Source organism: Physcomitrium patens, chromosome 23, assembly GCF_059467195.1.
Source record: "Physcomitrium patens ecotype Gransden chromosome 23, ASM5946719v1, whole genome shotgun sequence".
Lineage (NCBI taxonomy): Eukaryota > Viridiplantae > Streptophyta > Bryopsida > Funariales > Funariaceae > Physcomitrium > Physcomitrium patens.
The window spans coordinates 11,483,827-11,555,311 of NC_143432.1; the positions used below are offsets into that span (position 1 = coordinate 11,483,827).

The 71,485-nt window shown below is 34.6% G+C and overlaps 5 protein-coding genes and 2 long non-coding RNA genes across 14 annotated transcripts; 3 read left to right on the forward strand and 4 right to left on the reverse strand.

Moving 5' to 3' along the window:
* Positions 1-4,598: 4,598 nt before the first annotated feature.
* Positions 4,599-7,369, reverse strand: LOC112275527 (uncharacterized). The gene is made up of 3 exons (XM_024505952.3): positions 6,706-7,369; positions 5,768-6,014; positions 4,599-5,157 (listed from the first exon to the last, which is right to left on the reverse strand). Exons 1-3 carry the CDS (start codon positions 7,059-7,061, stop codon positions 4,825-4,827), a joined length of 936 nt encoding a protein of 311 aa, XP_024361720.1. The 5' UTR covers positions 7,062-7,369; the 3' UTR covers positions 4,599-4,824.
* A 6,363-nt stretch (positions 7,370-13,732) lies between these two features.
* Positions 13,733-21,837, reverse strand: LOC112275899 (leucine-rich repeat receptor protein kinase HPCA1). Of its 3 annotated transcripts, none has more exons than XM_024506638.3 (19): positions 21,124-21,837; positions 20,346-20,466; positions 20,142-20,213; positions 19,847-19,921; positions 19,605-19,676; positions 19,111-19,278; positions 18,879-18,950; positions 18,558-18,629; positions 18,211-18,297; positions 17,870-17,938; positions 17,578-17,655; positions 17,286-17,357; positions 17,027-17,170; positions 16,341-16,870; positions 16,051-16,206; positions 15,788-15,921; positions 15,393-15,615; positions 14,905-15,146; positions 13,733-14,801 (listed from the first exon to the last, which is right to left on the reverse strand). In XM_024506638.3, the coding sequence occupies exons 1-19, from the start codon at positions 21,230-21,232 to the stop codon at positions 14,265-14,267; spliced, it is 3,033 nt and encodes a 1,010-aa protein (XP_024362406.1). In that variant the 5' UTR covers positions 21,233-21,837; the 3' UTR covers positions 13,733-14,264. The 3 variants fall into 3 exon arrangements, with proteins under 3 accessions (XP_024362406.1, XP_024362407.1, XP_090102677.1); XM_024506639.2 differs by having other exon boundaries at positions 21,019-21,720; XM_090246551.1 differs by lacking the exon at positions 21,124-21,837 and adding an exon at positions 20,651-20,720.
* A 3,494-nt stretch (positions 21,838-25,331) lies between these two features.
* On the forward strand, positions 25,332-27,373 carry LOC112275696 (uncharacterized). The gene is made up of 2 exons (XR_002967807.3): positions 25,332-26,116; positions 26,528-27,373. It is a non-coding gene; the product is annotated as an uncharacterized LOC112275696 (long non-coding RNA).
* Positions 27,374-35,587: 8,214 nt separating this feature from the next.
* On the forward strand, positions 35,588-39,670 carry LOC112276230 (uncharacterized). Of its 3 annotated transcripts, none has more exons than XM_024507354.3 (3): positions 35,588-37,416; positions 37,519-38,730; positions 38,861-39,670. In XM_024507354.3, exons 2-3 carry the CDS (start codon positions 37,690-37,692, stop codon positions 39,095-39,097), a joined length of 1,278 nt encoding a protein of 425 aa, XP_024363122.1. In that variant the 5' UTR covers positions 35,588-37,416; positions 37,519-37,689; the 3' UTR covers positions 39,098-39,670. The 3 variants fall into 3 exon arrangements, with proteins under 3 accessions (XP_024363122.1, XP_090102678.1, XP_090102679.1); XM_090246552.1 differs by having other exon boundaries at positions 35,588-37,047; positions 37,454-38,730; XM_090246553.1 differs by having other exon boundaries at positions 35,588-37,047.
* Positions 39,671-40,203: 533 nt separating this feature from the next.
* Positions 40,204-45,875, reverse strand: LOC112276137 (uncharacterized). Of its 4 annotated transcripts, XM_073530704.2 has the most exons (10): positions 45,552-45,875; positions 44,916-45,228; positions 44,412-44,557; positions 43,931-44,224; positions 43,085-43,779; positions 42,433-42,670; positions 41,707-41,871; positions 40,975-41,099; positions 40,769-40,867; positions 40,204-40,600 (listed from the first exon to the last, which is right to left on the reverse strand). In XM_073530704.2, exons 1-10 carry the CDS (start codon positions 45,873-45,875, stop codon positions 40,324-40,326), a joined length of 2,676 nt encoding a protein of 891 aa, XP_073386805.1. In that variant the 3' UTR covers positions 40,204-40,323. The 4 variants fall into 4 exon arrangements, 3 of the variants coding, with proteins under 3 accessions (XP_073386805.1, XP_073386806.1, XP_073386807.1); XM_073530705.2 differs by lacking the exons at positions 40,204-40,600; positions 40,769-40,867; positions 40,975-41,099; positions 41,707-41,871 and having other exon boundaries at positions 42,535-42,670; positions 43,110-43,779; XR_012216590.2 differs by lacking the exons at positions 40,204-40,600; positions 40,769-40,867; positions 40,975-41,099; ... (1 more) ...; positions 42,433-42,670; positions 43,085-43,779 and having other exon boundaries at positions 44,085-44,224; positions 44,412-44,552.
* A 1,814-nt stretch (positions 45,876-47,689) lies between these two features.
* Positions 47,690-50,093, forward strand: LOC112276138 (serine acetyltransferase 5). Its single transcript, XM_024507188.3, has 3 exons — positions 47,690-47,830; positions 48,136-49,027; positions 49,126-50,093. Exons 2-3 carry the CDS (start codon positions 48,426-48,428, stop codon positions 49,826-49,828), a joined length of 1,305 nt encoding a protein of 434 aa, XP_024362956.1. The 5' UTR covers positions 47,690-47,830; positions 48,136-48,425; the 3' UTR covers positions 49,829-50,093.
* Positions 50,094-59,011: 8,918 nt separating this feature from the next.
* Positions 59,012-61,285, reverse strand: LOC149986571 (uncharacterized). The gene is made up of 2 exons (XR_016500263.1): positions 59,389-61,285; positions 59,012-59,106 (listed from the first exon to the last, which is right to left on the reverse strand). It is a non-coding gene; the product is annotated as an uncharacterized LOC149986571 (long non-coding RNA).
* Positions 61,286-71,485: the final 10,200 nt, after the last annotated feature.

The window sequence follows — 71,485 nt, forward strand, 5'->3', positions numbered from 1 at the left end:
GAGTGTAAGATGAAAGTGTTACACATGAATAATAGAGGTGAATATATATCAAAGCATTTTGATGAATTTTTAAAAAATCAATGCATTACAAGAGAAATCTCTATTCCTTACACTCTATAACAAAATGGAGTTGTTGAAAGAGAAAATCACACCATTGTAGAGATAGCAAGGAGTATGTTTCATGCACAAAACCTTGGACATGAATATTTCACACAAGTTGTGGTCAATATAGTGTATACAAAGAATAGATGTCGAATAAGTGCATTCACATCAATGACTCTATAAGAAGCTTGTAGTCGCAAGAAACCTTGTATTTCACACATGAAGATCTTTGAATGCATTACTTATGCAAAGAAACTAGATTGTATGAGGTCCAAACTTGATGCAAAAGGAACAAAATGTATATTTTTTGGATATTGTGAAGGTATCAAAGCATATATGCTCATGTGTTTAGAAACCAAGAAAATCATTAAAAAGTCGTGATGTAGAATTTTTGGCACATAAGAGTGCTTATGAGCACTTGGAAATGTATCCAAGTAAGAATAATGGTATGTTTGTGGATACATCTTTAAATCTAGCAATGAAAGAAGAAAAAGATGATGATAGTGAAGATGGTGGAATCTCAAATCAAGATGAAGAATCAAAGAAGGTAGATCATGAGGCACCTCCAATTGCTAAAACCAACAATAAAGACAATCAAGATGTTGAAGATGATCATGGAGATAAGGAGTACCAACCTTAAAGTGTGAAGAGTCAAATTTTAAGAGAAAAGAAGTTTGCAAGTGCTATTGGAGTGCATGAAGGTGAATCTTCATCAAGTGAAATGAGATATCCTTTAAGAAATCTAAAACAACTTAGTGCATAGTGGAAGAATCACATCTTTCCTCAAATAAGTGAAGAACATGCCAATGTTGTACTCCTTATTGATCCATTGAATTTTTGTGATGCAATGAAGTCCATGGATGCTATGAAGTGGAAGAATATCATGGAAGAAGAATAAAAATCATTCCTAAAAAATAAAACATGGGAATTGACTCAACTTCCATCAAATCGATCATTAATTGGTTGTAAGTAGGTGTTTAGAACCAAAAGAGATGCAATGGATAATATTGTGAGATACAATACTAGATTGATTGTTAAAGGATATTCACAAGTTGCTGGAATTGATTTCAATGAGAAATTTGCTCTTGTGGCCAAATTTACCACCATTAGAACCATTGTGGCAATTAAGGCAACAATGAATTTGGAGATGCATCAATTAGATGTGAAGATGGCCTTCTTGAATAGAAAGTTGGAAGAAGATATCTACATGGATCAACCTCAAGGATTTATTGAAAATGGCAAACAATGCCTTATTTGTAAGTTGAAGAAATCCTTGTTTGGGCTCAAGCAGTCTCCAAGGACATGGTACCAATGTATTGATACATTCTTTTTGAATGAAGGATTTATAAGGAATAAAGCTGATTATTCTTTGTATGTGATGCAATCAAATGAGTTCATATTGATTGTCATCCTCTATGTTAATGATTTGATCATCTCAACCAATGCTATAAAAATGATGGATTGGTTGAGGACAAAGTTAGAAAAAGAATATGAGATGAGTGATTTGGAAAAGCTTCACTATTATTTAGGAGTGGAATTTGTGAGAGATCATACTAAGAAGACCATTATAATGAGCCAAAGTAAGTACATTAAAGAAGAGTTGAAATGATTCAATATGAAGGAGTGTAAGCCTATTAGAACACCTTTGGAGGCCAATTTGAAGTTGATGAAGCTCACGGAAGAAGAGTTTGCTGAAATTGAAAGACAAGTGCAAGGTGTTCCATACAAGGTAATAGTGGGCTCACTAATGTATGCAATAGTTGGCACAAAGGTGGATCTTGCATATGCGGTAAGTGTTGTGAGCCAATACATGTAAAAGGTTAGACCAATCCATTGAGCAACCATCAAAAGGATCATGAGGTACTTAGAAGGTACTTTGAACTTTAAATTATGTCTTAGAAGTAATAATATTACTATGCATGGTTATTATGATGCAGATTGGACTAGAGATGCAAATGATAGAAGGTCAAAAATGGGATATATATTTTTTCTTGGAGTGAGGGCAATTTTATGGAATTACAAAAGATAACCAACAATTACAAGGTCAACAATGGAAGGGGAGTACATGGCAGCAAGCCATAGTACAATGGAGGCAATATGGCTAAGACAACTTTTGGAGGACATTGGAGTAGTACAAATAGAAGCAACTCCAATGAAGTGTAGCAATCAAGGATGTCTTACTTTTGTAAAGAATCCAAAGCATCATTCAAGCACATTGATATTCAACATCACTTTACATAAGAGAAGATTGAAATGGGAATAATTGATATGAAGCATTGAGCAATAAAAGACATGTTTGCTGATTTGTTTATAAAGGCATTAGTAAATGATAGACATCACATGTTGAGAAAGGCTTTAGGATTGAAAGCCCCTTTAGCAATAGCAAAGTGGGAGTGTTGAAGTAAATAAGTAAAAATAGAATAAATTACGTAGTAAAAGGTATTATCTTAAGTAAGTTATTAATAATTAAAAGGTTGACTCTTAGTGTATAGAAAGAGCATCCTATAGATATAAGATGAGATCAAGGACCAAGAATCAAAGTTAAGAGGATAAAATATGAATTAGGGGATATCCAAAGACTAGTTAAAAGTAATTAGTGTTTGGCATAGGATATCCTTATGGTTAGTAAGATGGCAAAAGATCCAAGGACCATAGAATACCATCAAGGTATATTAGATGCCAATGGATCTTAGGACCAAGGATTATGTGTGTAAAAGTTAAAGAGTGGAAGTTGTCTTATAGGGCAGCAACCACAACCTATAAATAATGGGTGTTGGAAGTGAGAGATATCTTACTCCATACTCTCTTTGTGTCCAATCTTGCTGATGATATGTATTGTGATTTTAAAGTTCTATTTCTTCAACAATCTTAAGGTGTTAATTGAATACATTATTATTTTTGCTCTTTCTTGTCTTCACATAGTATAGGAGCTTTGTCTCTCCAAACATATGCTTCATACATCATAACTCTAAAATAAGATTGATAATATTATTATAAATTCAACTGATGTTCTAGAGCTAGTTGATTTAGAAATTATACATATCGAGCTACTTGATTTTGGTATTTTAAAGGTTGAAGTGAAAAACACTCCACAAGTATATACAAGTATACACAAGAGGAAGAACTTTAGAAATAAAGGTTTATATTTATAATTAGAGAGATTAATCCTACTACATAATTGATAGTTGATGAAAAATAAATTGATTTATTGCATCAAATTGTTAATAAGGTATGTAATACCTTTAAATTATTACTTTAAGTTGTTTAAAATATTACCATAAAACTAAATATTTTGATATTTTTTATTTTCTTTTATGTAAGATCAATATTCATCTAATTTGGAATCTTTAACCAAAAAAATTGAGATGAAGTTAAAGTAAGTTAAAAATAAAGTTTATATTTATTATAGCTGATTTATTTATTTTTTAAATGGATGAAAGTAAAAATGGTAAATGGTATTGCAATATTATTTTCATTCTAAAATTCCAATTATATATGAATATTTAAATTAAGATTGTATGCTTAATATGTCTTGTTGATTCATACTGTAAATTTATGGCAGCATTAAACTGATAGAATTGGATGAGTTTAAAACAAACATGAGCCAAAGCAACGTGGTAATGATATTTTTTTTTGCTTGGTTGTTATAAACATCAACTATTAGATGACATAATCGATTGTAATTGTTCGGATATGCATAGTTTTAAATACAATACAAAAAATAATAAGTATTTAAGGAAGTTCACTATTGGATATGCATGTTTACAAAAGAATTTTTATAATTGATATTAGAAGTATTTTAAATTTGTTGATTTAAGCCAAAATATTTATATGGATATTATATTAATTAAGTATATAGAAGTATTTTAAATTTGTTGATTTAAGCCAAAATATTTATATGGATATTATATTAATTTATTATATAGATAGATATGGACATATATATATATATATATATATATATGTATATTTGAAACTCAAAGTGCTTATTAAACCTAGAATTTTAATATGAATACTTGTAATAATTTATTCATATATATATATATATATATATATATATGACATTGATTCTTTTTCAAAGAAAAAATAAGAATAATAATAAAATAATAAAATAAACAATGATTTTTCATTCTTAAAAAAAATAGATTTTAAAAAAACAAAAAACAAAATAAAAATAAAAAAACAAAAAAACAAATTGTCTTAGTTTCGTCTAGACAGGCAGTTGCCTTGAGTCTTAAATTTTCTATATGTCTACCTCGATGCTGTCATACCTTAGATACAGAGCTGGCCAAAGCCAAGTTGGAATCACGTGTACTCTTGAGGCATTGATCAGATTGCTGTTGCAGTATTTTTTCACTCAACCAGCACTGAAGTTGATAGACAACACAAATTGAGCTAGCTTACTGTTCGTGAATAGCTTACATCACGTTAGCTTCTGCCGAGAACATGCATAAGATAGTTGACCGAGTTAGACAGAAGGTAATCAAAGATTCATATTGGAGAGGTACTGTAAATTGCTCATGCTACGGTAAGAATTTCAAGTAACGATGAGTGGCAGTCATTACATAGAATGTAGAACCAACAGAAACTCGTACTTCGATATGGTGGAATGATCGTACTTGACTACAAGAGAACCTTGCCAAACATAGTTGCCAGAAAGCTTAAATAATAATGATCAAGGCATGATGCAATCACCCTTGGAAGTAAAATTGTGAATTATACCTACTCAGGAATCGGTAAGGTATGAAAATCTCTCATCTCTAGCTTCCACTCTACTTGTCCATTCTCTTCGGTAATTGGAAGTGCTTTTACAACGTCTGCTCCAACAGCCCGTTGTCCATCAACTTCCACTATGAGCATCAAAACGAGCTCTTCATTTCTAGGATTGTAAGGCTCCTCACCACCAGCGTCAGGAGCTATGGGTTCAGCCATCTCACCCTCAACAGGTATGCTACTGACGTCGTCGCCAGTCAAACCCAAAATCCGAGTCCGATCCATTCCTCGTAGGACTGGAATGATTGTTTGTCGGGTTACTAGAGGCACGTCTTCGATCACCTGTCAAGAAGGACGACGACACAAGGGTGAACTGAAAATCATATGTTAACATGTAATGTTGGATATGTTACATATTCAATCAAGGGGTTCATTATGGATGTTTACAAATTTTGACAAGATGACGAACGCATGATAATATACAGTCCTCTCGGCAGCAATCCTGCTTTCCTGGATGGAGACATAACCACCCGCGCAATTGATTACTGCAGAGCGGCAACAAGGTAGTCTACCAAAGCACTCAGAAACCGTGAAATGTTCCACACCATATAGCAATGGTATGTATCCTTTAGACCTTCTCTAAGCTGGATAACTGAACGTCTGAGCTTCCATACCATCAGCTTTCTACAAGGATGAGGCATCATTGACTTTCTTTACTGCTATTTCTACGTCTGTTGGTGCAATACTAAGAGTGAATTTAGAGAAATGGCGATGAGAATTGCTTTATGGTGCTAAGCCACACAAACAAGCACCCCATGAACACAGCAGAATCATTCCAGTCGCATGTGGAATAGCCCAGGGCTTGAACATTTTTCTAGGAATCAGAATAAATGGTTGTAAGTACGGTACATCACTCCTGGCATTCTAAATACATTAGAACGCTCATACTAACCTGATTTGTCACATCGACCACAGATGTTTCATTTGAATCATCCGCTGATCCAATAGTCTCCGGAGCCAGGGAAGGATCACGAACAAATGTCCGTGGAACGTACTCAGCAATCCACGTCAAGGTTTCGTATGCTGGGGGCGCGTCTAAGTTTTTGCTGGTCGGCCGTGAATGACTGCTGAAACCGCTAGCAGATCCTCTGGGCAGTGTACGCACTGTTTCTCGCACTAACACACATCCTGAGCCGAATCTTCCTTGATATCAATTACAAGCAGATATTCAATTGCACAGAAAGAGTGCTCTAAAAACATTATGCAAAAGATGCTCTAAACAATGCGGATAACAACATCGAAGGCACATGAAAATCACAATCTACAATTTGAGTTTGTTTATGAAGGTTATGATGGCATCCGTGCAAGACTTCATGCATCTCCAGGAAGCCAAAAAATCAGAGAAGTACTTAAACAGAGGAATCCCAATAAAAGCAGCTCTCTCTCTCTCTCTCTCTCTCTGTGTGTGTGTGTGTGTGTGTCTTAGTACTCATCTCCATTGTGCACACTTTTTCAAAAAATTACGATTCCCTAAATTGGGTTTTTAACCCTTGTTTGACATACCCTTGCCAAGATTCAACGAAGACTACACTGTTCTGCTTCAGAAAATCTAACAAGTTATATTCTCGGGTTCAAAGAACAAAACCCTAAACCCTACACTGTCGATGGCGTTCTCCAACATGTTTCTTTTTAATCATTTAAGGATTCCCTTGCAACTTCCGTATTTCAATGCCGCTCGAGTAGCCTTCACATCGCCGATTCATGACTACCAGGCTCCAGTTACCGCTAACTACTCACATCAAGGCTATAGCCAACAGAAAAAAAAATTGCACCAGGTGCAGATGGGCGACACAAACGGCATCACAAATGGCAACCAGTCCGGGTGCTTACCTCTCCAATCCTCCATTTGCCACCGATCGTATCGTGCTCGCCCTCTCCCTATCCTCGCAATTTTTATCAAATGCATCATCCCATACCAACATTAACGCGTCGAAATTCCACTGTGAGGTTCTCGCTCGCCCTCCGCCCGACGACTTGCGCTTCTCCTTCGCCTTCCCCTTCTTTTGCTTGCTGGCAGCCCATGCCAATCCCGGCTGCCATGACCCTCCACTCCCTGTACTTCTTACGCCACTCACCAGCTCCGCGAATTGCCCCAATTCGACCCGAGAGCCTCGAATTGAAGACCCATAATTGCAAACACCGCCAATTTTCGACAACGGAGTGACCAATCCGGCAGCCATTTGCATTCTTCCAAGTTTCTCCCCACAAACAATCCTCCTACTCACCACAATCTCTCACTCACTCGTCATCCGTGTGAGTGAAATCTGTAGTTCCCCAGCGAGGTTCATAGAAATTGGTACGGCTGGGAAATGTCGGATTTCTCAGAGGCGGATTGCGAGAAACATGAAGAACAAAATAATGGATCAATGCAGTGGCATCGGATTGTCGATGCGAGTGAGATGATGATCTCCTTTGTAAGAGAGAGCAAGGAAGCGCAGCACTCGAACTTCGGATTTGAATGGATAAGGCCCGCCCGCCTTGGTTGTTGCGCCCCCACTTTGCAAGGGGCTTGAAGAAGCTTTGCATCATGCTATATTTTTATAAAATAAAAAATAAACACACACACACAATTGTCAAGTGATGTGGGAAGTTGTGCTCACCCTACAGGTTTCATTTAATGAAATTTCGGTGTAAACTGATTCTTTTTCATGTTTTGTTAAATGTTGAAAGTAATCTATGTATATATTGGTTTTATAGAACTAAAAATAAAATAAAAACATAAACATAAACAAAGAAATGTTTGTAATGTGGAGAAATAATTATATTAGGTTGAATTATGCATATGAATAGGGATCTTGTATACCAATAACTTAATATAATCATTGTCAATAGTATTTATTTATAAAAAAATCTCAATGAAAAATATGTTATTGAGTTAGTTATTGGACCTTAATTTGATTGTATATATATAATAATTGTTATCATAGTAGAATAACAATGCCCTCAATCCTTCACATCTTCTTTTTGTTTTATTTCTATTAAGACTTTATTGTAGTTCTACAAAACTTATTTTATTTTGAGATAAGCTATAAAAATAAATAAGACAAAATAATGGCAATCTTTGTGCACAGTGCCTCCAACGTGGTTGCAAAATCAGTCCTTATTGATATAGTCAATAGATTAGCCATATGATGGAGAGAAGTGATGTGCACTAGGAATAGAGAGAAAGGCTTATTAGGTATATGAGAGAGAGCTCTAAACCCATAGCGTTACTTTGTTGCTTGTTTTTGAACTAATTGATATAAGTTGTTGTTTATTGTGTTCTAGAATAACACCTCAGATTTCCTTTTACAAGAATAATAAGGCCCCCTCTCTCTCCCCTTCTTAGGCATGACAAAATTATTGTTCTCCTAATTTCATTAAACATGGGTATTTTCTTCTTTTTCTCTCTCTAATTTCTCTTAGATCTCTATTATTATTATTGCCCTTAATTGTAGCACACATGCTATAATTGGCCGTAGCAAACTCTATTCCTAGTCAAATTTGCTTTTTCTATGATAATCAACAAATCCCAAGCTTAAACAATCCACGTCTTAGGACTCTTTTTGTCAAATCTTGTATTATCATCAACATACATATTTACTCCAATAATTATCTAGATAGTAGGAATAGGTAGAAGTGAGTGAAAGTATGTAATTAATAAAATATCTTGTGGAAAAACTTCCTAGAAGCTTTATAGATGTAGATTTGACTTTATACATATTTGTAGGTGATTGTTAAGTTGAAAACTTGGTCAACAAGTTGGCCTTGTGGCACACATATAGGAAACTTGCCTTACAAACTAGACATATATCTTGCACATTACACACATGTTGGAGGTCCTATAGAACGTCACTACATAGGTCCAAGTTAGATAGTATATTTAGAGGTAAGAATGAAGCCTTTCTCACTCTAGTCAATGCTTTTCTTACTTCTAATCTAGTTTTAAGAGTCTCTAGTTTTTTTAGTCTTTGGCAATAGCCATATTAGCTTCTTCTTTAAGATACATACTTATCCATTTCCTTTTTGTCATTCTTTTTTGATAAACATCTCACTTATTTATGTACATTCTTTGAGTTCTTATTCTAGATATATATTCTCTTAATATGTTATATTGTTGCACATTGAGTTTAAACATAATATCACATTATTTTCTAACAACATTGGATTCTTTAAACATATTGCAAATATTTTCTATAGTGAAATATTTGAAAACTAGCATTTTCCAAAACAATAAGATAATAAAATCTTTATATATATATATATATATATATATATATATTTATCCAATACAAAGCAAAGATCTCACTGCTAGTGAAATTTTAAAATGTAAAGTTAGAAGCTTACTCAAATGATATACCAAATATTGATTTCGTAAGATAATTCTTGATAATATATTAATATCAACTTAAAAGAAATGTAAGATAATATGTATTTTTTCATTTTTTTTAATATTTTCACAATAACTTATTAATTTCTATTTTTTTATCCATTATGATATAATTTTCTTTTGATATATGCAAATATGTTATTTTTTTGTGTCTAAAAATACTAAAATAAAATAAAATAAAATCATCAAGTAAACATCAAAAGTTATTAAGCAAGTCAAATGCAAAGAATGATGAAAAGCTTATGCACATTGGCATTACTTTACAATCAAAAGAAAAATCAAATACTGATGATAAAATCAAATTCAAAAAGACAGCAAAAAATTGAAGGAATACCATAAATTTTAGAACATTAACTGAATGATACAGTACTAATTTTTTTCTTAAAAGATTTAAGGCTTTTTTGTTTTTTTATTAAAAAAAACAATTACTTAAAAAATCTAGAAGCTTGTAAAGAATTAGAAGTCAAGAATCACTTCATAAGTTCCTAATTATTATTATTAATTTAAACTAAAGTAACATGTTAAAGAAATCATTCAATATTATGATGTACATTAAATTTTTAAAATATATTCATATAAAAACTATACAAAGAGGGTGCATAGACATTATATGCCTATAAAGAAGTAGGCAAAATCGGATTAATATGCTATTCCCACATTCAATGAAACCTTATGTTCTAAATAACAGGCTATGGTATTTTATAAGATAACTATATCAAAGACTTAATACATATTGATAAAAGTTCTCATAATTGGATTTTAAAATGTCCTAAATAATTATTATTTTTTAAAGTTGTAGTTGTATCAAAAAAAAAATAGTTTTATAATTTGAATAGGATTAAATTCCACATGAAATTTAGCTATTGCAATTATTACCTACATATTGACAATTGCCTACAGACATATATAGTTTAGTGGGTTAGTTTAGAGAAGTGGGTAATTACAGGGATGCTCATTTCATTCTTTTGGTAAATGATGTTAGCTTAGTAGAGGACTGTCGTGGGAATTGAAGAGTGCATCCAGCCGTCCTTGCAGATGTGTTTTTTTTACCAAGTTAGAAGCAACTGATTAATCCTTGAGAGTGGAGTGGAATCAGTAAGTTAAGGCTAGAAAAAACATTCACCGCCTGTTGAGACAAGTTTTGATCACAGTTATTGCAACTTTTCAAAGGAGCAACCAGGATGAGGAATTTAATGAGAAATACATGAATGCCATGGTTGAAAGATATTTGCTTGCTGGAGACCAGTACCCATCTTCCAGTGTAAACCTGCATTTTGCAAACATTTTTCTTTCCGAGCACCGGATACTTCAACCTTAGCCTTCTGAAACAGTGGGGTAATACTTTAGCCATGCTACGCTCATCTTGCAAAGGCTTTGTTAAATCCGTGTTGGAGAGGGTCAAAGCGTGTGTGTTCGTTCATTCTTCTCTTGAGGAAAACCGAGACTTTTGTGTATATATATATATATATATATATGCAAGTTGGTGATAAATTTGATGAGAGTCGCTTCGAATCAGTAACTGTAACACTACCAATTAGCGGACGGCTTTTTGGGAACTTCTGAGACCACTCCTCACGCAATCGCAAAGTCTTGTACAAAATCCACCCTGAATATGCCAAGTTGGGCTTGCTGATTGCTTTCTGCAGGTATTGATTTTAGTGAGAAAGGCAGGGGTGACACCAACAGCGACATCAAAGTGGGTGAAGCGAATTGGCAGGGGAGAGAAGTACAGCTAAACCGAGTGAGGGAAATAAATTTGCAATTGGAAGAACAAAGGACCCATTAAGAACAAGTGGGAGTGGATATGAACATGACCAGACAGTCGAGAAATGCAGCTTTTTCAAAGAAAAGAGACAGGGCAGAAAGACAATGGCAGTGTAAACAAAAAACTTAATATCTTTTATGTACTGACTGAAAGTGATTGCATTCATGACACTTTTCCTTGTGTTGCATAGCCCTTCAAATTTACACACAAGATTACGTAGAATAACATGCCAATGAAAAATTGTGATGATCCTTGTCTCTCTCTTGCTTGAGAAAAACCATTTCACATGTGCCAAACTAATACAACACCGAGTTTGATGAAGCTGATTGGAAAACCGTTGTGGTCGAGGCTGGAAGGTTGACGAGGTGCAAATTGGAAGCGTCATTTTTATTATTATTATTATTATTTTAATGTGGGAAGTGAATGAGCTTCACACAAACCCACCAAAGCTGCCAATTTAAGCTTACTGAAAATACAACATAAGGTTTGGGGAGTTGACATGCAAAAGAAAAAGTGGCTGCTTCTCAATTCTTTGAAATTTTTTGGTAAGAAGATAAGAGTGGTTGACTCATGTGTATTTATTATTATTTTTATTATTATTATTTTGGAATAACCTACTGTGAAAGTAGGCTTGGCAAAAGAGGTGATGGTGTGCTAGTTAAAGATTACTTTTTTCTATCTCATTTTATTTTATTTTTGTTTCTTTGTTTTACTAGTTGTGCACTTAATTATGATTAGAATTTATATTTTAAATTATAAATTATAATTTGGTATTTTATTAGAATTTATCAGTGATTAGAATTTGATCTTATCTTTAAATATTAGAATTAATATTGAAATATTTTATATAATTTAGACTATAAATTTTGTTAGAATTCAGATTTAGTATTTTCTTAGGATTAGGATTTAGAAATTTAGAAATTTTATACCAATTTCTTAGAATTAGGATTTAGGATTAAGATTTAGTGAGGATTAGAATTTAAGATTAAGTTTGATGTTTGTAAATATTTAATAGAATTTCGTAAGTTTAATTTTTAAAATTTAGGATAAAATAGTTTTTTAAATATATGCTTATAATAGAAATTGTTAAAATATAGAGTTATGATTTGAAATTGACCTAAAATTAAGTTTAGGCTTGTTACAATTGGATTATATATAGGCTTATATTAAAATAAATGAATGAATTATAATAGAAAAATCAAACTAAAATTTAGGTATTTATAGGTATGGTGAACCTTGTGGCAGTAAGCATAAGATTAGTTTATAATCAAATAAGAGTTTATAAAAGAAATTAGTTGTAATTTTTATTTTTATTATAAAACATCCAAATTCTTGATAATAAATTAATCTTTAAATATGACATAGTAAAGTGGACATGTAAAAAGTTGCGACACTTGGGTTAATTTCAATTTTCTAATAAATTCAATTGTTGTGAGTTGTCACAAAGCAGTGAGCAAGGTTGTACAATCCAAGTAATGAATCTCATGTGTAGATGCGAAGTGCGTAAGCAGGTTCCATTCTGCAAATGGAATCACAAGTTGATATCTGACATCCTATTGCCGCGAGCAGCCGAGTACTATTGTTTAATCACAAAGACTCTGAAAAGAGGAGAATAGGTAGATGCTTGTCGCCTTCGGAGAGGGTTGCATGAGAAGTGGAATGGTAAATGCAGCAAGAGTGAAAATATTGAAAATAGTATGCAGATCAATCCGAATACTATCATGGATAGCCTTAAAAGTAAGAATCTAAGTCATAAGAATAGATTGAAATAGAAGACCGTGGCAACTTTGAATTGACAAGAGTAAAGTATACGTGCAAGCTATATGTTGTCAATGCCTTCTGAGAGCACCGTCCTTGCTTGACCTCGACATTGTCGACAAAGACTAACCCTGGTACTAAACTCCACAAACAGAAGATGGAGAAGTTGTTTCACCCTAATAAATAGACTAGTGAAAAAGTTCACACTTCCCAGCTTCCTCCAAAGCAAAATTCTGCTACTGTAACTGTTTTCGATTGCTCCTAAGTCTTTGTCAACCAAGATTTGATTCAGAACAGAAAAATGTTAAAACTCCCCTGCGTAGTAACGTACAGTGAATTGTGTGGATATGAGCAGTGCACTGCTAATCAGACAATTGGTATGAATGGATTAGATCATGAAGTTTCTAGTCTGACCAACGCTCAAACAGTTCTTGTTGACATTGCAATCTTAAACTTTGTGCATTGTTAGCACCATTGTGAAGTCAACATGGAACAATGAAGTCAACCAATCTAAATGAGGTGCTTTGTGACGAGGACTTATAATCTCAGATTGCACCCCAAAATACTGATTTCTAAAGATGAAATGACTTTGGATTGTGTGCGCACAAACAGTGATTGGTGCAATGCACTATCAATGTGATGGAATCTTGTGCCTACTCCGGGTGAGAAGAGATATTTTCTAAAAGACACAACATGTGACTTCACCCTGTTAAAAGTGTATACTTTTGATCTTATAATACAATTTGCTGATTGTGATTCCAAATCACTAGTTATTATATGGTACTCTCTTTTTGGCAGAATTTTTTAGAGAAATAGGCTCTTCATGAATGTATATATATATATATATATATATATACAATTGTTGCATCAATTGATTAATAGCACATGTTGAGAGGGTTTTGGAAGAGCTTTTTCAAGTTTGGAATATTTTATTATTTGCAATGCTCTAATAATTTCAAGAAATATTTCCAAAATATTCTCTTTATTCCATATGTAGTTATGAAACCAAAACGGTTTATAATGTGAATATATACATATATATATATATATATATATTTCTTGCTATATACTAAAATTTAATTAGTTCTCAAAAAATACTTCTGAGCAGGATGACATCATTCCTACTGAAGTTTACAAGTTGACTTACTTTATAATTTCATGGTTGTTTAACGAGTCAACAATTTTAACCAACTTTATAGTAGCTAATATCAGAAATGCTAACAGAACAACTGTTTTTCGGTTTCTTATCGTTGAAACTAGTTTGCTTTCACTAGGCACAATGGTCGCACTACCTTCAGAGCCTTTTTTTTTTGTTTCTTTTTCGCGTTTTTTTCTAAACTGTCTATTGATTCTCGTATTTCTATGCGTAGACCTGAGACAGTTCGGCGCAGTGGAGATGCGAGAATCTAGATGAGCGCCGTTCCAGCGCGTTGTGCAACAATATCGCGGCATCGTCATCGTTGTCGTCGTCGGCAAAACTGAAGGCTGTAGAACAGATCACTTCGGTTGCACGGGGAAAGGCGCAAAGCCGCCACTGTAATTGAACCCCGAGCGCTGCGAGGACGTGGACCCCTGCGAGAACTGTCCCGAAGCAGGCTCGAAATCATCGGAGAAGACGTCGGTGACCGACAGTGGCGGCGCACGGCGACCGGGATCGTATCCCTTCGGTAGATCCGTGGACTTTCCCCCGCCGGGCATGATCTGCGCCTTCGGACCCACTAGAACCTCCAGCTTCTGCATCACCTCGTGCATTGAAGGTCGTTCCAAGGATGTGTCTTCCACGCATGACAAGGCGATGGTTAGGAATGTCTCTAGCTCATCCTGGGGCGTGTCCGCCAGGGCTGGGTCTAGCATCTCCCTCACTCCCTCCATGCCTGATCTGTCGATCTGGCTGCGTACCTCCCGGACGATGTGGCCGCCGCTTGAGACCGGGGGTTTGCCCGTTAAGATCTCCAGCAGGACGACGCCGAAGCTGTAGACGTCGCTTTTGGGGGACATCACGCTGGTCATGTAGTACTCCGGATCCAGATAGCCCTGGTGGTTCATGCACCGTGTCGCAGATCAGCTTTTCGCATGATTGGGTTACGAAGGAAAGTGAGAAGATAACGTAGGGGCGAAAGAAATAGTGGTCACGCACCATGGTTCCCTTGATGGTTGGCTTGAATGAATAAGTTCCCTCATTCGGCACCAAAACGGAGAGTCCGAAATCGGCGACCTTCGCATTAAGTTTCTTGTCGAGCAGAATGTTGGGCGACTTGACGTCTCTGTGAAGGATTGGCGGATCTGCGTTGTCGTGCAAGTAGGCCAAACCTCGGGCTGCACCCAGTGCTATCAGAAGTCTTCTGTCCCAGTCTAAAGGTTCAATACCCGCTTTCCGGCCTGCATATCATTTACGCATAATTCAGAAAACGAAACCATAACACAGTAAAACGTTTCTGGGCATCTTCGTTCTCATCTCTAGCACTCTAACCCGTTCACCCCTTCGACAGGACTCGTGATTTCTTGCCGATCCAACGTCTACAAGCATCAAAAGATGCTTCCAAGAATTCAAGCTAATTTTTGAAAAAAATGGCATAAAGAAAAATTACAACGCTCGTTACAGACGTTGGACTTGTTAATACTCACCACGAAGCGCTTCGGTCAATGTACCATTGGGCATGTACTCATACACAAGCATTTGCTCTTCCTTCTCGCAGCAGAACCCCACAAGCCCCACCAGGTTACAGTGATGAGCCCGTGATAGTAGCTCTATCTCATTCTTGAATTCAGTGGCACCTTGTTTGGAACCTTCTTGTGCCCTTTTCACAGCAACCATGGCCCCTGTGCCTGCCTGAATACCCTTGTATACCTGTTCAACACACATTCACCACCAATTCCAGTGATGAATTTCATCGTACCGGCACCATAAAAACATGTAGAATTCAAACTAGTGAGTACACTTGCGCAGTTACACGAGCATGCTCCACAGTTCACAATCTACACGTATCACGAGCTGGTATTTAGTTGTAAACGTGACACACCTTGCCATACCCTCCTTCACCGAGGAGGTTGTCCTCACTGAAATTATTTGTCAGTCTCTTCATGTCATCAAAGCTAAAGTAGTTGGCTCCTTTCAACCTGGGTACCGCGCCACCTTTCATATTATCCCATTTACCTGCACATCGAACAACCCAAGTAACATTCAAACATTTGTCTAATTGCAATATGGTGACATATCTATCATCAAAACTCACCAAGAGGGAATTCGAAAACATAACAAATATTTAGGATGTAGAGGATCTACCAAAAGGATTCAACTCCCGTTCTTTCTTGACTCTGCCTTTCATTACGCAAGCTAAGGAGACCAAAAACCCAACGAGCAGCAACAAAGAGGCAGCTCCTACGGCAATGCCAATAATGGCTATTCTCGAGAGACCCGAAGAGGCTGTCGAAAGTGGTTCTGCATCACATCATATTGATCAGTCAGCATCATGACATCATTCACAAAGACGACTCACCAAATCCATGCAAAAAAAACTTGAAACCTCAATCCACAACCCTTAACCATATACTCCTTGGTATTCCAGAAGGTACCTTCAGAATTTTGGATAGCTTTGACGAGTTCCGGCTTGAAAGGAGGGTAATACTTCACTTTCTGAAGAGTAAAGCTTCTCGTGATAAAATCCGCAGTAACACGATCCATGGATTCACCAACCAGAGGAAAGAAGTACATATTAACCTCAACCCTCAAAAGAGAGCCATTGAAGGACGCATCGTGGATCCAGAGCTGCTCATCTTCGAATTGCAATGGAGGGTTCTCATGTTGGGTGAGATTCTTCAGCGACGTCAATGTTTGATTCAAGAGAGAGTCCCACAAAGACAAGTCATTGATATGTGTGAAGGTGGGCGCTCGGACCTCAAGCGTTACCACAAGAGGTCTGCTACAACGACACTGCAAGGGGTTCAAAACCAACCCGGGGTCACAAAACTGGTTCCCGCAATTGTTCACGTTGAGCAGAGGGGAAACCCATTGCTTTTCCATCGCAGGCTGAGTTGCGTTACACAACTTAGGATCTGGCTTTACAATACTATTGGGGTCTGTGCACAATGGATTACCTTGCAACCTGCAGATTCATAAATAATTCATCTGAATATGAATACAATTCAATATTTGCAGAACACGTTTAAATTGTATTGGTCATTGTAGCTGAGAATAACTGACATTACATGCGGGTTTAGAGGAAATGCTCAGCTACCAATACATGCAATATATAACTCACAAAATTTCGACATTTTTTGCTGCAGTTCGATCAGTTGCTAATATGGTTACGATTTTGTTGTTCTGGAGAGCGACATATCGTAACTTCCGCCCCACAGTCACTGGAATCGTAAGGGCCCCGTCTATTGAGTTATTTTTAAGGTACCTGCTCAGCGAAACATACAGCAACAAATCATTTTCTGGGTTGAATTACTCAACATGCGATTAAAATCCATCTCTAAAGATAACAGAGCGTTTTGTTGAATGTTTTGGTAACTTACAGTCCCTGAAGTGCCGGGTAGGCTAGAATATCAGCAGGCAGTGGCCCAGTCAGATTCGCATGTTCAAATCGTCTGTATTCCCCAAAAAAGAATGAAACAACCCAGAAAAACAACCTAAGATTCATCATACATGTGAACTGGCACGTAGATGGCAGCTATAAAAAGTTTCAAATTTACCAAATAGCTTGACAACAAAGGAACAGCAGGCAAAAGACCTATAACATCATCTAATTGGAAATAATTCATAAAGAAATAGCCTACTATGGAGTTTCAAAGAGTTTGGATGCCGCACATTGTTTGTATGCGACTGGCGGACGCATTCAACCATGATGGAAAAATCTGTGAATCGAAACTGTTGTTGCTGAAATCACTGTCAGACACAAGTTTCGAAAGTGTCAAAGCAGCGAATTAAAATGTCAATGTCGCTCGACACTGACTTGAGGTGCATGTCAAGGAATTCGAATATGGCAGAGGAACACATACACTACAAGTGAAGATCGTAACTGTCTGTGACAACCAACTGCATGAGATTTAAAGAACAGTGATAGATAAGCTGCATCAAGCGTATGGTGAAGCTTACTTACACATACTCAAGCTTGGTGAGAGCACTGAAAACTGGCACAGTCCCAGTCAGCCGATTGTTGGACACACGGCTAACGACGAGAACATGAAACACAAAGAAAAGAGCATCAGCTGACCAAATCGGTTGACATTACCATTAACACATCAGGAATACTCTTACAAAGTGGATTTCCTCTAAAACCATTGTAAATCATCACATCAAGGTTCTTGAAACTGCCAAATGGAATGAGAACCTGAATGATGAACCTAACAGTCTCTCAGTGCATTTGCCAACATGAGAGGTCATGAATGAACACAACATCGAGGAAAGCGAACAAAGACAGGGACAGAGAGTTGGCCATACATTTGAAGCAACCCTCTGGTGCCATTTGTGATGATCTTGTTCAGTGAAGAGGGAATTGGACCGGTCAGCTCATTGTAGTGAACATTCCTGTTGCACATGAAACCGGGTGGAGGCCTAATGAGACAAGTAAAATAACAATCTATTCGAAAAGATTACATGAAGGTAACCGCACAAGCCGAGAACTAAGCGGCTATTACTGTTTGTAAGACAATGGCAGTGTCACAACAAAAATGATACCACATCCGTTCGCAGAGCACTGTTGACAAATCCTCTTCATTGGTGAGTGTCAAGATTAAAACATCACAAACCAAAGCTAATGCATCATAAAAAAATAGCACATAGCTTACAGGATCTCAAGGGCGGAAAGATTTCCAAAAGTTCCTGGAATCGGTCCAGTGAATTTATTGACTTCCAGGAGCCTGCACAACCCGAAAAACGAGATCAATGCCTTCGTAAATGCTTCAATTAGGACACAAAACAGAAGATCATCTTGTCCTAAACTGGTGGTCAACGTGACATAAGACTTGCTAGACCTAATAGTACATGTAAAAACTGCAGGGGTAGAATGCGAAGGAATAAGCATGAAACAAATCAGGAATATCAATAAACTACAAAAGCTTACTCAAGCGAGGGCAGTTCAAAATAGACAGTGTGTGTGAAGAACTCACATGTGTATACATTTTGGGGCCTTCCCAAGTTCAGGTGGAATGGGACCAGAGAAAAGGTTGTCATTCAAATGGCTACAAAGCAAAACACCAGCTGGTTTATTATGCTGCCAACAACATGAATACAAATCTTGACTATAACAATAGCATTCGGAGCACATAGCAACAGCCTCAATAATTTGGAGCGGAAAATCGACCGAAATGAAATCTGGCAAGGGAGATGAACATGTCTTACTAGTGTTCAATGACTGGCCAGGTATCAAGTCCCATTCTCTCGCGATTGTTAGTTGAGACAGGCAAAGGTCCCGATAGTCGGTTGTAAGCGACGTCAAACCACTTCAAATGCGTAAGCGCACCAAGAGAAGGTGGAATAGATCCTTCTAGCATATTGTTATTTAGAGCGCTGAGAACCACGACCACACACTTCACTGTCCAATTCGCACGAAAACATACTATTTTGGAAAGACGCTAAAGTTTTTGAATTGTAGAACATACAATAAAGTTGAAGATGCTGTAACTATGCTATTAAGGTCAACTGGCCAACATCTCTTGACATCTCTTGACAGTAAAACAGAAAGCTACACAAAACTAATTGACAACTGTTGGATCGGCTAATTTGTCGTTGAAGTTTCTTTATGTGAGGATCAGACATTATAGAACCTAGCTAAATCTAGACACATTACAATGAAGTTGTAGTTCGTGACCAAAGAGAGATTGCTTGAAACTCACAGGAAGGTCAAGTTCACCAGCTTCCCCAATGAGGAGGGGATTTCTCCTTTGAAACTGCACTTCTGTAAACTCCTGTAAGAATTACACATCTAATTATCGAGTGATATGAAACACAGCAAAATCAACGAAACACGCGAACACCAAGTACTAGAGGTACCAACACAATATTTTCTCTACACTTGTCTACTATCAGAGCTAAAGCTGCATGAGAACATCAAAAGTTCAATGCGTGCGTAACTTACAGATAGAATAGGTTGGTTAGTGAGCCTAGTTCGTCAGGTAGAGCTCCTCTCAAATTATCGTTGAATGAAATATCCCTGCGTGCAAAACCGTTCAACAAGATCAGCATTTCACGATGTAGAAACGCCCAAGCTCACTCTACTCAAGCTACAGGAGTATTCGTGCTTCAAACCGACTGAACGGGTGCAATTATTGGTCCAAAGCAAGTGAAAAGCCCCAAACGTAGTAAATTTCCATCAGCTTCATGACCCGTTCTTACTGCGTTAACAGCAACCACCAAAAAAAAACCCCACTTACAGATTCTGAAGAGCTGACAGGCCGCCAATTTCCGGAGGAATAATTCCATTCAGGTCTCTGCTCACCAAATACCTACACAAGAACGATGTAAACAAAACAAATCCATTTCAATGTTGAAAGTGAAGAAATGCCAAGTTTGCAGAAAAGTGAAAGAAAAGTAGATTACCAAGATAATAAATATGAGCAAGGTTGGAGTGCGCGTACAAGGATATCACTCGATTGCCTTTACAAATAACACCCTCCCATCTATCGACGCAAGGATCTGGGCCGACCCACATATCCGTGCCTCCACCCCAAGCCATCTTCAGAGCTTGCAGAGCCCTTACTGCACACACACAAAGCAACCATTTCACTGATTTCATTTCCCCGCGCTAACGCAAAATTCACAGAAGACAATCGCGAGAAGAGGTGACGTTCCTTCAACACAGACTTGTTAGAACCCCGCACTGAAATGTAACATCCTCCTCGCACATGTCAATGTAGTGAACTGCAAAACCTAAGTGTCATACCAAACAGGGGCTCGATCGTACTACTACGATGCTGAGGTAGCACCTCAAAGTGCATATAGACGCCCACGGGATAGACTTAAACCTGGAAGATCTGCCTCGAACACTGCAGTGTGTTCGTCTGCTGAAATGGTTGTAAAAGTTCATAGCTAAGAATTCTACCCTTTTGGGCCGGGGAAAAAAATGAATCTCTACGCTCTAGGTGCTGGATCGAAAGGCAACTACGACACCCAACAGTGGACAAGGAAACTTGCTTGAAGGCCTTCTGTTTGGCCAAGTTGTGGACTTGCACAGGTCACTAGACTGTTACAACAACAAACAAACAAACAAAACAAGCAAAACAAAACAAAACAAATGAAAAGAAACAGTACTTTCTTGTCTGGCAATCTACTGCTGACAGTGGAATCTCTCCACAGTCCCAAAAAATCGGATTAGTAAGCACATTAGCTCCTGGTTGATTGAAGTGATGAGCTTACAATCATCAAAATTAACCGGTTCCCCCGCAGCGAGAAACCAACTTGAGTGAAAGCAACTGGCTGCAAGGGCCAGGCAGAGGCAAAGCCTCATGCAACGAAACAATTCCATTGTTATTGTTTTCCCGGCTGCTTCAGCACCTTGCAATCTACACCCCCAGCTCCAAACCGTCACAAGAACTTAAAGCTGATCTCACTCGTGAAAGCAAACCCACTATGTTTTGAATGCATCTGTCATAAGACTATCGGCAGCATGTATCCGGCCAAACTCCATCCTGCGAACTGCAATTTTCAATCGCCTTCACGTAAGCGACCAGAATCCTGGATCAATGAGGTCTTCTAAGAACTTCGATGACGATGGACTTCCCGTGCGCAGCTTTACTGAACTACGATGAAGGGTCTGTCCAATGGTGCGTGTGGCACACACACTCTCAAGCTTTCAACCCACCCTTGCGCTGCATCACCGCAGACGCCTTCTCTTCAGAGACCACAACCCTGAGGACCTGAAGATTAACGTCAAGCTCCTGAATCTTCGGGTAGCAGAGTACCCTCTGAAGTACCATCTCATGTACCGTCCAGGTAACGATTTGCGCCGCAAATAACCTGAATACACACACTGACAGCAATCAACTTGAGCTCAAGTTGATTGCCAGCAATCGCATGGACCTATAAAAGACCTCCACTATCACCTCGACTTGTCGAATTCTGTCAACTGGGTCCAGATTAAAGTAAGAGGACACTGAGAACTGCACCAGAATAGTAAAGGGCAAGAATAGCGGGGGAGGCATCAAACCACATCTTCGATGCGGTCACGGTAAAAATGTTCTACCGACAATTTCCATCCCGAAGTTACAGCGCTAGATGCATATCTGGACCACATGTCATACAGAAAGTGTTATAAAAACGCTGTAAAAGTATAGAAAAAGACTAATTTATTTCAAAAATAGATTGGAACACAATACATCCAACTGTATCAAAGCTTGGCAGATTCTGCATTACAACACGTTTTTATCAATGGATCTTATCGGTAGATTAAACATGTAACTGATATATTAGAGTGAGCTTTGTGTCAGAGGTGGACAACAATAGGGGAAGAATCACTAAACATTCATTTTAAGCATTGAGATCTTTTGCACTTTTACTCCAGGTTTAGAAGGGAAGAAATGGCTACTAGTACTAAATTTATAAACTAGAAATCATATTCATTTTGTGCACAAGTCTTCCAGTGCAAAAGAATGATAACGACAAAACCATGTGTATTGTCAGATTGTTAAATTTTATTTCGGTGCATTAGAAGCTTAAGCAAATCTAGTCGTGTTTGAAATTCTGAGTATTTTGATCTCTTATCTTGTAACAAAGACACGATAACAATTTACAAAACTATTTATAATATCCGTAAATGAAAATAAATAAATAAATGATGACATTGTGGTAGAAGTATTTCAAAACCAAGTATTTTTTTTTTAAGAAAATAAAAGACTATTCAAATGCACTTGTGGGTTCTTGTTCAAATGAATTTTTTGCATATCTAATTAACATCTTAGGGAATTGATATAAAAAATGAAACTTGTTACTGTTGAAATTTAAGAAAAGAGTAGTGTGTAGGTTTTGCTCATAATAATTTTATTTTCAAAATGTACAATAGTGCCTTATTTTTAAACAATTTTTTAAAAAATGATGGTCCTTTGTATTTCCTTGTTGACCACTTTGAATGCTAAATATACTTCTCTCAAAAACCAACATCTAGCATGTATGCTACTGAAAGCATGTCCTGTATATGAAGTTCATTTCGTTTCATTAAGAGTGCATATTACAAAAGATTGTAGTGGCAGTATTATTTAGAAGAGAATCAAAAAAAAAAAAAAAAAAAAAAAAAACAACAACAACAACAACAACAACAACACTTTAAAAAATATTAATTTAATGTAAATAGTGATTTGACTAGTGAAGGAACAGTAAAAACATGAAAAACGTTGAACAACAATTCTATCTCCTTTCAATATTTTTTAAACTATAAACGACAAAGTTGCTATCCACTACCTCCAAGATTTGAGTATGATACAACTTGTCATAGCGTAAACTAGTAAACTACTTAGACCAGGGTCAGTGATGAAGAGCAATGCAGCCTGCAAAGAGCTTCTGGGTCCGAATCATTAATAAACCAAAAAATACACGAATTTCCTAAACTAAATAACATAAATAAATATTTATTTTTTTATTTATTGAAAACGAAATACAACACTGAAAATGAATATTCAAAGCCCTCTTTGTGCAAAAACTGGAAGTTGGACCAGCCTCAACCCAAGACAAACTAGCACTAGAATCTAACAAAAAACAATAAAGTATAATGGAGAAGTATAATGTACATGTCACATATCAAAACCTTCACATACTTACTTTAAAAATGATATTATTCATTGTTATGTATCGAAGTTTTACAAATCTCAGTTTTGGCATTGGTGATGAACTTGTCTTGTCATCCTCTATGTCAACAAAATTCAAAAGAAACCAAATTGTTTTTATAGTAATATTCCACAAGGTTTTTTTATTTTTTTATTGTTTAATGTATGTAGTTTCCATGATTTTTTTTTTAATAGTTGAATTTTTGAAGAACTGTTTATTTAGTCCTTGCAAATTTATGAAAGTTCCAGTATTTTTAATATATTGTTTGCTCAAGACAAGGGTGTAGTTGGATGTCTCTTGGCTTTAGAAATGTGCAAATACATATTATTAGAGCTGTACCATTATCAAATATGAAGTTTTTTCAACACAAATATTTTTAAGACGTCTAAGAGTTGATAAAGTAAATACATATTGCAAAAGAAATAAAATTGCATAACTTAGATTTTCATAGATTTATGATTCTTCTTTGGACTATTAGCAAGCTGTAGTAAAATATTTTTCAGCAATTCAAAATTGCATCGAAAAATTTATATCCATATAACTAAGAATTGAAAATTGGTGTTAATTATGTTTGTGTTTTAAATTTTATTAGGTACATAATTTGGATCTGCCAATTAAATAAATAAAAACTAATGTTAGATTGTTGTAACAGAGAAGTGTCTTTTCAACTACAATCTGTAATAATATGAGATACACATGGTTTCTATAATCTTTGTTTTCCTTAGAAGAAATTTTGCATGATTTTTTTTACATTTGCTAATATATACAGATATAAGAATTGGATAACTTTTAATTTAAAATCAAATCAATATAATTTCATCCTAGTTCTGAATTGTTGTTACTTTTATTAGCACACTATTGTTTTATAAAAATTTATAAAAAAATAAAATCAATATGCCACAAAAAGAAGTAAGTACAAATCTTTAAAAAAATAATTAAATAGTGATGAAGAATCTAAGGTGGAAAAAGTCTTGGATTTGGATTTGAAGTAGTACTAAAATAAATCAGAATGACTATACTATATATTGGCATGGATATAATACCAAAGAGGAAGGTATAAGCCATCTGAGAATCTTGTAATTATAACAAAAATAGCTTTGCATTTTCATTTATAACATCTGTAAAAATTAAATAATAACTATAAATGAGAATACTAAAAAGTTGAAAGAAAAAAAAAATAACACAGAATCATGCATTAAATTTTCATTCTAGAATTATTGTTCTAACTTTCTTATATACTTCTTGAGTCTAAAATTTTCTTTAAAAATTCTTCGGTAAATTAAAAAATCAAAAACCCATAGATTTTGTTTTTTTATTTTTTCAAAATCATTTGTAGTACCACTTGATGACCCACTTGTGTTGGGAAAACCTTTTCAATTTTAAATCGATAAAAAAATATAAATTAAAATATATAGATATAGATATATATATATATATATATATATACTTTAAAAAGACAATAAGATACAAAATATTTTATACCACAACATTAACAATTGTTTTGCACATATTAGCAAAAAAATGTTAGCTTTCTCATTCTCGATTTATAAAAAATTGATTATAAATACAAAGTACAGCCAAATGTTAGAGTATATGTAATAACACAAAGATTCAACCTTCCAAAAGTACATATTTTACCTAAAACTTACTCAGATATCCCCAAAATTATGAATAAAATCTACGTCTTATGGAGCCGTCGGTGGAAACGTATGCACACCGTTTGGTCAGATGCATTGAACGGTGTGAAGAACCACGTCACTCGTGATTCGCGGTAAGATTCGGCAAAGAGGAGAGAGTGTCGGCGTGGTTTCTGCAGCTTTTAGCGTTGCATCGGGAGTCGGGGTCGGAGGGAAAACTGCTTGTTTTGTGATTCAGGGAAGCTTTGAATCAGGAAAACTGTTTCCTTATATTCCTTAACAATTTTGAAGCAATACTTTCTCTGTTAAGCAGTTTCTAAGGGGTAAGAAGTGGTGCCAACGACAGTCCCTGGTATTCAGTGTTCAAAGAATCAAGCTTCACATACTTCCCTACATTTGTATTTGATTCCAAGTAACATACGAGTAATCGTGCAGTTCGATATCGGGCCCTGTTCGCAGTGGGAATTGCGTTCATGGGCTCGCAACTTGAAGATGATGGTGTTTAAGTGATATGTATCCGTTGTGAATTTGATGAATTCACAACAAGGAACTTGACACATTTCTACCTGCAGCGTGTGTCAGTCGGTCGTGGACATATCCCCACTCAGGGGGGTGTCGGGTGGAATCGAGTGCGTGTTGGGCTGCAGTGGTAGATAGGCATTGGAATGAGCGCTGTGGGAAGTGAATATGGAGGGGGGAGTGTGTTGAATCGATTCCTACATTTGACAATGTCCTGCTTCTTGCAAAGCAATTTTGGTCTTACATTGCTAAGAAATCGGGTGAGTTTAAAGATTAGAACCAGAGTGATGAGGGTGTGATTACTGCGGATCGAAGTTTGTATATGGTGTGGATTAGAAGCACGATGGAGGGTGGTGTGCGATGTGGTGCAGCTAAGTGGGATGGTTGCGGTGATGGTGGGTGAACGATGGATCCACGGTACCCTTTCATCGTAAATGGTAAAAAAATCTCAGTCTGCCGATGTTAGAGCGATTGTGCACTGTGCATTTGTGTGAAGTATGGATGGAGCATTGGTTTTCTTGTTAGTGGCGAGTGGTTTTAGTGTAGCGAAGGGACGTATTGAAGTGATCTGGGAGATGTCTGTGATGGATGCGATTTGTGTGTAGGATGACAATAAATTCCTCACATGGGGTGGGGATCCATACGCCACGAAAGGTGTTTGAGGGGCAGTAGGATCCATTGTCCGTTTGGATCTGTCGAGAATGCATGGCAGCACAGTGAAAGTTTGGCATGAATATGATTGTTTGTCACTGGACTTGCGTGCGGTGGTGGAAGGAATAGGCGAGGCTGGAGGAGGGATTTGAAGCAAATTGGGTGAATGGTTGACGTTGGTTTTTCCGTGGTGACAGGGCCCCACAAGGAGCAGTCAAGATTTTTTTGAGCATTGACAGCAAATTTCCTGCTGTTCGTCAACTCGCAATTGAAGTGAGCAGTTGATGGAGAGGTGCACGCATTTATGCGGGAATTGTCAATTGAATGAAGTTGCAGACACGATGATGCATTCGTACTGAAAAATAGTGATACGACGAGACGTCGGATTCAACGTGGAGATGATATCCTTACGTAGTTATGCTAATGTTGACAGGAATGCAGTTTGTGTCGGCTGGATGTTGTTGATATGGAGAAAGTGGATGGAGGATCGGTGACCAAGCTAGCAGATGTTGATGCGGGGTGGTGGCTGCTGGTGATGTGTCTTACATTGCGACTTGCAGTGGGAGGGTATTTCCATCGCGGCAGCTTGCAGTTGTTTCACGAGTAGATGATTGCATTTGTAAGTGATTGTGCTTGTTCCACGGAATGTGTTGTCCGTGCTCTTCATCTGAAATGCTCGAAGGAGACGTTTGCATACAACGCTGGCAAGAGTGATGGGTAATGGAAGGTTGGGAGTAATGCGTGGTGAAGTAGGGCGTGACGAAGATCTGTGATAACAGCGAGCTAGTGTTCCCGTGTGGTAGTTTGAAGATGGATCGTAGTCTGGGCGATTGCAGTTTTGGTAACCAGATGTGGGAAGCGCATGGTTTTGGTGTAGGTGAGTGGAGAAGATCATGAGGCAGTGAAGAGGTGCTAGAAGGTATTGTTGTGAAGGCTGAGAATACCTTGAGAATTTAATGGAAGCTGGAAATGAGATGCATGAAACCACTTGGATATGGTTCTTCTTCTTTATATAAAACTGATGAAAGTGTCACATTGTTTGACTCTTGGGTAAAGGTGAAGGAAAACCATATAAACAAAACAAAAGAAAATGATGGCTTGTGGATGTGGGATTTGATGCAGTAGGTGATGCTGTGTCAAAGAGGTGAGGTATGTGTGAAGGTGAATCAGTATTTTTTTCCCATGAAAGATACCAGCTGTTGAGTGACTGGGTGGAGTGTAGTGTGAGCAAATGCTGATGATGTTTGAGGATTCTGGAAACTGCAGCCTTTCTGGGTTGTGGCAAAATCATGTGTGAGCTTGCTGTATCATCTCTGTGTGTACCATGGAACTGTATGAGGGTGGAGGTTTGGATGTCCATGCAGTCTATTGTATGCAATAGTATGATGAAGCACATGAATGGAGGTTGTTGTGATACACAGTTGAGATAAGGAACAATTTCTAGCTCATAAAAAGAGAAGAGAAACAAAAGGTAGAGAACAGGAAATCTAAGGTTTATGGTTCTTAATAGTATTGGTTTAGTGAGGAAAGTCTGTTTGAGTTCTGGTTCATCCATAATTAGATTACAGTTCACTGCCCCACCTATTGTTGAGTTTACACTAATCTGGGTGGTGATTTATTAGCTGTTATCTGAATGTGGGCAGTCAAACATGTGATTGTCCTGTCTAAACAATCTGTTTATGTATTGCAGAATCCTGTTTGCTCATCTGTTGCTGTAGCCAACTCTAAATTTGGTACAGTTTCCCTGATGAAGTCAAAACCTGATAGAAACTAACTTTTCACTTGTACCAAAATATAGTAGAGGACTGTGTTCATAAGATCTCACTCTAGAAACTCACAAAATGAATATAGTGAGATCTCACCAAACTTGTATGTTTATACAAAAATAACTAAACAAAATAAAGGCAGGATTCTGATGAGCATCAAGTTCACATTTAGATGCTGGTTTTTCTTTCATCAGAATCTTAGAACTCATGGGGTTTCATCACTTTTCCAAATCATGAAATAGTTTCCAGTGGGCTTCTCATATTAGATGTTCATTTCTGCAACAATTATCTTTCCTGCTTTTGCTGAAGAGACATCTCAGTGCAACCTTTGTCGGCAGCCTTTTGTAGCTAGTAGGTACTTTGGGAGCCGATATTGTACAATTTATATGACTTGTGTAAGAGATTCACTATGGACCATACATCACAAGCCATGGCTCCACAAAGCATGTAATTGACTTTTTTTTCTTTGCTTGGATCATTACTAATTCCAAGAATTTGAAATGGTAAAGAGTGCAATCCAAGTCTATAGTGTGTCTTTTGAAGAGCAGCTAACCATGGCTACAGAGGCAGGCATTGTTTTGAAAAACTCACCTTCTAAGGTCTAATTTAGCATCATTTGCCCTAGTCTATGTCATGAAGGTGTGCTTCCTTTTTTCTTTTTATTCCTTTTTTTTTTTTCTCTCCTCTCACATTTTTTTTCATTTTTCTCTTGTTTTTATTATTAAAACTCTATACTACAAATTTTATTTGATTAAAGTTAGGGTTGTTGGAAAAAATGCATTAAAATTCAATGTGGTACATGAGTGAGTGAACCAAGGGATCCTCTGGCATCATGGCAAGGAATAGAGGACTCTTTTTGTTATCAATTACATTGTTTTTAACAACTCAGAAGTCACAGTTTTAAAAGTTTGCAAAAAAAAAAAAAAAAAAAAAAAACATTATACTGTTTCAACATGAATCAATTGTCAAACACACTTGAATGTTGGGCCCAGCCCCAAATTCACATCACAATTGTCATAATTATGCAAAATCAGTTAAGCTCCCACATACAATACAAAAAGAAGATTCTCCTCCTCAAGAGCACATGATACATCCCCCCATACTTCCCTTAAATATGCCTTATGCTTAGACATGCTTGCATCCCCATGAGGTGCATGGAAAACATGTTCACAAGATGACAAAAAAGCAACCCACCATGGATGAATGGATGGAACAACAAACAAATGCACAACATGGGAACAGTACCACAGCCCATTCAATCTGAAAATGTCCCCAACTGGTACCAGAGCCTTACCAGAACTTGGCAGTTTTAAGGCTATCCAAGCCACTCTTCCTCAAAGATGGAAAGCTGATGCTGCTGCTGCTTTCCCATTTGGATTTATTTTGCCAAATTCATCACATGTATTTCTCATTTTTAACTATGCTCAAATTGTGGATAGTAACCCACCCTCCAACCTCAAAACAGAAACCCTAAACCCTAAAACGTCATAAAAACCCTAAACCCTAAAGTGTTGGAGACACTACTACTACTTCTAAGTGTTGGTTGCAAGGGAGAGGGGGGGGGGGCAACAAGGCTGGCTGAGACAGGGGAAGTGCAGATGGTGACAGACAGAAAAGGGAGGGGGGTTGAGTTTTGTTACCCACCCACTGTGTGTCCTACCTGGAAAGAGAGACCCCCCCCACCTTCCCCCTTCAAGGTGGCTTGGCTTGCACTAGAAGGAGGAGAGATAGATGACCATTGTGATGTGTCCCTTGCTTGCCCCAGTAGTAGTAGAAGTAGTAGTAGTACACTCCCCTGGTACTACTGATCCAGACTGAAGCCATTACTGAGGGAGATAGATAGATAGACAGACAGGGAAAGATACTACTCACTCAGAGTGAGACATACTCATGCTCAGAAAGACCCTCCCTCCCTCCCTCCCTCCCTCCCTCAGTCATTCCAGCCCCATTTTTCTGCTACACCCAACCTTCTGTTTTTTCTCTCTTTTCTTACCCCCCTATTTCCCCTCATCACATTCGACATTCTTGAAGAATGCCCAATGCTATAAAAAAAAAATACATATAAATATTTACACAATGTCTTCAAAGTCCAGTGCAACATACTCACACTCACACACACACAGGATTCACAGCAGGGTAGATAATCAATCCTCTGTAGCCTGGCTGGCAAAAACTGGAGGCTGGTGATCCAGCAGTAGTAGGACCATTCTGAGGGTGGAACAGTTGCAGCATCAATTGAATCACATGGGCATGTTCAGGATAGTATCTGATATACCTGGAGGAGGAGAAAAGGAAAAAAACAAAAAACAAAAAACAAAACAAATAGCAGCAACGGATTTTACCATAGCTTACCAGCAGGGGCAACAGAGAGGCAGTGAGTGAGTGTTGTAAGTGTAAGTGTAGTGTAAGCTTTGTTGTGTGATCCCATTGAAGGGCTGTTTTTGTTTCTCTTATATCCTTTCACCACGATACCATGGGGTACAAAAGGAACGGGTATCAATTTATGAAAGCAGGCTCAGCAGTACTAGAAGTGGAATGAATTGCAGAATGAGAGAGTTGAGTTGTGTTGAGTTGAGGGTCAACCCTGGGGTGGTGATGTACTTACTGGTTGGCATCGCATACACAGTTCCCATAATAAAGGTTAGCTGGGAATGTAAAATAATCAATTAATTAAACAACAACAACAACAACAACAACTCTTCCTGAGGACTGTCCCTGTGTGAATAGGGCACAGTGCATAAAAATGGACAATACTTTCACTGATGTTGGGTACTTTGTGCTTAACACATCAAAGAGAATTTGACTCAGCTTTTTTTTCTTCTTTTATTCAATATATATATATATATATATATATGATGATGTCCCATTTTGCCCTTCAGTGATATTGTGTAAAACACATCCAATACAAACATTTGATGCATCATACATTTTTGAGATTTTTTGTTCATTGATATTCATGGGGACTGAAATATTGAGGAGCTTAAGTTTGAAGCTTGGACTACTTCATTTCTCAGGCACTCAAATCTAAGACTGCCAAGTCCTGATTGTGTAAAAGAACTGGAGTATTGTTGTACCAAGCTCTCATCCATTCAACTCATGTAAACAAAACATGCATCAAATACAGTATTGCTTTCTTTTAAATATGCATTTTTCTTGTCCACATTGATGATTGTGAGCTCCAACAAGGGCTCAATTCAGGAGTTTGTTGTCCTACTTGTACCCACAAGCTTGGGTAGAATGTTGGGCCTCTTTTTCAAGGACGTCAAAATGATGGTAGAAGTCAATTTTGGCATTTTAAAACACACTATCAAGTATCATCAATTTAACATTCAGTTTTTGAGCACATATTGATTTTCCAAAAAAATTCCACCCAACTCCAAAATATGAATTGACAATTCACCTCACCACAATGGCAAATCATAACCCCTCCATTTTTGCTAATGATGGTTGAGGGACTTGGCAAGGAATAAAACTTTTTGCCTTTTTTGTCTCTTTTCTTTTTCTTACACTTTTTCCACATGTGGTTACATTCTTAAGTAGGAGTATCACAATCAGCACACACAATCAACTTGGCAGCAAAGCTCATACATCTTTCCACTGTAAGAAGTCTTTTCATGAGAATTCTGCAATTTGCTGCCAGAGAAAGTGGGAAAAAAAAATATTTACAAATGGGACATGTAATCTTCCCAATATTGTTTTTGAAGGAAAAAAGAGAAAAGAAAAAATGACATAAAATCTCAAAACATATGCAAATGTTTTTTGTGTTTGTAAAAAATTAAAATCTATCTATGTATATATATAGTTAGTTAGTTAGTTAGTGTGCACATGGACCCATGTACTAGTAGGCATTGTTAAGGCTATTCAATTTTGTATGGACAATTCATTTATGCAACTTTGCATGGTGATGGCCCCATGGAAATTGAAAGTTAGGTTATCTAAACTTGTTGGCTAACACCCAAAGCTTACAATCTTCATACATGCATCGGTTCAAGTTGTTGAAAATTTTAATGGTACTCAATTTATATTTGGAGTAGCCAAGAGATTTAAATGATTAATAAAAAATGAAAGTAACTTTGCAAGGATGAAAACAACTTCTTTGAAATTTTAGTAAAACTTAATTTAAGCAATGTTTGCACAATCAGTGTTTCAGCCTTCATGCTATAAAAAACAGGCTCCTAATTATCAAAAATTCTAATCCATATGTTCTTGTAGCTCTCAATATCTATTGCTTTTAGAATTCTGAACATGTGCTCAATCCTAAGGGTTGTGATTAAATGATATCATATTGGTGATTACCAATACACTCCTTGAATGAAATTAAATGAGAGGTTTCTAATAATCAATTTAATGCATTTAAAAATAACATTTAGAGTATTATGTTCTAATGTCACATTTTACTGAAACCAGAAAGAATACATGTTTGGTATTAAGAAAGAATACAACATTTCCTTTGAAAAAACATACTTCTTAATAAATATCATATTGCACATAACTTTTGGTGCAAAAAAGTATACAAAATTTTAGAATAAATAATCTACATAATAAGAAAAATTAAGCAAAAGTCAAATAGACAAAGAAGCCTTCTCATTGGCCAAAATCAAAGAAATTAACCAACAAAAAGCCCTGCATAACTTGCACAAAGACCTCCAGTTTATTATTTATAAACAGCTGTTTGGTAACCAATGGCATGGGTCTCTGCTAACAAATAACAACTCATAATAAGCAGAATTCAATATACACAACCTGTAACAAATCTTTGATATAGAATTTGAAGGAATAAAAAATAGTTACTACCACATTCTTATTCTTATAGGTAAATTGTATCCAAATGCAAACCAACAATTACACAAAATTCACAAATTCTAATCATCTTGAACTGAATAGAAAATATGAATGCATGTAGTATTTTTTGATCTTTTGGTATACTTACACTCACACACACACATAACATTTCACCAAACAATATCATAGTGTAGTGGGGTGGTAAAAGAAAGGGCCACAGGGGGGAAGGGGGAATAGCAGGCTGAGCCATCACTTAGTCAATCAATTGGAGATGTATAGCTGACACAGCTCACTTACACACAGCCAGCCCTTGCATTCCTCTTCAGCCATCAACTCATTTCCATTTCATTTGTCAGTGCCCAGCCCAGTGAGTGATGCAGATATCCATTGATGAAGCAGAAGAAGAAGAAGAAGAAGATACTCCCAAAAAAAAGAAATTAGAGGAAGGAGAAGATGTTGCAATTGGGCTTGGAATCATCAGTGTAATACATTCACACCCTTAAATGAATGGATACATACACAAAAAACAAGCCTGGCTTCCAAGGAAATCTACCACGATCAACTTGTGAGTTTTGTAGTACCATTTATGTGGTGTTGAAAAATGGATTTTTAAAAACCATTCAGTAATTCATCTTTGATATTATAGGCTATCAGTTCATTGATTCTAGTTTTTGGTAGTAAGAAACAAGGGACCTTCTCACACAAGATTGGGTGTCAAAGAGCTGGATGTATCCCCCCCCCCAAAAAAATACATTACACACACACACATATATATATATACATACATACATACATACATATATATATATATATATATATACATACATAAAGAATGTTTGGATTGATTACTCTCATTCAGTGGGAACATTACAAAAAACATGTTTGTCATAAAATGATTTTGCTCTGGTTGATCACATGGAGTGTGTTAAATGCAAGGGGTTAGGTTGGTACACTCCCACAACCAGATCATGGTCTTGTAAGTCAACTTCACAGCAGTGGATACAAAGGAACAAACCCTAAATTAAACCAACAAGTTAGTTTTTTTGTGGGGTTTTATATCATTCCCTCAAGCCGCTTGTGTTAAAAAGACTGTAGACAGATGAGACCAGGGTCAGTACATCTACCTGGCAGCAACAGTTCCAGTATTTCATTCACCTGGTTATATCATGGGACAATTTGACAAAGAGGGCTTTATGAAAATGATACCCAAAAACAGTCAAATGGGGGCAACATCAATTCTATTTATTCATCCACACATATAAAAATGAAAGTGTTACCCCTTTATTCCCCAGATAGCAGAGAGATTGTCCTGGCCCTAATTTTCTGTGCCATGGGTGCAACAAAGGGAATGAATTAGGTGGATGTGAATGTGAAAAGGACCTTGGCCTTTGTATTGTTGTTGTTGCAGTAGTTGTAGAAGAAGACCTTTTCTATTTGCTTAGCTGTGCTCTACAGTTACAACTCATCAATAGGGTTGTTGTTGTTGCATGCATGGCTGTGCAAGGGGGCTGCAGAGCTTGACTACCAAGCTTCATCCTCTCCTCCACAAAAGCAGCCAATTCCACAGCCCTAACTCCTCAATAACACACAAAAATCTCTTCACTCCTCCATCAAGACCATTATGATGGGTCCTTTGTACAATGAGATCATGCCTCTGACAACAGGATGATCCCCATGGCTTGTTCATTCTCTTCAATACCAAAGCAACATTTAAATATTGCAAGAAAAATAAACAAGTTAAAAAAAGAGATAAAATAAGAAGAAGAATGGAGGGTTTTCAACATTTCAACATCAATCTGTTTCCTTTCTCAAAACATCCAGTTCTCAAACCTACACTTTTATTTTTATTGTTTTTTATTTTTATTTTTTCATTTACACCTGCTGGAACCCCAAATCTAATCTTGAAGCTCAGCAATAAATCATGTCATATGGAGGTTAGTGTGCCAGTGTATGATTGCTCACAGGCTTTGGCATTTTAGGAACAAGATGATTGTGAATTTGCTTAGGCCATCCATCCTTGTGTTTGTGGATCATGCTCCACATGTGTGAGTGTGTGTGTGTGGGGCATAAAGCATGATGCTTTGGAGTGGAGTATTTAATATAAAAAAACAGTGAGATTCATGGCAGCAAATGAGAAATCAAAATTCATAATCCTCTACCACACATCACCATTGGGTGCAAAGACCCACCCACATACCAAATCATTTTATCCAGCTTGTGTTGTTTGTTGTGGTGGGTGGGTGACCTTCCAATGGCTGTGATTCACTGAAGTCACTTCTCAGGGCAGTGAAAACTTGATACTGATGAGTTCAACTCTAAGTTGAGGGGTGAGTTTAATGCATTAAGGCGAAGGTTGGAAGGAGTAGGCGGTGAAGGAGAAGAAGAAGAAGAAGAAGAAGAAGAGTACTCTACACGACGAGAAACCGAGCTCCAGCAGGCTAGTAATTGGGGGGGGGAGGGGAGATAAAAAAGCGAGGAGGAGAGGAGAGGAGAGGAGAGAAGAGCAGAGCATTAAATGAAGGAGAGAGTGGGGGCGTGTTGTGGGCTACAGGGCCAATAACTCCCCCCCCCCCATTTGCAGTCCCCCTGACTACTGCGTGTCTGCAAGCTCTGCTGACAAGCCAAACAAAGCAGAGCTCACCAATTACTAGCCTGCTGATGCTGCTGCTGCGTCAGGATAGGGGCTTGATCAGGCAGTGCTGAAGAAGCTGGACTTGAGAGCAGCAGCTAACGGTCCGACCTGGTAAAGAATCGCAGAAAAAAAGAAAAAAAGAACAGAAAAACATGAGGAGGCACCCCCACCCTTAAGAAGCAGAAGAAGAAGAAGAAGAAGAAGAGTGAGTGAGTGAGTGAGTGAGTAAGTGGTGGCGGAGTTGTAATTGTAACAGCAGCAGCAGCCACACCCATCGATCGGCAGCACCCAACCTCATTGACGGTACCTGCACTGACGGCGCTCTCCACTAAGGGAAGAGGAAGAGCAGTAGGAAGAGAGGGGCTCTTCACAGCCAGCCTTCCTTCCTTCCCTTAAACTTTTCTAGTGCTGAGTTACACCTCCCTTTCTGCTGCTCCTGCTGCTGCACTGTCTGCAAGCCTGCCTGCCTGGCTGGCTGGAGCCTGGCCTGCTCGCCTGGAAGAGGAGGAGGGAGGAAGAGGAGAGATCATCGACTCCTCGAACCTCTCCTTCGCCCCTTTCCCAACGCTCACTTGCAAACGGTCTTCTCTTCTCCGCCACGCCGATCATTGCACAGCTCTGATTCTCGTCAATCATCACTCTGTCTCTCGCTCCCACTCCAATTGGGTCGCTCGCGTCCTCGCTTGATTTGCTCCCAGGATAGCACAACGGTGCCCCATATCTCTCTCTTCACCCGACCTTCTCATGCATTCCGGCAATGCAGCGAGTGCGTCGCTGGAGCTTTCCTCGCTGTGGGTGCGTGGGTTTTCGTAGTTTGAGAGCGATTTTGGCGTGAATTGGCCCACAGAGGTTGTCGTTCAGTGAGGCTACGTTTCGAGGTGTTTTTACAGCGAAAAATATCGTTCGAAAGTTGATGTATTTTGAGGTATTTGGATAAAACGTGTTTGGTAGTGATAAGGAATAGAGCATTACTTCCTCTGAAAGCTTTGAGTTGTGGCGACAATATGGATAGCTGTTGCGGCGAACACATTGATTACTGCTCGCTTCTGTCTGTGGAATCGTCGAGGGTTTGAGAGCTCTTCGTCTGGAACTTCTCATTGATCAGACACACAGCTTGCGAAGTTAACAGGTGCAAAGTTTGTAGAGCGGACGCTTTGATCTGTACTCGAGCTTGGTAGCTTCCACTGGTGTCAAGTGAGTGGGAGAGTGTTGGCTACTCCTTGTGCAAGGTAGCCACAGTTCATTTCGATTGTTCCAAATCTGGATCTCATCCAAAAGGACGAAGACACACAGCTCGCCGCATGTTATTATCACGCGAAGCTGCTGATCGTGACCAAGTTGCAAGGGATTTTCAATCCACTCACGCTCCCCTTCTGGAGCCGATTCGCAGAACTTTGCCGCTGTGTCGCAGTCTCTAACGAGCCCTTCGACCGCCCTAGTATTTTGATATCGGAAGAGTCTGAAATAATCTGGCACAATCCTGGAATTCTATCACACTAATCGACCCTGAAGCATTACACGATAATAACACCAATCGGTAAGTTAAATCGCCTTTCTCAGCTTGTACCGGAAAGGCTTCATTTCCTGCTGTTCGGTGTTTTGCGAGGTTGAGACTGACCTCCTGTCAAACTCCGGTCAACCTCGCAAGATCAGATTAATTGCTTGAGGTGATATTTCTGATTTGTTTCAGTAGCGTAATTGACACAATAATTGCTCTGCCCCGGAAGCATGATCCTTAGATTACTCCATTCGCTCTGGTAAGCCTCTTAATTATCGATGTCGTTTAACCAAACAATCACCCGTGAATCGTTTTCCTTCATTGCTTCCCAAATTGCCCCGTGGATACCTTTCATCAGTTAAATGCTTTACAGCAGCTACGATTGTACTGGTCGAATGCTCTCTACATGTAAGTGCTCAACTCTATATTATTTCAATGTTTGCAGTGCCCCAGTCCACACTGGTTCTGAAGGACTCAACGGGTATCATTGGGTGAGGATTGTGGAATCAGGCCTGCCATTTTCGTAGTGGACGAAGCTGTGAGTCGAATGGTGGACAAGAAACTGCGGCGGTGTAGCTGAACTTCTCGAAGCTCCAGACTACAAAAAAGAAGAAGCTAAAGGCTTAATCAGGGGCAACGAATTTGCTCACTTCTGATCAGTTCGACCCCACGCAGTTCAACATGGCCTCACCAAATTACGCAGAACGTCGAAGGTCTCACCCGAAGTCACGGCGTCAATCTGCTCTAGCGGTGGTGGTGGTGCTCGCCATTGTGAGCGCATCCCTTCTCCTACCCGTAGCCCACGCCCAGCTCCTGCATCCGATCGATATGCTTACGCTGCGATCCATCAAGGCCACCATGAACGATCTCCCCGGTGGAAGCTTCTTCTCCACATGGGTCTTCGCACTGCGAATCAACCCGTGTCAGTCCTTCGCCGGGCTGCAATGCGTCAAGGTCGGCAGCTTCAATCGCGTCTCGTCGCTGTCTCTCGGCCCGCCCACCGCCGGCTTACCAGGCCTCAGCGGCTCCCTTCCTCATTCCCTCGGCGACCTCTTCTACCTCCAGACCCTAACAATCTCATCCGGCGCTCTCCGTGGATCCATTCCCGACTCCATTGGCAACCTTCAGAACCTACGCACCTTCTCCCTGAGCCCAAATTATCTCTCGGGACCGATCCCCACCTCCTTTGCAAACCTCCACAACTTGGAAACCCTCCAGATCCGGAAGAACCTGCTGGAGGGGCAGATCCCGCCCGGGATCGGCAACTTAGCATCCCTCAAAGTCCTCGTCCTCTCCGAAAATCGTCTATACGGCCCTGTCCCTGAATTATCACAAACTCCCTTAATGCACCTCGATGTCCGCAACAACGATCTCTCCGGCGGACTCCCACCTCTCCCGTGCTCGCTGCAGTATCTGTCCGTGACGAGAAACCAGCTTTCTGGACCCATTAATGCCGTGGAGCCTCTCACCAGTCTCTCGTATCTAGATCTGAGCTACAATGAATTCACGGGGAGTATTCCGAGTGCGGTGTTTGAGTTCCCTCTCTCGTTTCTTTTGCTGAATCATAACCAGCTCCGGGGAGCAGTGAGCGTCCCCGCGGAGGTGACGATCTCGGTCGTGGACTTGAGTCACAACAAGCTGCAAGGAACAATTTCTCCCTACTTGGCCGGGACCCAGAGCTTGTTCCTGAACAACAATTTGTTTGTGGGCACAGTACCGCAGGTTGGTAATCCCCCTTCCAACATCTTTGATATCAATCAGCTCCATGAATACCATGCATGTAGTTTGTTGAAGGATTCCGTTCCGTTCCTTTCAAGGGAGTAACGAGTGGCGATGGAATGTGTGAATGCAGGACTTTGCGAATAAAATGCAGGAAGCAACGCTGCAATCGCTCTACCTCCAGCACAACTATCTGACAAACTCGGGGGCACTGGCGAACGCCGCATTGCCTCCAAGTGTGGCCGTATGTTTGCAATACAACTGTTTAGTGCCTCCTCCGCAGTCGCTGTGTCCGCCCAATGTGGACATGCCGGTCTCAAGGCCTGATTACCAGTGTCTCAAAGCAAGCTCTGGCTCACCGGGAGACTAGGATCGATCGATACCACCTTCTTCTTCTTCAAGCCATTGCTCTCCGACTGCTAGCTCGCCATTTTTTTTAGTTTTTTTTAGTTTTTTTTTGTTTGTTTTTGTGTATAGATGGGAACAGGGTGTTGTGTGTTTTTTCTTTTCTTTTCTTTTCTTTTCTGGTAGTTTCTGCAGACTGTCGATGCTTGGGTGAGCGCTCAGATATACAACAGAGCTCTCTTTCGTCAAGCATTCGATCGTAACTGTTCATGTAGAATGATCAATATTCTGTACGAAAGTTTCAACCATTCTTACGTAGCGAACGAAACTAGGAGGAAGTGAAGTCCCCAGTTAGTTGATCAGTTTTGGTTGGTGCACACAGGCTCCGCAATATCACATTGCTAGTCTCTAGAATTTCGTAGCACATCTTTGGATCGAACGTGCTCAAAATAGTAGGCAAAAACAAAACAAAACAAAACAAAAATATTGAGTTGGGCTGACTGGCTGACTGACTTTTGTTCCGAGGTTCTCAATGTTTTAAGGACATGCTCACTTCAGTGAAATATATGTAGTCTGAGATTATCCATTTACCATACAACATTTCCACTAACCACTCGATTGCATAACAATATGAAAAATGAGAATGTAAAATGAAATCCTAATGTGTCAATCTGACATTGACCATTTTTCATGCTCAAACTTGCATATATCATTAACCGAATCTCTGCCATTTATGTCTCCAACAAGTGTCGTTTGGAGTCATTTGACGTTTGATTGATTGAACGGCAGTGAGATTCAAACTATGTAAATGTAATGTGATATTTTTAAGCTTTAAAATTTCTGGAGTTCAAAGAGAAAAGAACAAAGAAAAAGAAAAAGAAAGAGTAAACATCTCAGAATGGAGGATATAACATTAAGAATCACAAATTTACAGTTAACCTATTCATACTATTTAATGGTGTTAGTAATTGTTTTACTTACAACTGAAAACTTTTATTAGTTTGTTTAGTTTCTTTATTTTGCAAAAGAAAAAGAGAACAAATGCAATATTGCAATAGTTATTATAAAAAATGGAAATCAATGCATGTAAAATTGTGAAAACTGATGGGTGAAGAAAAAAAAAAATGTAAATATGTATTTTGATTCTTTGTTGAAACTTTTCTATAATGAATAAAATTTTATACATTGTATTTCTGTTTTCAATTCTTTTCAATACAAAAATAATCCAATTAAGAAATAGTTGCAAATGACTCATTGACTAATTTTCAAAGCTACTTCGCTTTGAATAACCAAATTGTCTAACTTTTCTTGCAAATTTGGTAATTGTTCACTCAGTTCTCCAACGATTTTTATCAACATTTGTATCTTTTGATTTGCTTCATTTGTGTCTTCAATAATGCTTTTCTTGAAAGGGATACCTTTCCAATTATCATTTTTAAAGCTTTCATGTTTTTTGACAAGGCGTTGGTACATGGCAGTGGTTAGAAAAATCCTTGATCTTGATTTGTTCATTTCTCTTAACCTTGTCCTGTATTATGTTATCATATAAAAACAAGATAAAATTATAAATTTTCAAAATAAAAAAGAAAAGAAGAAATTAAAAAATCAAAATTTACTAATACTTTCTATTGAAAAAAAGAAAAGAAAAGTGTTAACAACATTAAGAATGTGTGTTTGTATATTGATATTCACTTACTTGGAATGCTCTTGTTGTAGAAGAAGTTCACTAAGATGTTCATTCAAGAATGAAATTTTATGATTTAAGGTGGTTTTTTGCGTTTCAAGCCCTTTTAACCTAGAGAAATGCAAATTAAATACCAAGCGTGATTTTTCAAATACAAAAGCTCAAAGTCATTGTAATAAGATATTTTCAAAAGAAAATTAGAGATTAGATATACTCACCTCGCATCACATTCCTCCACACTTTTATTGGTATTCTTAATTGTTTTTTTTAAATCTTCAACAGCTCTAACCATGCCAGCTTCAAATCCAGTTGGACCATCAATTCCTTTTTGATTGCTCATTGCCTAATCCAATGACTTTGGGTTTTAATGTATATTTTTATTTTTAAAACATATTTATGATTGATAATATATGTTTTCACATTTGAGTGATTGTAATCAACTTTGATATAATATTAACATTGATACCTAAGTCTAAAGTCAATAAAAACTAGTTAACATCTTAAAAAATTACACAATAAAAATTTATGGAAAAAAGAAGAAGAAAGAACAAGATTTTATTTATTTATTTATTTATTTATTTGTTATCATAAATTTCATGCATATTAAAGTACATTTTAAAAAAAATTTTAAAAAATTAACATTGAATTTTTAAAATTCTCTCTCTCTCTCTCTCTCTCTCTCTCTCTCTCTATGTATGTATGTATGTATGTATATATATATATATATAACAGCATATGCACTTGAAATCATTTTTTCTTTGTCTATAGGTGATGATTTGTTTTTGATGGTCTAATTTTACCCCTACTAAATATCCGTATTTAGCATAATTTCAGTTGTAATTATACAGTTTTTGAATACATAGAATTACAACTAATAGATATGTATACTAACATGAATATAAATATATAAAATTTTAAAAATAGGAAAAGGAGAAAGAAAAAAAAGAAACCTCCATTTTTGAAGTAATAACTTTACGACAATCCACTTTGAATTCAAGAATTCGAATCAGTTTTTTGCGTTTTAATTGAAGCATATTGAATTCAAATTGCATATGATCAATTGAATTCTTGAGTTTGGAAAGTTCTGATGATCCTATATTTGGATCTGTAGCTTCCTGTGATTGAAAAGCATTGATTGTGCATGCATTAAAATGCATTTTAAAATATATTTCTTTTCAAGTTTATTAAAGAAAAAATCATGAAAAAATGGAATATCTTGATGGTATTCGTATTTTTTGATGAATTGAATTTGTGTGTCTTTCTTTTCTATTTTCGTTATTTATTTATTTATTTATTTTATGTATATAAATTATGTGTCAAAACAATCCTTATAAAGAGGGATTTAAAAAAATGGTATATTAAAAAAAATTTCTAAAATTGGGTAAAGTATTTCATTTTTTTTCAGATAAAAAAACCCAAAATTTTTAAACTTATAATTCTGTGAAAAATTAACTTTTAAAAATTTATTTCTTTAATATTTACATCATTGGAAGGTATTATTTTACACATAATGACATTTCCAATAAATATTCAAATATATAAAATTCATTAAAAATCTTTCATAATATCATAAAATTAGATATGGTTTCAAAAAATTAAAGAATTGATTTATTTATCAAAAACCAGCCAGAAGTCAAAATGGTTTATTACTTATTTAGTTCATATCCTGATTTTACCTGAATTTGTATTTCGTAGGATATTTTGTACCTCCATAGCATCACGTGATGTTCCAACTCATCTAAATGCTTGAGAGCATGATCTTTTTCAACTACTAAATCATGAAATTGCGATTCAAGATCCATTGTTTCTTTTGCCAAGTCTTTCAAAATCACAACGTGTTGAGTTTGCATGTTCTTTGTAACATCAACCAATGAAGTCTCTAATGTGTTGTTTTTACCAATCAAATCATTCAACCTACACAATAAAGTAAATATCCTCTTTTTTTACATTTTCATGGGGAAAACATTAAAATATAGAGCGTTGTTTAAAACATTCTTTTTTCAATGTAAAATCCACAGAAAAAATTATCTTGAAAAGGAAAAAGACATAAATTTGTAATAAATATTAAGAATTTAATTAATGCAAGATAAAACAACTTGGATAAACGATACTTATTTTTTTCTTTCAACATGTTAAATTGAGTATTATTATTTATATAATTCAAGAAATTACAGTTTTAATATATATACATATATATATATATATATATACATATATATATATATATACATATATATATATATATATACATATATATATATATATATATATACATATATATATACACATGAACATCCTTGTGTGGACATGTGTATACAAACTTGGTACCTAGCAATTAAGTTTCGTTTTTGACCTATCTCAACTTGAAGGTCCTTTGAAGATTGTATTTGTATATTACATTGAGCATCAACTCGATATTTCCTTTGGATTAAAATTCCTTGATCATAAATTGCACGTTGCACTTGTTCACTTAATGTATTGATATCATTTTGAAGACCCACAAGTGAAGTTTGCAATGACAACCATTGCCTTTGAGATTCATTCGATTCTTTTAAATTTTGATTAATTTCAATCCTTAAGTTATATATCATAGCTTCCCATGGTGATGATGCATCCGGATGTGACATATTAGCAGTCAATTGCTCATATTTTTTATTTAGACGCATGATCTCTTTTGTTTTTAAGTCCACTTCTCGATCTTTTTGTTTGATCTCTGCATCAAATTTAAAGATGATATTATATTTTGCAGCAACATCATCATTCACCATTTTCAGTGCAATGTTTATTTCTTGATTATATGCTTGAACCGCAAGGACTTCACATCTAATAGAAGATAGTTCATGGTTTAGCTTTGTGGCCATGGAATCTTGTTTTTTCACTAATTTTCTTAATTCGCTAATATTTGCAACTTTTGCTTCTGCTCCTTTTTCTTCAAGGATCACTTGTTCTAATAGTTTTGACATTATTTTGGTCTCCAATTCATTAATTTTATTTTTTTTTCTTATGTATTGTGTATTGACTTCCTAAATGAAGAAAAACAAATCTTGTATTAGTTTCCAATTTTTTTTTATATGAATTGTGATATGAAATTTGCTTTAAACTCTATATGTATAGAAGAAAAACTTATACACAACAAAATTTGAGGTGAATATGTGCAAAAAAAAGTATATTTACCTTTATTGTAAGTTTTAGCTTTTTAATGTCTTCAACAGCAACTTTGATTTCATTTTTTACTTTTTCAACCTTGATAAGAACTTTTGCATATTGTTGATTTACTTTTGTGCATTGATTTGTCACATTGTTGATAAATTTTGCTACCTCTTTCATACTACTATCGATTTTCAAGAGTCTAAATTTGGCTCGATCACATAAATTATTCATCTTTCCTGTATCTTTTACGTATCTTGATTTTTCGATTTTTATTCCTACTTTCACCTCTGCTTGTTTATCAATCGCATCTCTTAGAAGCTGCAAAATACATACCACATGTGCATTGCATATTTACTTTTCATGCAAACTCATTTAAGATTTTGCAATATCAAAGACATAAACCATAACATTTTTGAAATTCTCTATATCTATATATAGACATACACACACACACACACATACATTAAAGTGAAATATGTTACAATTAGATGGCAGACTTATTAACCTTCACAGCATTATCACAACGAGTCAAGGCTATCAAAGTAGTCTTCCACTGAAAAGTAAGCTGTCTTTTTTCCGCATGAATAGAGGCCATTTCTATGTCAGCTTCTTTTAGAGCGAGGTTGGCAAAAAATGATTCTCTTTTCTGAGCTGAGATGTAAAATTTCTAGAATTATTCTCAAGAAAAAAAACAACAACCATCCATAAAACATTTCAAAGACTGCACACGTGCTCATCAACTTGTTTCTGAACTAGTGAATGATTTCGCAGCACAGCCATTAAAAAGGACCAAGGATCTTCTGTTTCATAATACCCACAGTTTTCAGACACATTCTGCCAACTTAACATGCTTGAAAAACTATAACCATGGTCAAAATGATAACAAAAACACACTCTGATACCACGTTAAATACATTGAAAGAGAAATTTAACAGTGTTCAGTTAATGTTGTTCATTTCAACTGCAACACAATCACCATGGTTGTTCATAGAAAGAGAGCCTGACAAACCTTCAAGTTGCCCTTTGGTCAGTTCGACTTTGTTCAGGATTTCTTGGATCCGAGTTTGGCAGTCGTCAATGGCCGCATCTTGCAGCTTCTTGAGGGACTCAATCCTGAGAGTTGCTTCTTCGGTTGCATATGTGGCACGCCTGTTCAATGCAATATCACCTTTGAGCTTCTCACTCAAATCTTCCAGCGACATCAACACGTTTGTGATGTTATCAAGCTCTCGTCTAGTTTCAGCTGTTTTGTCTACAATGACTTTGTGCTCTTTGGAACGCAGCGCATGTTGCTTCTCCATCGTGTCTAACTCTTCCCTAGCCTGCTATACATCAAAGCAACGTTTAGTTACAATCCAGGGAAATTGCATTCTCTAATCACCATGCTTCTAAAGCAGCAGACGTTGAACTGTTGCTGTTCACCACTTCGACCTATCAAGGTTAGCATCATGCCAACGTGGGTAAAGACTGGCGTCCCCTAACGGAGTCTAGCGTTGGAGAAAACAACTTTTTGAAAGAGTTATTATAGTATTAAAAATGCAATGTATAATACAAAGTAACTCATCAGTATGAAGTTTATCACAAGAAGAAAAAAAAAGATAAAAAGATAAAAAGATAAAAAGATAAAAAAAGAAAACATATTGACCTTTGCATGACCTTGAGAAGCTGTGTCAAGAGCGACGGTTGTCTTCGTGAGACTGGCATGTAGACTAGCCAGATTGCACTGGAGGTCATACAATTGCACTCCAGCCTCCTCCCGATCCTTGGTGGCTCGCAGCAGATACCTCTTTTGCTCATAGATTCTATCTTCAATCTCATGCTTCTTGTCCAACAACTGCTTCTTAAGTCTCTCCTGCACCTGCAGCAAGACTTTCTCGTTCCGGAGATCCGAGCTTTCACTGGAAGATGCCACGCTAGCCGACATATCCTCTTCGAGAGAGGACTCCGGAAGAGTAGCTAGGTTCGCCATGGCGCTTCAACTCAAACAGGGGGTAATGGAATGAGGAGCTGGACTTCACAGAGGATGTCTGTAGACAAAGTGAAGCATGCGGGTTTATTTGTTTGTAATAGAATTTGCTTTGTGCGTTTCGTGAATTTATCTCTGTTACCCATGCCTACGCGTGTCTGAGGATGTCTCAGCGGTTCACTTCCTCTTGCATTGGCAGCACCTGCACAACCTATGGAATGAACACTGTCAATACGACTGAGTTCAACAGGGCCATGGTAACAGGAGGCTTCATGGTTAATTTTCAACTGATTGAGTGAAATTTGTGGATCCGTTGCGTCTCTTTGTTCGAAATAAAAATGTTGTCCATAAGAGTTTACGCCAACAGCCTCCAAAATCACACCGTGATTAGCTGGATATAATTCAAACTGTGCATCAAATTCTGCTCAAGATTTGTATGCTTGGGAATTACCGCTGCAAAATTCAAGCAGCTCCGGGACAAATTTGGTGCAATATAATTGGTGGTGGGATCTCCTCTGTGATCCATAATTAGAGAAATCTTCCAGAAGACCAATGAATTTCGAGCGGATTTCTGAACTTCACTTTCCACATATCTTGTAAGATCTAATGTTATTTATCTTCGTGATGAACGTCTGTTTGATTTCGGTTTTGAAGAGCTACGTTTCAAAAAAAAAATAACGATTCTGGCATTACAGATATTGCCAACAGGAACCGCAAGGAAACGCTCACAACAGGAAACCCATAATAGTTTCTTACAAGAATCGACTTTATCTCCAGAGATAAAATGCGTCACGTTCAAAGCTACTTACAGTTCTGTCATCAATCCACTGGAATGGCTGCAGCAAATGGAACCCAACTGCCACGACCAAGACTTTCTGCAAAACAGACGCTGCTTAATCAGAAACTACAGAGGTCCAGCGACGAACACAACGCTGGGTGGGTCTCCAAAATTGGGCGAATTGGAACGCACAGCCTGACATCAGCGAGGGTCTTCTTCTAGCCACCTCGGATTTCTCAATCCCAAGGGATCATAAGAATTTCGGCAACAGCGACAAAGAATTTCAAAGATTCGCACATATTGGATCGAGTTTCTCTACTGATTGCGCCAAACCCTAAATTTAGAACTAATTTTAGAACTGGCTGGTTTGACGACGGAAATCTTCTTCCTGTCGAATTAGGGCACAACCAACAGCGAAGATCGCAGGGAACCCTGTCGAAGGAAAGCGAATTGAAATCTATCCGGAGCTATGGAAATTGGGCCATGGGATGCGAAGCCTGCTCCAATCTTATCCGTCACACAGATACATCCCCCTTGGCCACAACCTTTTAATAGAAAAACCGGACCCTAGACTTGGTGTCCGGAGTTCATCCGTCAGATGAGTCCCAGATCGTGCGTGTAGGCCCTGTTTGTTCAAAGTGCGGCATCCGGGTGCTGATTGTGTATAGTTTAATCTTTTGGGTTTTGCTTGTCTGTTCACCTGCAGAAAAAACTAGCTCTCACACGATCTTGCCCAACTCGGACTCGATTTTGCGAAAGTGCTGGTCCTTTGGCTTTCTTATAGTGCTCTGTTCGGTTTGTGCCCGTCTTGCTGGTAGTCGTACCTCGCAATGGGCATGACAATTGCCAAATTCTATACCCTTATTAATGAGGGCGCGTTTTAGTAGCTAAATGTTGATATGGGGGAGCGTAGAAAGCATCAGTCAGGGTGCTGGTTTCAGTTTTTCATGATTTTGGTAATCGAAGACTGATTCGCAAGTGCGAAAGATTTCGTGTCCCGGCGGTCTTTCCAGTGCGTTTTCGTGTAATCGGATTCAAAGGATGCTGTGATTGAAGTCACATTCTATCCTCTCACACGGATTCTCTGCTTCACGACGTCATTCAAAGCAACTCAACGATATTGCAAACTAAATCCGTCTTTGAGCACTCTGATACAAGTGACGCTACAAAATTCTTATTTGTGAGCTGCTGTGACCATCCCTCTAGTAGAGACTTAATTGTCGAGCAATTTTCTGTATAGTTTTGGGTGAAATCTCTTGTAGATGATCCTGTCCTTCCTTTGATTTTCACTATCTGTGTCCATTGAGTTCTATGTCTTCCAAAGCAGAATTCCGGCGATCGATCTAGCAGTTTTATCAATTCCGTGGGCGCCTCATTCGTCTTGTCAGTGCAGTGTCTTCAATGGCCAGGCTTAGATACTATGATCGTGTCTGTCCTGTATGGTGGTTACAAACTGATGCATTATCTGGCGTTTGTGATGTGCAGGACACTTTTGTAGCAAGCCATTGATTTGCATAGTTACCATTTTAAAATTATGATGACTTTTGTAGTCAGGAGCTAGGAACCATTTATCGCGGTCTCTCTCTCTCTCTCTCTCTCTCTCTCTCGTAAAAAGGTGCATCCAGGTATAGCTAAGAATAAGGATAGATAGCAACAGCGAATGTTTTGCATATTGTAAAGTAATGTCAAGTGTACCTGCTGATCAACAAGGAGAGGCCAGGGTGACACTGTAGGCGACAAGCTGCGAATATCATATGCTTTGAGCATCGTTGGCTATGGAGTCTCTGGCTTTTACCACCTTAGCGGCGACATCCTTCAGCTCCAGGATATCCAATTCACAGCCCAAATTCTGTCCAGAAGGTTGCGTGAAGTGCAGCCCAGTGTCTTTGTCTCTTTGGTCCTCATTTCTCTCTTCGTTAAAGAGATCTGAATGCTCCTCCTCATCGACGAGTTTCAGGGAATCACTATTATATGGAGAGCAGTTCAAGGCTGTCGAGAAAGTATGTACAGTTAGAACCAACAGAAGGATATCTATGCGAAGCGCTCGAGTGGCTTTCGTGGATCAATGTGGCTCCGATAATTCCCGGGACTCGAATGCACATATGACGAATGAGCAGGATCCCAAACGATTGACCAATGGTCATGCTACATCTATACAAGCACCAATGGAGGATGTATCAGCGCGAGGGATGGAGTTGAACGGAATATCCTCGAACAGAGTCACCACCTCTTCGGTAGTTGAGAAGACCATTGTGACAGAAAAAAAGAACGTGGACGTTGATGAACTTTGGCTTGAAATTATAGCGGAAGCCCGGCTGGAATCGGAGAAAGAGCCTGCTCTTGCCTCGTACTTCTACTCATCGGTCATATCTCACAAGTATGGGCATTTCCGGCCTATGTTTACTCTTGAAATGTTCAAACATAGGAACAGTATTCAGGGATTTACTTTGCGACACCTTCTGGTTATTTGTGCAGGTCTTTGGAGCGTGCTCTGGCATTTCATCTCAGTAACAAGTTGAGTAACCCCACTCTCCTTAGCACCCAGCTCTTTGGTCTCATTGTGGACATCTTCAACAGTGATGTGGCTATACGACGCGCCATAAGAGAAGATTTGAGAGCAGTTAGGGTCAAGGATCCTGCATGCTCCTCGTACTGTCACTGTCTCTTGTACTTCAAAGGCTTTCTCGCATGCCAAGCGTACAGGGTCTCACACTGGCTCTGGAACAATGATCGGCCGTCTCTTGCATTCTTAATGCAAAGCCGTGTGTCTGAGGTGTTTCACGTGGATATTCACCCTGCTGCCACAATTGGTTCCGGCGTCCTCTTCGATCATGCCACAGGGCTGGTCGTGGGTGAGACTGCCATCATTGGAAGCAACGTCTCCATTCTGCACAACGTTACTCTAGGAGGGACAGGCTTGCTCGGTGACCGGCACCCGAAGATTGGAGACGGTGTTCTCATTGGTGCAGGAGCCATTCTGCTTGGTAACATTGTGATAGGAGAGGGCGCTAAGATTGGCTCTGGATCTCTTGTGCTTATCGACGTCCCACCTCATACTACAGCTGTGGGAAATCCTGCACGCTTAATTGGTGGCAAACAAAGTCCCACAAAGTTGAAGGACATCCCCAGTGAGACAATGGATCACACTATCAAAGGCTGGTCCGACTATGTCATCTGAATCAAATTAGGTCTCCACTTAATTTTAGTTATATCCCCATTAGGATTTCTGGGATTTGATGCACGTTGCACGTAACGATTGTCATTGCGACATGCATTGATTCCTCAAGGTAATGATCAGTTAGTCTTTTTTGTGCCAATTTACTCGCTGCATATTTACTAGTGACAACTCTTAAGCTAGTTACAGAACTGGTGTTTCCTGAATCTGTTTTTCGTTGTCGTCTTGCTTCTGTTAGGCATGTAAAAGTTTGAATTTTTTTCCTGTTGTTTGTGGCTGTAACGGGATTTCAACAAATTCTACTGACCCTGCTTCTGATAATCGGAGCGTTACAGGAAGTTCCTGGTAATGGCATTACCGAATCCTCTTGATCGCTCCTGGTATTGATTAATTGCTGCATGTGCTCTGTTTTGAATAGTAGATAGTTCAGAGCTATTTCATTTTTGGAGACCAGAACAGGAAAAGAAGAATGCTCCAGATCTCTGAATTGGATTGGGTGAACTATCATGTGACTGGAGCTTTTTCATTCAATTGTGGGTCACAGAATTCCCACAACCTGGCCAGCAACTTAGAGGAACTCAGGTTATAGCTTACTCTCTCACTATCGGAAACCACCATAGATTTTCATTCAGTTAAAGAAGCTTCTAAAGAGTTTTACGGAAATGCCAAAGCAAAATAATAATAATAATAATAATATATATATATATATATATATAGGGGAATGTTAAATAGACCTAGGCTTTTACTAAATTGACCCACCCATCTTAACCATCATGAAAAAGTAATGCCATCTAGATTCGTTTTTCCACGATTGGATCCAAAATCAAAGAAAACCAACCATATTCATCATGATTACCATATTCTTCATTATGGGTAGGTCATTTTAGTAAAATTTGGGTCTATTTAACATTCTCATATATATATATATATATATATATTTACGTACATATATGTGAAAGAAAAATTTCAAAGATACTCTTGGGTTTCAAAATGCCACTTGAAGCTTCTTCAATGTGAGATTCTATAAGGTGAAAGTTTTTATTTTATTTTATTCTATGTATTTTGTTTTTCTTCTCTTTTTTCTTATGATTAGTGTATCAATGAGTGCACATAGAAGCAAAATTAATAATATTACATATACACTTATATTATATATACATGGATTTTTTTTTTCAAAAAGTTTAATTTGTCAAAAGTCTTGTATTCTTGTTTATGATTTTATTTTAGTCTTATTTATTTCATAGGTGAACATCTAATAAAAATTTGTGGCCTTTTAGAAATGATCAAAGATTCATGCAACAATTAAAAAAAAATTAAGTAAATATGAAAATAGAATCATTTAAAACTTCCAATTCAATTTTTACATATTTTATTACTTTTTGCAATCTAATCTAAAAAATGTAATATGCAAATTAAAATCATGTTTAAATAGTAATAGAAATCAACTATTATCCACAATATTCAAAGTTAATACTCAAATATGAATGCAATACTTTAATGAAATTTGCAAGATAATTTTATGAGTTCCAAGTCTATACAAAATTAATACTATGTAGCTTTGATATAATTAAATAATAAATAGATCAAATTAAATAATAAAAAATTAAAAAAATGCATCATATTATTATAAATAACTAATTTCTGAGAATTATTAAAGCTATTAAATTATTTTACATCATATTATTGTAATAAATCAATATTTTTTAAGGTAGTGCAATATTTAATATATGTGTTATTATTTTTATCTATTAATTTTTTTATAAACTTTAATATATCACAAATTATATTGAATATTTTTTTCGAAATAAATAATTGATCTATTATTTTATTTAATTTTTTAATAATAAAAATATAAAATAATAAGGATATTCAAAATATTAAGCATATTTATTTGATAAGTTTTGAAATCAAAATTTAAAAATAAAAAATTCAATTACATGAAATAAAACAAGTAATGTTATTTTAATAAAATTTGAATTTATATTGACAAATCATCTACAAAATTAAAAATATGTTACAAAATCGACTTACAAAATTAACTTACACATAGATAAATGAATAAAATCTAACTAATGAAAATACATTTTTATTTTTCTTTAACCACAAAGTAATGTTTCAATAAAAATTTGAAAAAATTATGTAATATCTTGAATATTTTTTTAAGAATTTAAATAAATAATAAAATTTAAAAAATATAAAACAAAAACAAAAAAAATCATTGAGAAAAAATCAAGTTTGTAGTAATAAAATTCTAGACTATATATATATATATATATAAACACAAACACACATACATACACACACACACACACATATATATATATATATATATATATATATATGTATATATATATATATATATATATGTATATATATATATATATATATATATATTGATTTAGAATTTAGAAAATTTAAATTCTTCTAAAATATCATATATAAGAATTTAGAATTGGTTTTTTTTATTATTATTATTTGGTATTATAAATTATTATTTATTTTGAAATTCTATAATGTACATTTTACACTTTTAATTTTGAGTTTTAAATCCTTATTTTTAAATGTAGGTTTTTTAAAACCATAAATATACATCTTAAAATAAAAAGAATCCAGTCTTACTTTAATAATATTTCAAATTACTTTTGATTTAAAATTAAAATTAAATTATATCTTATCCACTGTCAAAAATAAAGATAACAAGAATTTGCTAACTTACGTAATAGGATGTATTTAGACATGTCTAAGGATGTTTTTTCTAAATGATAATGTACTTTTTTGGGTTTTTTTTATTTTCTTTATTTTTTTAATATATATATATATATATATATATATATATATTTTCTTATTTTCTTCTAAAATAAAAAGAATCAACTTAATATAATCATGATAGTAATAATTTAGAAATTTTTGTTGAAACCAAGGCATTTACTTCTTTAAGTTAATTTTTTTGTTTATTTAATAATCTTTACTTAATATATTTTAATTTATGAATATAAGGTTTTTTTCATTTACTTAGACAAAATATTCAATAGAATTTTTAGATTGAAATTATATATATATATATATATATATATATATATATATGCGCATAATTATTTACATCCAAATCATAATATCTTTTTTTTGTTAGAATATATGTGATTGAAAAAGAACAAAATTGAATTGACTTTTAGATAGATTTTGGAGGAAAAGATACTAACAAACAAATAGGTTTTAAAATTTTCAAATAGTTGTTTATTAACAAATATTTTTCACAATAAACCTAAATAATTTTTTAAAGTTATTTTTAATTTCTATAAACACAGAAGTGATTTTTATTATGTATTTGTTAAATATATACATTAATTAAAGATTTAATTTTTATCATATTAAAATGAACAATCAAAAAAAGATATATATATATATACAAAATATTAAAAAGATAAGAAAAGAAAATCCAAAATAATAAAATAAATAATTTAATAACAATTATTATTATTATTATTATTATATAATTTTAATTTTTATTATATCTAATTAATTTTTTATTTTGTAAATATGTTATATTATTTATATAACTTGACACAACTTTTGGTAGTTAGAAGTCAAAGGTTAAAAAAATATTTTTAATTTTTTTTTGTTTCTAATTACACCTATATCAATTTTTTTTTAAAAATAATCTTATTATTTGAAATATTTCACATAATAATATTTTAAACTTTTATTTTATTTTTTTAAATAATCATATTAAGGTTAAGAAGGAAAGACTTTGTTGATACTATTAGGATATCACTTTATTATAATTATTGAATTGATTCTAAAATAATAGTATTTAAATTAAGATATTACCTTAAAAGCTATTATAGCAAGACTTGAATAAAAATAAAATATGAAACATATAGTGTTTAGATGTAAATACATTTTTAGTAATTTTTAAAAATTATAAATTATAAATCATAAGCATTAAACTAATTATTTAATTTTCGTCTTATTCTTTATTATTCTATATACATACCTAAAACTATAAATCTATAACCTATACAATGTTATTTTTTTAATATAATGATGAATTATTATAAAAATATTTATATGATTAAATTAAAAAAATTAAAGATCTTAAATTATACATAATTTAAAAGTAAAATTTATTAAATTAGAATTAACTTCAATAAAGTATTAATATAGATTAAATAAAATATTTAAAAAAAAAATATTAAATCTAATGTAAGATTTAATAATCTAATTATGTAGTATTATTTTATAAGCTTCATGATTTAAAATTTTTATTATAACATATTTTTTTATAAAATTATATTAATACTTTAACTATTATAATGATTATTAGATTATTATAATTATTATATATGTATTTGTATCAGAAAAAATTATACACTTGAAATTTATTAACAAATGTTAACCATGCCATTTAATAAATATTCAAATCTTATTATATAATTATTTGAGGGTCAAATCACACAATAAATTACATGAATATATATATATATATATATATATTTATATATAATATTAAGATATTAAAGTCTTTTATTTTAAAAAAATAATTATCATATAAGTTTAATAATAGAAATTTGAAAATTGATTGTAAATATTTGATATTTTATTTTATGCTTATTTTATAAAATCATAGTTTTTAAACTTTAATATATATATATAATTACTAGGTTTATAAAATAATATTGTAAAAACATGCTACAATAAGATCTTTTCAAATGTTAAAGCAATAAGGCCTAAATACATAGAAATGACATGTGTTTAATTTATTGATGATAATTGTGCCAAGTTTTTTGTTGCTTGACTTAAGTGAGGTTCAATTGTCTTGGCATTGGAAGCTATTTCTTTCCATCCAATGTCTTTTCTTTCTTTATTAAAGTATCCAATAATATTTAAATATGTAAATCTTAACTTCAAGGATGTATGATTTAGCTTACTACTTTCTTTGGACTATTCTTTTTAAGCATAGATTCTAATATTAAGAATCTATTCTATTTTTTTTTTAATAGTACAATTATTTTAACTTTTTTTGTTTAAAAGGGCAAGCTTAAATTATCCTTCACCTATCTTACTTAGGCCTTAGTTGTGGTAGTGGTGTCCCAAACATATATATTTATTCCAATAATTACTTATATGATTAAATAGAAGTAAATTAAATTAGATTAATTTTATAATATCTTCTAGAAAAGCTTTTTAGAAGCTTCATAGATGTGGTTTTGAATTTACATGTATATTTACTTGATTGATAGGTTAGAAACTTGGTCAAAAAATTAACAATGTGTAATACATATTGGTAGCTTGTAGAACAAGCTAACTATGTGGCGCATATATAGAAAACTTGTCTTCTAAGTTAAGATATGTGTCTTGCAAAGTCAACACGTATTGAAGGTCTTATAGTATATTGCTATATAGCTTTTAATTAGATAATATATTTAAAGGCAAGAATGAAGCCTTCTTCACTCTTATTAATGCCTTGCTAGTCCTTAGTCTTGTTTTTATACTTTTTAGTCTTCTTGTCTTTGGCAATAGCTATTTAATTCAATATATTATCATCTTTGAATAATTTTTTAATTTTTTTGAATAACACAAGTGTGTATTGAATTTTCTTTCTTTGAAATTTGTATACTTGAAAATTTCATAAGAGTATTTATTCATTTTTTTTATTTTGTTTTAGAAGTGAGTAAATTACTTCACTTATATTGTTGTATTTTGAAGGTTGTGGATTATTTATTTTAAAATAAATAATTTAATTAGAAAATCCTTAAAAAAAAATATATATATTACTCTTCTTTATATAAATTTTCATTTGACATTAAAGGTTACGGATTACTCTCCTCTATTTTGACTTGTGGATTTACTAAATTATTTGAAATGGAAGGAAAAGTCATAGATACTATACTTGATAGAAGTAAAAATAGATTTATAACTATTGCAGATCTTCATAAGCTTATCAACACTCTTAGGATGAAAATTTTACGTATCACTAATACCAAACATGGAAGCACTATTCTTCTACATATGGAAGAAGTCTAGAGTCTATATGAAGAAGTTGTACAATTGAGGAAAGTAAATTGAATAGCTTGAAAATTAAATTCAGAAAAGTCTTGCTTCTATAAGCATAAGAGAGGTAAAGATTAGTATGCTCAAGAATTTTGATGAAACAAGATCATAATTTCAAGGATTTTTATTACAAATTAAGTTCTATTTAAGCTTGCATCTTTTCTAATACCATAATAGATTAACTCAAGTTGAATTCATAGACACATTTCTTTCTAGAGGTATTCTTTTTTGGTTTGCACCTTTGATAGAAAAAGATTTATGACTCTTTTATGATTTGAATTTATTCTTAGAAGTATTTCTTGTGACATGGATTGGAATGACAAAGTCCTTTTCAATCAATTATGATATGAATTGAAGGATAACATCAAAGATTTATTATTAATAATATCAAAAGTAGATTTTTTAGAATAATTTATTTTTCAAGCCATTGCATGCATTAATTAATTATTTAAAAGGTATTAAAAACAAAGATTTGATTAGAAGAGAAGAAATCAAGTAATGAAGAAAACTCCTAATCTTTTAGAAACTTATTCATTAAGGCCAAAATTAATGCAAATTGATACAATATGTTTTAAATTTCTTACTAAGTAAAAAAAGACTCGACCTTATTAAGGTCTATGCTTATATTATAAAAAAAACTAAGCTCATTACTCAACATTGTTTAAAGAAGCAATACAATTAGAAAATAAAGAACATGGTTGTGAAAGAAGATAATGTATTAGAAAACAAGTTTCTTTAGCTATAATAGGGATTATTCGGCTGGAATCATGTGCAATACTAAGTAAAGGTTGTATTTTCACCTCAAATCCTTCACCTTGTTTTATAATAGATGTGTGTTTAAGACCTAAAATTACAAAGTCTTTACATTATTAGATTCAAGAGTCCCAACTTATTTTATAGACAAAGACTTTGTCGAAAAATAAGAAACATTGTTAATGAAGAAAACTTAATTTATACATGTAAAAATCATAAATGATTGTTTGTTATATTCTAAAGATATTATCTATGAGAATTTATTTTTAGATATAATAATTAAAGATTATAATAGTATAATAATATTTAATATAATAAGATCTCTTTTCAACTTATTTATAGATTGGATTTTTCATAATCTTAATTTTTCTTATAATTTAATTCAAAATATTGTTGGTGAAGTAAAAATATCTAAGTCTTATACATCCAAATCCTTATTGGTAGATGTGAGAGATTCTATTCATGCAATAAAAGAAAGATCATCTTTTGTTATATATGCCACTTTTATTTTTAATGGTGCAAAGATGTCAAGAGGTATTTTTAGCTAATATTAAGATTTTAAAGATATTTTTAAGAAGAAAAATATAAATACTCTTTCAAAGCATTGATTTTAGGATTATTTAATTGATTTCCAAAAAAATCTCAACTACCATTTGTACCAATCTATAGCTTATTGCAAAATAAGTTGGCTATACTAAAGGAGTACTAACAAAAATATGGCTAAGAACTTCATAAACCATTAAAAATATTTTATAGGAACTTTTATCTAATTTTTGAAGAAAAATGATGGATTTCTATGGATGTACATTGACTATTGAAGTTGTAGCAAGATTGCTATAAAAAATAGGTATCTCCTACATTTGATTTCAAGACTTTTTGATCAATTCAATCAAAAAAAGATCTATATAAAAATAGATCTATAAGGAGTATACAACTTGGTTTGCATCTAAGAAGATAAATAGAAGACGTTATTTTAAACCAAGTATGGAAATTTCAAAAATAATATTATTCATTTTAGACTCATAAATGAATCAATTTTTTTTCAATATTTCATGAATGATATTTTTTGTGAATTTCTTGATGATTTTGTTGTTTGCTATTTAGACAAAATACTAATCTACTTTAAGAATACAAAAAAATATGAACTTCATGTTTTTTTTGTGTAGAGAAAATTTAGAGATACAAGATTATATGCCAAGATAGAAAAGTATATTTTCCATACTACTCAAGTTAAATTTTTAGAATATATTATTTCCAAAGAGGGATTAAGGATGGATCCGAAGAAGATCCAAATAATTATAGATTTGAAGATTCAAAGAATGGTAAAAGATATATAATATCTCTTAAGCTTTGCCAATTACTATCATATCTTCACGAAGAATTTTTTTATAAGTTCCAGCCCTACTTACACATTTGACTTGTAAAGAAAAACTTAACTAAAGTAAAGAAGTAAGAAAGAATTATTTGATGTTTTAAAGAAAGAATTTACTTTTGTACCAATCTTATATTGAATTGACTTCTTCAAGTCATTTTTTATGGAAACAAATATATTAGACTTTATCTTTGATGAAATGTTGTCCTAAATGAGAGTAGATAATAAACTCCATTGAGTAGTTTTCAATTCTAGAAAATTTTTAACAATAGTGAACAACTACAAAATCTAAAATAAAGAATTTTTTGTAATTTTGGATTTTTTTCAAAAATAATATCATTATCTAGAAGGTGCTTTTAATCAAATTAATATTTTTTTATAGCACAATTTTTTATTTAGGAATATATTAGATATCTAATTGTAGAAAATTTAGCATTAACTTATTAACAAAGATCTAATGAATGATTCACTCTTATTATAGAAGATAAATAAATATAAAAATATCAAAAGATATTTGTTGTTCTCGTTGTGTTCAAGCTTCAATATACCAAAACAATTGAACTAATAGAAGTAGGTTCGAATACGGGGAAAGACTGGTTATATGAATTAGGTCTGTTAGTGTCACAATTGACTGTACTCTAGCTATCTGAAATCAATTATCAAACTACAAAACACCAAGGCTTACTATTTCCATCTTAATTCAACACATAATCCATTCTATGACTATCAATTCAACAATACTTCCATATTCTTATTAGTTCATCTTCTACTTACTCTCTTTGAGGTTTATATATATTCAATTACTAATCTCTAGCTTTCTTATTATATTCAATTTCTCAATTCATCACACAAAATTCAATATCTTCACTTAATACAACACAATTCGATAATCTCAATTCTCAAGGTCATAGATTTTTTCCAAAACGGTCAGTCCAAAGTCATATTCCACAATATTCTAATTACAGTTTCAATAATACTTTTCTCAATCACAATTCTTCATAATCAAATAATAAAAGCAAAAAAAACAAAGAGGTAGCACCAAGCTTACTTCGGCTTACGACTTTCATAGTCTGGCCCCGATCTCCCTTTTTTCAACCTCTTTATCCTACCAAAAGATGGACCATCAGCCAGCACATTCCAAAGGTTATGATCCTTTGAATTCTTAACCATTTGTTCCACTAATAACCTACTATTATCACCTAAACTGCCTAATCATAAGTCTAATTCTCAAGGTTGTCAATAACCAACTAGTAACTTACTACAAAATTTATTTACATATTCTACATAGCCCCACTCTTAATTGTGCAGCACCCTCGCAAATATTATTTAGCCTCAACTTATAAAGACGTAAGAACATTCACTTTTTCAGTCAATGGCATTGGCTTACCATCCTTTGAATTGGTGACCTCCTCCTCTGTTAAATCTTTGTTGTTTGCTTCGGTGTTCGATGGTTCTCCATCCAAATGTGCCATCAGATCTTCATTCAACAAACCCAATTTCCATACTTGAGACTCAAGACGACAATTTGGTTATTGCGCTCCCCCAACATCTTCTGCCATTCTTCTATCGGTTTCAAAGGTATCTCCGAAGGTATTGTTGCTGAAACTAGCATACTGATCCACATTAAATTATTGGCCTCCTTCTCTAATGCGGCTAGTTTAGTCTATAACATCGTAACCTCTATTTGCAGCCGCTCTTGCTATTCCTTCGAATCGGTCTCCATCCTTGCTTTCTCAAACACCATGTTTACCATCTTCTCCTTTTTCACCATCCACTTCTCTTTAACCACAAAAGAAAACACGATGCTTGTCAAGAGCACCCCTCCTACTTTTTACTATGGTCCAATCAATTGGGTCGACTCCCTCTTTTTTTCCATGATTCGTCATGATGAAATACCCTACTAACTAGGTCTGATAACTAGTCTTTACTACCACAGTCACTAATTCCATCCATATTCCTCACACTTCTTATCACCTTACATTTACTATCCTATAATCATCATTATTTATCTCCCCTCTCTTTTTTTAATAGAAAATCCATCCCAAATTTATATATAGTAAAGTTTAAGCCAATTGCCATTGATCCATGTCATAAATTTAGTATCCATAAAATCTTCCAATTGTACTAAACCATTTGGAAATCCGTCAATAACTCGATATGGCCCATGCCATCGAACTTGAAATTTTCCTAGAAAATTTTTAAATTGACTATCATAAAGAAGTATCAAATCATTTGGCATAAAAGCCTTTGGTCTTAGTTTACTATCATAATAATTCTTCCTTCATTTTTGTCTAGTTTCCATTATCATTAATGCATTGGCTCTAATTTCATCCAATTTTTTCAATTCTTCTAAATGGTGCCGTTGTCGTATGGCATGATTTGCTATCTGGGAATACACTGGGTATCTAGATGTAGAGAGTGTATCTTAAACCTTTATATGATTCTTTTCTTAGCTTCCAAAAAACTCCTTTATTTTTGTATAAAACTCCAAATATAACAAAATCCCTTCAAAACATATTTTTCCCGCGAAAGGTTTTCTCGCCCCGAACTTTAGAAAATCATAACTATTGATAGAACCGTTCAGTTTGTTTCAAATTTACAAGATAGGTAGAATTTACCCTTAACTTGTACCACAAAAAAAACCAACTGCAAATTCACTCCCGATCTTCTGGCATCTAAGAAACCCTAGCAGACACTCCAAACCCTAATTTACAAGCACCCGAAACTATTTTCCTTATATCTCAAAAATCCGAACTCCAAATGTCATAAAACTTATGCACAAAATTTACTAACATGAAATTACACATTCTTTGAAATTTTGAGCCAAAATCTCACAAAATTGCTCAAGATATAGCTCAAGAGACAAACACTAGTAAATCGGTTTACTTACTACCCTTAGATTGCATGTGCTGACTTCAAAATCCAATAACTCCTTCATCCCAACTTGGAATCTAGTAAGCAGTATGTGAAAAGTATAGCCGCAAAAGTGCTCTTTCCAGTCGCGGTCGCCGATCCTCAATTTCCATCCGTACGCGTGCGTTATGCCCAAAAGAGTGACAGTAGGTCCAAAACTAATACCTTAACTTTGAGCGCCTATAACTTCTTCATAAAAACCCCAAATGACACAAAACTCGCACCAAAACCTTAATTAAAAACCTAAACCTTCTGATCCTAGCCTTCAAAGTTCGAATGGCCTCCGGAAACTAACCCTAATCTCTAATATGGCCTCGGGCAGCCTCCTCAAAGCCCATTGGTCATGATTTTTGACCAATAGGAATGGAGATTTTTATTTTTCATCTCCATTCATCTATATTGGTGCCCTAATTCCTCCCTTTGCTACCAAAATCCTTCTTCAATCCTTTTTCTTATATGATTTACATAATGTATGCTCTAAACACCAAATAAAAGAACCAAAAATAAATTTTCAAATCTCACCAATGTCCAATAAAGGTGACTCTAAATATTTAGAAGTTACTATCAACCAAAACCAATCTTAAAAGCCACTATCAAAAAGAAATTAAAGTTATACAAATTCTATAGTAATCTTTTTAAACAACCTCTTCTCAAAGTAATAATCAAATTATATCCACAACCAACTAAAATCTATTAACATGGCTCTTAACATGTTACTTAATAAATTATATATTAAGTACATAATTATATTATTTTCATATAATAGCCGAACCACAACACGACACCGTAATGAATCATGATCTCCCAATCTATTATCTATAGCAATTTGTAAACTTTGGACTTCCAATTCAATAGGTAATATTGCTTCTTGGCCATAAACCAATTAAAAAGGGATAGCATTGGTAGTAACTCTATATGCAGTACGGTATGCCCATAAAGCTGCGAACAACTTAGTATCCCAATCTGTTCCCGCTCCTAAAACTGTTCTTATTAAGATTTTACATAAAATTCCATTAGTCTTTTTCGTTTGTCCATTGGCTCTAAGGTGATACAATATAGTCTTACGATGTTTTATCTTGTATTTAGCCATAAGTGCTTTGATTGTACTATTTATAAAATGAGTTCTTCGATCACTAACCAATTCTCGTGGACAATCAAACCGTATAACAATATTTTCATACAAAAAGTTGCTACTATACTTGTACTATCGGTTTTCGTAGCTACGGCTTTAGCCCATTTTATTACGTAATCCATTGCTACCAGTATATAGCATTTTTGTTCATTTCTCGAGGCTCATGCAATTGGTCCCACAAAATCAATTTCCCATTTTTCAAAAGGCGCTTGAGCCAAAATTGGTATCAATGGCATTGTTGAAGTTCCAATAGATCGACCTATTTTTTGACATAGGTCACAATGACAAACGAATTAGTGGGCATCTGCAAACATTGTTGGCGACCAATTACCAGTTTGTAAAGCTTTAAGAGCCGTATTGTCCCCCGCAAAATATCCACCATAACTATCCAAGTGACAATCTTCTAATATAATACTCACTTTAGTCTGATAAATACAATGTAGCAAAACTCCATCCTTACCTTGTTTATATAAAGCTTCACCAATCATCATATAAGGTGCACATTTTAATATTAAGCATTGTTTAAGCTTTTCATTAAAATTAGGTGGGAAGGTTTGAAATGTCAAGTATTGAATTATTTCTTTATACTCTCGAGTAATTACATCTACCGCAAACACTTCTGCATCAAGTAGAGCATCGTTAATGGATTTATTATCCAATATATTGGATAATCAAGATAAATGGTCCACATTGGAATGTGATTTTTTTAGTCTTACTTGAATAGTAAAGTCAAATTCCTGTAAGAATAAAATCCATCGTGCAATACAACCACTCAATTGAGGCTTATTAATTATATATTTTAAAGCATCATGGTCAACATAGAAAACAAATTTATAATCAAGAAGATAATGTCGAAACTTTTGTACGGAATAAATCATCTCCAATGCTACTCTTTCAATTGTTATATAATTTTTTTTAGCTACTACCAATTGACGACTTGCATAATAAATAGGTGATGAAAACCTCGATCATCTTTCTGGCTTAGTACAGAACCAATGACGACATTAGATGCATCCACATAAACTTGTAATGGTTTTGTCCAACAAGGTTCCACCAATATTGGTGCTGAAACCAATTTCTGTTTCAACATTTTGAATGCAATTGTACATTCTTTTGTCCAAAATGGATTGGTCTCATTGATTAGTAGTTTCTTCAAGAGATTTACCAAGGGAAGGCATATAACTATGAATAGATAGATAAATCACCGATAATAACTGACATGGTCGACAAAAACTTGAACATCCGTAATAGTGTTTGGCTGCTTTAATTCTACTATAATCTTTATTTTATCTGGATCTGTAGCAAAGCCTCCCATCAAAACTATATGATCTAATAGTTTACCAAAAGACACACCAAATTGGTACTTTTCTAAATTTAAAGAAATTCCATATTTAGCATATTGATTCAAATATTGACCTAGATATTCTAAATGCCTGATTCTTGTACTAAATGTATAGAAATCATCTAGAAATATTTCCATTTAAAATTGTAGATAATCTTGGAATGCTTGCATCATTATCCTTTGAAATGTAGCTAGTACATTACAAAGCCCAAACGGCATAATCTTATAGGCAAAGGTCCCCCAATCCGTAGTAAAAGTAGTTTTTAACTAATCTTCTTTTACAATTTTAACTTGATTATAACCGGAGAATCCATCAAGAAATGAATAACATTCACGTCCAGCGACAACATCTAATATACTATCTGTGAATGGTAAAGGAAAATAATCCTTGTTGGTAGTCACATTTAATTTGCAAAAATCTTAACAGATGCAAATTTTTCCATTCTTTTTTGGTACCATAACAATTGGTGAAACCTATTCACTGAAAGGAACTGGATAGATAAATCCAACCTCTAAGAGTTTATCCAGTTCTTCTTTTACCATAAGTGAGTATTTTGGATCAAGTCGATGTTGTCTTTGGCGTACTGGTGTAGTGTTCTCCTCTAATATAATTCGATGCTCACAAATTTGAGCTCGAATTCCAACAAATCTGCATACAACCATACAAAAATAATTTTATGAATTAAGAAATAATCCACCCAAATTTCTTTCTCTTTGCCTTTTATATCGTCATAAATCTGAATGATTTGAGGAGCCTTTCATGTACCCTAATTAATTGGTTGACATCGTGGAATTTGAGGAGACTCTGGAATAATATTCTGCTCTATTTTAGAATCTTTCATAAAATTCGACAAATTAGAACTTTCCAACTCCAGTTCCATAGCACTAACATGATTAATATCCTATCTATTCATCTAATATGCAATCATATGATCAGAATCGTCAATAACATCTAGAAGAACTAAGTACTCTCTCAGTCCCCTGCACTGGTATTTTATTCTAGTGTACTTGACAACTTGCCCTGTATCACCATAAATTGAATCAAATGCACCAATTTTTTCTTTTATAGACTCATCTTCACAATCCGACGTGAATTCTAAACTGACAAATTGAGTTTCTCCATGATATTGGACAAGGTACATTTGAAGCACAATTTTATCATTACCTTTTTTAATTGTTAATGTACCATAGCTCTAGTCATTTTGAGCTTTAGCTTGATACAACCATGGTCGCCCCAATAAAATTGGGTATGATAATATAGAGCTTCGCAATCAAAAAAGAATATAATCAATTTTATAGGTAATCTTTACAATTACTATATCAATACTTCGTAAAATATCTATAGGTTTAACTCTACTGAAATCAGTCATTCTCAAAACTATTATAGTAGGCAATAAGTGATCCAAACCTAACTCCTCTATTGTAGCAACATTCATAAGATTTACATTAGATCCTCTGTCTACTTGCACTCCCGATACTAACGTTCCATCAATTGAGACATCAATCGTTGATGCACCCAGATCGGGATTCAAACTTACTTCTTGGATTTCTTTATTTCAAGATCTGCGACGAATTAATGAAGAATTCAAGATAGTTCGACACTCAGGTGCTACCGCCAATAATTGCTTCATAGAGATCGTGGGTTGTATGGTACCCAAATCTTTTAGAATATCATATGGTTCTGTATTAGTGGTAATTTCTAATGTCTGTTTCTTCTTTGCAGTCGTAGACACCGATGCATGTAAATTGGTTTTTTCTATAATGGAAATTAGTATAGCTACTAGAACTAAATTTGACGAAGCATGTAAAATTGATTCTTTCAACAGGTAAGATTGTTCTCCTAATTGGGTTGATATTCATTCTTTGGAATTCATGCCTCTGAGAGGATCTTTCAATGGAAAGGACGTTTCCCGAAATTGTGTAGAGAATAGAATAACTTGGAATAGAATCGAAGCCTCCGTAATCGGTACCTCATTAGGGTGCACAACCAATTCAGGTCTTATACTGAGTAAGGAGCCCATATTAGGACCTGGATTGGATGGCCCTGTAATTAGGTCTAATTGACCCCTTGCTTCAAGATCACCCAAATGTTGAATTGGTCCTTTCTTCTTTTGTTGACTTCTTCTAAGGATAGCTTAGACTACTTCTACTCGATGAACTGGTGATTCTTGTGTCCTGTTATTTTTTTTCTCTACAATTTATATAGTTGATTGTATCTTCTGATCATGATTATTAAGATTAAATGGAACATTGCATTGATAATAAAAATGACCCGATTGCTTGCAATTTCTAAATACTGAAGCATATTCGTTTATAAACCTTGGATTAGGGCATTTACTGATATAATGACTAATTTGTCGACACCGGTAGCAACCTAGTGGTTTTTGGCCCATACCATCAAGTACACTTCGAGTCTCCACTAGAATATATGTATTAGGCCAATTCCAGGTAGCCATAGTAAATGATCCTGGTTGACCAGTTGCTACAGGTCAAGAATTGGACTACTGAATTGGTATAGTTTGGAGATTACCTCCTTGATTATTTCCACCGTTCTACATATTTGTTCTATAAACCTGATTATAATTAGTATTTTGAAAATTCCCAAAGCCTTGATTAGGTCGATTTGGATGATTACTATTCTAACCACACATATTTCCAGTCTGTACTTGATTAATATGCCATTGAGTTGGTTGTATTAATGTCTGGTTATTGAACTATTGTTGCTTTTGTAAATACCAGCAGTTTTGGATAGGGTGCTTTCTTCCACAAAATGGACATTGAATACCCATTTGTCTAGGTGATGGACATTCTGTATCAAAATGACCTTGTTCCTTACAATTATTACACCATACATTAGGTCTCATATTAAAAGGCTTATGTCATTTTTCCTTATCTTTAGCCAAATTCACGGCCAATTCTTCCATCTTCTTTATTAGATTTAATAACAAGGCTTCATTTGGATCTTTAATAGTCGCATTTGTGAACAACTCCAGTTGTTGATAGTTGTTGGCGATGTAAAATAAGACGTCCTTGTTATTGGTGTTATTGCTTGGAGTGGGGTAGCATTAATTGGTTTTTGCAACAGGACATTCTTCACATTGGAGGCAGCCATTTGTGGATAATTATCCATCGACACATTTCTCCATTGTATTTGTTGGCTTCTTGAACTTGGAATCATCATGGCCCCCACTATTAACAATTGGTCATAATGACATTCTTCCCACATCTTTGCTAGTGCCAACGATGCCTCTACCATAGCTGGTCAAGCCTCTTTTACAAAAAATTTTAATTCTGGTGGATGCAAACCATTGATTAATATCGACAACATAAACAAATTTGGCTTTTGATTATTTGACCATTTACAAAGTATATCCGTGATCCGGCCATAATAGGACTCTATTGATTCTCGCACAAACACCCTACTATTCATAAAACTTTCTCAAAGCCGATCTTCAAATCCAATTGGTCTAAAATGGATTAGGAAGGCATTCTTCAAGGCCTCTTAATTGAGAAATCTATCCAGTGGTTGCCGATTATACCATTCAAAAGCTATATCTTTTGAAGTTGCTGGTAATGATCTCAACCAAATGTCTTCAGTTCTACCATTATTAGCCATACAGATTGTCAAGAATTGAGATATATGGTGATCAAGATCAGAGCCTATCCAACCACTAAAAGTAGGTAATGATGCTACACTTGTAGTGCGGTCTCCTACTGCTCCCATTTATACCGCAATTGGTACTTTTGGCACTCCTGCGGCCATTGGTGTTATCACTGGTTTCTTTGCTATTTGAATTTAAATTTTTCTTCCTTTGGTTTTACTTGGACCTAAAGTTCTTTTTTGAAAATCCCGTAGGAGATTTCTTATACGTAATTGCTCTTTTCTTTCTTTTGCTTATCAATTAATTCTTTGATAATCCTCTATTTCATGATTATTACTCATAATCTTTCATTCTTCTTTACAAAATCAATACTGCCTTGAATTATAATTCACATATTTGTAATCCTAAAATTAGTTCTTTTTACATTTTCATTCAACATATAATTCCATCTTTCATACAATCAAATTCTAATATTTCATATTATTATCATTTTCCTGGTAGCGGTGCCAAAATGTTGTTCTCGTTGTGTTCAAGCTTCAATATACTAAAGTAATTGAACTAATAGAAGTGGGTTCGAATACGAGGAAAGACTGGTTATATGAATTAGGTCTGTTAGTATCACAATTGACTATACTCTAGCTATCTGAAATCAATTATCAAACTACAAAACACCAAGGCTTACTACTTCCATCTTAATTCAACACATAATCCATTCTACGACTATCGATTCAACAATACTTCTATATTCTTATTAGTTCATCTTCCACTTACTCTCTTTGTGATTTATATATATTCAATTACTGATCTCTAGCTTTCTTATTATATTCAATTTCTCAATTCATCATACAGAATTCAATATCTTCACTTAACACAACACAATTCGATAATCTCAATTCTCAAGGTCATATATTTTTTCCAAAACGGTCAGTCCAAAGTCATATTCCACAATATTCTAATCATAGTTTCAACAATACTTCTCTCAATTACAATTCTTCATAAGCAAATAATAAAAGCAAAGAAAACAAAGAGATAGCACTAAGCTTACCCGGGCTTACAACTTTCACAGTTTGGCCCCGATCTCCCTTTTTTCAACCTCTTTATCCTACTAAAAGATGGACCATGGACCAGCAGATTCCAAAGGTTATGAACCTTTGAATTCTTAACCATTTGTTCCACTAACAATCTATTATTATGACCTAAACTGCCTAACCATAAGTCTAATTCTCAAGGTTGTCAATAATGAACTAATAATTTACTACAAAATTTATTTACATATTCTACAATATTCTACTAATAAAACCTTTTATATTTAATAAGATTTATATGTAAGGCTTTTTAGAACATCTAAAAATTTCTTAATATCTTTTTCAATACTAAATCAAATCTTATCATTTCTTGATAAATTAGATCTTCAATAATTCCAAAAAAAATCCATAATCTCTTTTCAAAAATTTATCTTTATATTTTAATTTTATTATAGCTTCATACCTCTATATTAAAAATATTTATAAAGACTTGTTTCTATAAAAATCCCTTTACTTTGTATAAAATCTTCAAATTGTAGCAAATCCTTTTAAGCCATTTTTTTCCTATAAAAGATTTTTTTTCTTCAAATTTTAAAATTTCTTATCTTTAGATCCAATTTTTTAGTTTTTTTTTTCTAATTTTTTAGATAATATAGTATTTATCATTAAGCTTTACTACCAAAAAAATAAATTGTAAATCTATCATAAATTGTCTAATATCTTAGAAATCCTAATAGATATTCTAAATCCTAATTTATAAGCATATGAGTACTATTTTCTTCATATCTAAAAAATCTAAAATTCAAATATCACAAAATTTGGTGTGTAGCTTTAAAACGTAGTAATACTCACTTGTAAAAAATTTTAGCCTGATATTTTAGCCAATTTTAGCCAATTTTAGCCAAAACTTAAATATCACAAAATTTGGTATGTAGCTTTAAAACGTAGTAATACTCACTTATAAAAAAATTTAGCCTAATATTTTAGCCAATTTTAGCCAATTTTAGCCAAAACTCAAATATCACAAAATTTGGTATGTAGCTTTAAAACGTAGTAATACTCACTTGTAAAAAATTTTAGCCTAACATTTGTTCAAATGGCTGAGATATGGCTAGAACAAAATCCTTCACGAAATTGGTTTACTAACAAACCTCAATTTAGATGCATTATCTTCAAGTAGTTGTAGCTCCTTCAAATCAACTCCAAATCTTTCACTATTTATATGCAAAATATAGTCTTTTAAATAAAATTTTTAATTATACAATATAATCATTAAAAGTCCTTTATATGCATGCTCTATGTCTCAAAGAGTGACAATAGGTATAAAATCAATACTTTGACTTTAAGCACCTATATTTCCTTCACAAAAATTCTAAATCAAACAAATTTTTTACTAAATCTTTATCTAAAATCCTAAACTTGACAACTTTAACCTTTGAGGTTCAAATGTTCTTAAAAGAATAATCCTAATCTCTAATAAGGCCTTCAATAGCCTCCTTAAAGTCCATTGGGCATGACTTTTGGTTAATAGAAATAGAAGTTTTCATCTTCCATTTCCATTCATCCATATGATTGGCCTAACTATCTTTTTTTATACAAAAATCCTCCTTTAATCTTTTTTATAATAAATTTTATATAATATGTGTTTTAAACATCAAATAAAAGAACCAAAACAAGATTTCAAGAGTCACCAATGTATAATAAAGGTGATTCTAAATATATAAAAATTATTATCAACACAAAATCAGCCTCAATATTAGCCCTTTTAAACTAACTACTTTAAAGTAGCAATCTAACTACATTTTGTAACCAACTAAAATCTAATAACATGGCTTTTATTACATTGTGTAATAAATCATATATTAAATATATATGTATATTGTTTTTATATAGTAGCTGAATTAAAATATAATATTATATATACAAATTACAAGAATGTCAAGCACTTTATATGAGCATATATGGTGAATTATTGCCAAGCTTGTTGAAGCATGTCATTATCAAAATATTATTTTAAGATCACTTATTGACTCAAAAAATAATAAGATTTACTAGACATCCTTTCTAGATTTATTTATTTATTTATTTATTTATTTTTATTTTTATCTTGCATCAAAAGAAAAAAATATAGCTTTTGATCAATAAAGAATAATTTTCTTAAAGTTATAGAATTTTTATCTTTGAGCAATGAAATTAGCATTGATTGTTGATTAGTATTGGATTAAATATCCAAATTTGGCCCTATTTGTCACAAACATATATAATTACTTAAATCAAATGAATTAGATAGAAGTAAATAGACGTTTAGAAATTTTATAATACCTTTTGGAGGAATTTTTTAGAAGCTTTATAGATATAGATTTGACTTTTTATATTTTGAAATTATTAATAGGTTAAAAATTTGGCCAATAAGAAGACCATGTATTATACATGTTAGCCATTTATAGTAAAAGTTGACTATGTGGTGCACTTAAAAGAAACTTATCTTACAAGTTAGATATGTGTTTCAAAAGTTGGACATGTGCTAGAGGTTCTATAATATGTTATTATATAGCTTTTAATTAGGTAGTATATATGGATGTAAGAATAAAGCCTTTTTACTGTTGTCAACATCTTTCTTGTTTTTAGTCATATTTTATGAATCTTTATTTTTTTTATTTTTAAAAATAATAATTCTCATTTTAATATTATACTATATTTATGTCAATGTTTTCTATTTCCAAGTGACACAAGAATGTATTATTATTTTGATTCTTTGTGATTCATGCCTTTGAAAATTTGACAAGAATGCTAATTTATTAATTTTTTTGTTTTAAAAATCAATAGATCATCTTATATCTTTTGTTGTATTTTAAAGATTGTAAACTATTCACCTTTAAATTAATATTTTATTTTTTAATATTATTTTTTTAAAAAATAAAGTATTTTTTTATAAAAAAATTTATTTAAAATTAGAAGTCATAGATTACCTTCTTCTAATTTGAATTTGAATTTTTTTAAAATTATCTATTATAAAGATAGAAAATATATATATATATATATATATATATATATATATATTATATTTAATAAAAATAAAAATAGATTTATAACTATTATAGATCTTCATAATCTTATCAATACTTTTAAGATAGAAAACTAATATATTACCAATATCAACCATAGAGGTATTATTTCTATATCTATTAAAAAAATTAATCATGAAGTTTAATATCTATGCCAAAAAAGTATATAATTGAAAGAAGCAAATAGATCACATTTACAATTCAAGTAGTCTTGCTATTATATGAAGGAAGCAATGATCAATATGCCATAGAAGTTTGATGGAATAATATTAAAATTTTAAGCTTTGCCTAGAACTACTTCTTTTTCAATACCTTGATAGGTATATTAGCACACTCTTATATAGAAGTACTTTCTTGATTTGAATTTTTTACAAAAAACTATTAACGATTCTTGTATAATTTAAA

Coding starts and splice junctions, on each gene's coding strand:
- LOC112275527 (XM_024505952.3), bottom strand. CDS start 7,061: ATGCAAATGGCTGCCGGATTGGTCACTCCGTTGTCGAAAATTGGCGGT. Junction 6,015..6,705: donor GCAAATGGAGGATTGGAGAG/GTAAGCACCCGG, acceptor ATATCAAGGAAG/ATTCGGCTCAGGATGTGTGT. Junction 5,158..5,767: donor TGGTCGATGTGACAAATCAG/GTTAGTATGAGC, acceptor CCTTCTTGACAG/GTGATCGAAGACGTGCCTCT.
- LOC112275899 (XM_024506638.3), bottom strand. CDS start 21,232: ATGGAATTGTTTCGTTGCATGAGGCTTTGCCTCTGCCTGGCCCTTGCA. Junction 19,922..20,141: donor CTGTCAGCTCTTCAGAATCT/GTAAGTGGGGTT, acceptor TTTTGCACGCAG/GGATATTTCATTCAACGATA. Junction 18,298..18,557: donor CTTTCCGCCCTTGAGATCCT/GTAAGCTATGTG, acceptor CATGTGCAACAG/GAATGTTCACTACAATGAGC.
- LOC112276230 (XM_024507354.3), top strand. CDS start 37,690: ATGGCCTCACCAAATTACGCAGAACGTCGAAGGTCTCACCCGAAGTCA. Junction 38,731..38,860: donor TTGTGGGCACAGTACCGCAG/GTTGGTAATCCC, acceptor GTGTGAATGCAG/GACTTTGCGAATAAAATGCA.
- LOC112276137 (XM_073530704.2), bottom strand. CDS start 45,875: ATGGCGAACCTAGCTACTCTTCCGGAGTCCTCTCTCGAAGAGGATATG. Junction 45,229..45,551: donor CTTCTCAAGGTCATGCAAAG/GTCAATATGTTT, acceptor GATGTATAGCAG/GCTAGGGAAGAGTTAGACAC. Junction 43,780..43,930: donor AGCTAAAACTTACAATAAAG/GTAAATATACTT, acceptor TTCTTCATTTAG/GAAGTCAATACACAATACAT.
- LOC112276138 (XM_024507188.3), top strand. CDS start 48,426: ATGGAGTCTCTGGCTTTTACCACCTTAGCGGCGACATCCTTCAGCTCC. Junction 49,028..49,125: donor TCATCGGTCATATCTCACAA/GTATGGGCATTT, acceptor TTATTTGTGCAG/GTCTTTGGAGCGTGCTCTGG.